The sequence below is a fragment of the Quercus lobata genome, chromosome 2 (assembly GCF_001633185.2).
Source record: "Quercus lobata isolate SW786 chromosome 2, ValleyOak3.0 Primary Assembly, whole genome shotgun sequence".
In the NCBI taxonomy this organism is placed as follows: domain Eukaryota; kingdom Viridiplantae; phylum Streptophyta; class Magnoliopsida; order Fagales; family Fagaceae; genus Quercus; species Quercus lobata.
In genome coordinates this window covers 96,135,811-96,207,899 of record NC_044905.1, presented here as the reverse complement: position 1 = coordinate 96,207,899, position 72,089 = coordinate 96,135,811, and the positions used below count along the sequence as shown (strand labels likewise).

Here is a 72,089-nt window from a genome sequence, read left to right as displayed (position 1 = left end):
GTTCCAGTTTCCTGATGAGACTAGGGCTCGTCTTCCTCGGAAGGGCGAAAAGGCTTGTGCCTTTGCCCAGGGTGAGGTTTGCTTTTATGAGGTTGTGTTCTTGTGCGGCCTAAGGTTTACCATTCATCCATTTATTATGGAGCTCCTAAATCACCTGAATATCACCCCAAGGTAGCTTATGCCGAATTCTTGGAGGATCGTCATAAGCTATATGGTGATTGGACGACCATAGTGGATGGGGACATGATCACTCTCAATGAGGTCATCCATCTTTATCATCTAAAAGAGTCCAAGGAATTTGGGTATTACGAACTTGTACCCTGGGATAGGAAATCTCATCTCATCATCGACCTTCCTTCATCCTTCCGTTACTAGAAGTCCAGATATTTTTTCGTGTCAGGTGATGGTTGGGAGACTTTGTCCGATGACTTTTATGGGAATGTCCTTACGTTGCTGCGCTGGTGGGAGACCCCTCATCTTGGTGCATTTGCATTTTATGTCCCTTTTTTTTAGTATTTTGGTTGTTTTGATCGTCCTTCTGACTTTGTGTAATTTTTCTTATTCTGTAGTGAAGGAGCGACTTGAACTTAAGAGCCAGTTTGAAGAGAGAATTCAGGAAGCGATTAAGTACGTAAGCACGATCGACGATTTTGACAAGTTGGTCGACCCACGCACATTGGCTCGTCATTGTTTGGGGCCGAAGCCTTCACTTTACGTTCTTCAAGCAATTGATCGGGAAGAGAGAAAAAGTGAGTTGCCTTGATATGCCTGATCGTCCTTTTCTTTTTCCTTATTTTAACTCTTTAATTTTCTTCTCTTTTTGGTGTAGAGATGATGACCAAGTTTAACAAGGATATGTAAGCAAAAATTAAGGAGAAGAAAAATGAGCCCTTTTCCAGCATCGGCCAGAAAACATTAAGGATAATTGATAAAGAGAAGAAGAAGGAGAAAGAGATGGCTAAAAGGGGTTTGTCCACCCATGCCTTGGACGAAGGACGGGCTACTTCTCCAGCCATTTCTATCAAGGTGGTCCCTGCCCCTAAGAGATGGAAGACAGGGGACAAGGGAAAAGAAAAGGTGGGCTCTAGTGTCTAGGCTGATGCTGGAGTAGCCATGGCTCGGGCGAATGAGCTCCTAACTCCTGAGGAAGTGAAGGAGATTTCTTGCGTGCCCTCCCACGAAATGGTGAGCTAGCACGTTCATAAGCTCGTACAAGTAATCTTTTCTTGCGTGCCCTCCCACAAAGTTTTTGGCAGCTTTTGCTGACACAAGTTTTGACAGCACTTTAGGTTTTGGGAGAAACGATGCATCTTACTACTCAATATCTAGCGAAAGAAGACAAGGCCGTTATGGCCACTTCAAAAGCGGAGGCATTGGAGGCCAAGGCTTCGAGATTGCTGAAGGAATTGATTGCTGCCATGGATGCCCACAATACCTCCAAGGAGCAAGTCAAGGTTTTGACTGAGCAGCTTGATGCCGAAAAGTTATTGGTAAAGCAGAGGGATGAGCTTCTTGCATCCGCTGGCCAGAGGATGAAAGCCGTGGTTGCTAAGGCCGTCCTTGCCTTCCAGACAACCGATGAGTACAACACCATTTTGTTTTAGTGGTATTTTAAAGGCTTTGAATTATTGAGGAGGTACCTGGTGAAGCACAGTCCGAGCGTTGATCTGGAAGACCTGGACTTTGAAGCTGTGGACAAAGAGATGGAGGCAGATGAGGCGACCTAGGCTACTCAGGCTTCTGTCACCACTGGTGAGGATCCCTCTGAGGTGGATAAGGGTGGTGATGATGCTCCTCCAGCTTGACCTCGTTGCCCCTTCAATGACATTCTCTCTCTCTCTTTTTCTTTTCTTTTTTCTTTTTTTTTTTGATTGCCCTGTATGTTTTGGGGCTTTTGGACAAACAATATTTTTAGGCCCTATATGTTTTAGGGCTTTTGAACAATTTGCATCTTTTTATATACATGATATATCTAAGCATTTTATCTTCATATTCGTTCTTTTGCTGGTATTTTCCCTTCTCGCTTTAGGGACTTAGATAATTTTTGTGGAAGGATTCTCTTCGTCCATCTGGGGACTCAGTGAATTCTGAAGTATTCTCTTCATCCACCTAGGGACTTAGTGAGTTTTTATTGAAGTATTCTTGGATGAGGTTTATCCGCTTCAGGAATCTTGTCATCTTTTTAGACTTGGACGATGTACATCCGTTTAAGGAATCTATTTGTCTTTTTAATGTGAACGATGTACATCCACTTAAGGAATCTTATCATTCTCCTAACATGGACAATGTACATCCATTTAAGGAATCTTATCATCATATTAATTTGGACGATGTACATCCATTTAAGGAATCTTATCGTCTTTTTAGTTTGGACAATATACATCCATTTAAGGAATCTTATCGTCTTTCTAACATGGACGATGTACATCCATTTAAGGAATCTTATCATCTTTTTAGTTTGGACGAGGTACATCCACTTAAGGAATCTTATCGTCCTTTTATTTTGGATCTGGACGGTGATTTTTTTTTTTTTGAGAGAGAGAGATAACTAAAACACATGAATTGCTGAATAATACGTATGAAATGCTAAATAATCATTTATTCAAATACATGACTTGTATTAAAAAGCATGAAATCACGCTGACTGCTTACAATTAGGCTATGGTTCCTTTAGAAATACCTCTTTAGATGCTCGACATTCCACAGACGAGGTAGTTTGTTTCCCTCCAAGTCCTCCAGGTGGTAGCTTCCCTGTCGTGAATAGTGGGTGACTTTGTAGAGTCCTTCCCAGGTTGGTCCTAGTTTACCTTGTGCTGGGTCTTTTGTTGTAGGAGCTAGTTTTCGAAGGACGAGATCCCCGATGTTGAACCTTTTCAGTTTTACCCTCTGATTGTAGTATTCGGCCATCTTTTGCTAGTACTTGGCCATTCTCTGGGAGGCTTGGTCTCTGACTTCGTCCAGACAATCCAGGTTTAGCTTTAATTGATCGTCGTTGCTTTGTTCGTCAAAGAACTCCCTCCTGAGGCTAATGAGATCCACTTCGGCTAGGATGACTGCTTCTGTGCCGTACATTAGGTTGAAGGGCGTCTCTCCTATTGGTGTTCGTGCAGTAGTCCTGTAGGCCCATAGGACGCTTGGTAATTCCTCAGGCCATGCTCCCTTTGCCCCCATTAATCGGGACTTGATGATCTTGAGTAAGGTTCGGTTCGTTACTTCCGTCTGTCCATTGGCCTGAGGATGTGCTGGGGACGAGTACTTATTTTTTATGCCCAAGCTTGAGCAAAACGACCTAAATCCGTGACTGTCGAACTGATGACCATTGTTTGAGATGATCATCCTTGGTATCTCGAACCTACAAACAATATTTTTCCACACAAAATTTTGTACCTTTGCCTTTGTGATCGTTGCTAGTGTTTCTGCTTTGACCCATTTCGTGAAGTAGTCAATTGCGACGAGTAGAAACCTCATCTGTCTCTTTCCCTATGATAGGGGGCCCATGATGTTGATCCCCCACTGTGCAAATGGCCAGGGTGAGGAAATAGTAGTCATCTTTTCTCTCGGGACTCGTTGGACATTCCCATACCTTTGGCAACTATTACACCTCTTGACGAAATCCGCTGCGTCTTGTTGCATTGTGGGCCAAAAGCAGCCTATCCTCGTGATCTTCCTAACGAGGGACTACCCCCATGTGATCGCCACAAACTCCTCTGTGGATACCCGATCTGGATGGATGAGTCCAATTTTGTCCTACCTTAAGGACGGACAATTACCATCGAACCCTGAAAAAGCCAAGAAGGTCCAAAATTGAGCTGCTTGGTTCACGGTACTAAATGACGAGCTCTACAAAAGAGGCTTCTCCTAGCCCTACTTAAGATGCATAGAAGAGGAAGAAGTCAGATATGTTCTATGCACCTTAAGTAGGGCTGGGAGAAGCCTCTTTTGTAGAGCTCGTTATTCAGTATCGTGAACCGAGCGGCTCATTTCTGGACCTTCTTGGCTTCTTCAGGGTTCGGTGGTAATCGTCCGTCCTTAAGGTAGGATAGAATTGGACTTGTCCATTCGGATCGGGTATGCACGAGGAAGGTTTGAAATTCTTTGATGCTAGGGGAGTTTTGTTCTTCTAGCCTCCAGTCACTTATCTCTGCCTAATCATCTATTGATGCACTCTGTGCTACTTCATCAGCTTCAGCATTTTGATCTCGTGGGATCTAAATGAACTCTGCATGATCAAAGTTGCTTATCAATTGGTTCGTTAATTTGAGGTATTTCTGCATTCTTGTCTCCTTTGCTTCAAAATCTCCCCTGACTTGCCCTATGAAGAGTTGTGAGTTGCTCCTTAGCACAATATTTTTAGCCCCAAGTGCTCGAGCTATTCTTAACCCCGTCAATATTGCCACGTACTCTGCTTCGTTATTGGTTACAGGGAATTTAAGCTGGACCCCATATTTCAGAATGTCCTCTTTAGGGGAGGTAATAACAACACCTGCTCCGCTTCTTTTCTAGGTGGACGATCTGTCTGTATGGATCGTCCAAAGTTCTTCCTGGTCTTCTGCATGCTCGGGGGCGGTGAATTCCACTATGAAGTCTGCCAATGCCTGAGCTTTTATGGCCGTCCGTGGGCGGTATTCTATATCAAATTGACTGAGCTCAATGGCCCATTGCACCATTCGTCTAGCAGCCTCAGGTTTATTCATCGCTTTCTTGATAGGCTGGTCCGTCATTACTATGATTGGGTTAGCCTGAAAGTAAGGACAGAGTTTTCTTAAGGCCACTATTAGGGCAAAAGTGATCTTCTCTATGTGCGAATATCGAGCTTTAGCTCCTTGAAAGGCCTGGCTGATATAGTATATAGGAAGTTGTATCTTGTGCTCTTCTCTGATTAAAGCTGCACTAACCGCAGTTATGGATACCGCCAAGTAGAGGAATAAGTCTTCGCCTTCTTTGGAAGAACTCAAGAGTAGGGAGTTGCTTAAGTAGCGCTTCAATTCGTGAAATGTTGTCTCGCATTCTTCAGTCCAGACGAAAGCTCGCTTTAGGGTCTTAAAGAAAGGAAGGCATTTGTTCGTTGCCTTCGAGACGAACCTATTGAGGACTGCAACTCTTCCTGTGAGTGATTGTACTTCTTTGACCGTCCTTGGTGAGGACATCTCGAGGATAGCTCTTACTTTTTCGGGTTTGCTTCGATTCCTCTTTGCGACACCATGAACCCGAGGAATTTCCCTGAGGAGACCCCAAAGGCACATTTGGACGGGTTTAACTTCATGATGTACTGTCTGAGTGTATTGAACGTCTCCTTAAGACCGTCTAGGTGGTCCTCTTCTTCTTTGCTTTTGACGAGCATATCATCAACATACACCTCTACGTTTCTCCCAATCTAGTTGTTGAACATCTGGTTTACTAATCTTTGGTACGTGGCCCCTACGTTCTTCAAGCCAAAAGGCATGACCCTGTAGCAATAGAGTCCTTGGCTGGTGATGATAGCCGTCTTTTCTTGATCTTCCTCGGCCATTTGTATCTGGTTATACCCAGAAAATGCGTCCATGAAGGTAAAAAGCTTGTGTCCGGCAGTCGAGTCTACCAACTGGTCAATTCTGGGTAAGGAAAAGTTGTCCTTCGGGCAAGCGTTGTTTAGATCAATGAAGTCAACACACATTCTCCACTTCCCGTTCGCTTTTTTGACCATGACGACATTGGCCAACCACTCGGGATAATAGACTTCCCTGATGAAGTTAGCAGCGAGCAGTTTGTTCACTTCGTCCATGACAGCTTTATTTCGTTCTGGGGCAAAATCTCTCCTCTTTTGCTGGACAATTTTCTTCTCGGGGTCTACTTTTAAACGGTGTTGAATGATGCTGGGTGGTATGCCTGGCATATCTTCGTGGCTCCATGCGAAAAAGTCCAGATTATCTTTCAGGAAGCCGATGATCTCTTTCTTTGTCTGGGGATTTAGGCTCGTCCCTATTTGAGTCGTCTTTGTAGGATCTTCTTTGACCAACTCTATCGTTTCCAGCTTCTCAATGATTTCTTGTGTCTTGTCTTCGATTATCCACGTGTGGTTCTCCTTCGAGGCCAGGATTGCCTAATAACACTCCCTCGCCAGCACCTGGTCTCCTCTTATCTCACCAACCCCTTGTTTTGTTGGGAATTTCACTTTCAAGCAATAAGTGGAAGTAGCTGCCTTCCAGTGATTGAGGGTAGGCCGTCCTATAATCACATTGTAGGATGAAGGTGAGTTTACTACCAAAAAGTTATGCTTGTTTGTTACCTGGAGGGGATGCAAGCCAGCAATGACCGTTAGTGTCACTATTCCCCGGGGATACACCTTATCTCCACTGAAACTAATGAGGGGAGACTCAAAAGGATGAAGTCTCTTTGGGTCCACTTTTAATTATTGGAATGCAGAAAGGTAAATAATGTCTACTGAGCTCCCGTTGTTAACTAGAACCCTTTTGGTGTTGAATCCTTCAATCATGATCATAATGACCAACGGGTCATCATGAGGCTGCTTTACCCCTCTGGCATCTTCTTTTGAAAAATAAATGTCTTGGTTCATCCGTCTTTGCTTCAGAGGAGGCAGGCTATGAACACTGTTCACCTCTCTTTGGTATGATTTCTTGAGGGACTTGAATGACCCTCTCGTGATGGTTTTTATTTCCCCTATTGCATTTTGTGGACAAGGTGGTAGGTGATCCTCGTCTCTCTGAGAAGCTTCGTGTTGATCCTTGTTGTCGTCCCTGTACCTGTTAGAATCTCCCTTTTTCACATACTTATGTAATTTCACTTTCCGTATAAGTTGTTAGGTTCTAAAAGTTTAGAACAATTGACAAATCGTGAACACACAAGAACATACAAGCTGCAGGAAGAAGATTTCATAATTTGCCTAGTTCGATCAATCGAAGAACAGGCTCAACCGATCGAAAGTCGTACCTACAGAATTTTAATTAAGCCCAAACAGCAGTTCAAGCCCACTAAGGATTAGAGTTTCAAATCTACTTCTCCCAATATATAAAGGAAACCCTAAGCACGTTTTTTAATAGGCTTTTTCAGAGAGAGAAGAGTGTGCCTCTTTTGTATTTAGGGTTTTGTACCCAAAAAGCTCTCTCATGTCTTCTACTGGTGTTATTCCTTGAAAAATTTCAAGATTCGGTATTATAGAAGTTGTTGCCTTCTCTAGTCATCTACTCTAGTCATCAAAGGTGCTGATGATCTAAACCTTCAAGGGTGGTATTGGAGTCACAAACAGGAGAGTTTGTGTTCTAAACCTTTGAGTGGGATCTCAAAGTCACAAACGTGGGCGTTTGTGTTTTGCAAAGGCCAAAGAAAGAAGTAGTTTGTGGACTCGGAGCTATCATGGGGTCGTGGTAGTAAGTTTTCTACATGAGGTAGCAATAGGATGTTAGTGGTCTAAGTCGCTATTGTATAAACTTCGATTCTTTCATAGTAGATTCAATTTACCTTGAGGATAACTAGGTTAAATCTTCCCCAAGTTTTTACCGGTTGGGTTTCTTGGGTCATCATATCTTTATGTTCTGCACTTTACATTGATATGATTATATGATTGTGTTAACCTAGATCTGGAATTTGGACTAAGTAATAACTTGGCTAAATAACTAGGTTAATCTGGTTGTATTTTAAGGAGTCTAAAAACAAACAAGTGGTATCAAAGCGGGTAGCTCTTTTGTTTTAGATCTTTTGATCTAAGAGTTGATCCTTGATCGTTATTGTCATGGATAATTTGAAGTGTCTTTCTGATCATGTTTTTGCTCATGTTTTTGTTGATCTTATTGATGCCTGTGAAACTCTCCGTAAGGAATTATTGAAATCTATGAAAATTGCTAAGAAATTCAAGGAAGAGTTAAAATTGGCTAATCTTGAAAAAGAAGAATTGGTTGTTAGATTAGATGAATCTAATAAAAAGAATGAATTTTTGAGAAATCAAATTTCCTTTCAAGATGAGAAGATGAAAAGTTTGGAACAAGAGTTAGTTGAATCTAAAGCTAAAATTGAAAGTTTGTCTAGTACTAAGCCTGTTGTTGATAACAGAAGTGTTTCTGTTTCTTTTGATCCTAAAACTGAGAAAGTTTATATCCCTCTTTTCAAGAGGAATAATAAAGAAAAGACTTATTTTGCTGGGTTAGACAAAGGTAAAAATTCTGATGTAGACGCTGATGTTTCTGAACCTATGTCTAAACCTACCGTTAGAGAGCATAATAAATCTGTTTTTGTGCCTACTTGTCACCTTTGTGGTGTTGTTGGTCATATTAGACCAAATTGTTCTTTGTTGAGGCAAAAACCAAAATTTGAAACTAGATTTGCTGTTAGAAATACTGATGTTCCTAAATTTGTTCCTGTTTGTCACTTTTGTGGTGTCTCCAGTCACATTTGTCCTAATTATCATAAATTGAAATTTAAGCATTCAGTGTTTCAGTTTAGGATTTGTGATGATATTTCTCCTGCCATAAGTCCATATAAATTGTTTCATATTTTATTGAAAAATTTGAGCTCGTTGGCTTGTGAAAGGAATTTGTAGGATTTTAGTCTTTCTCAGAAGATTGGTGTAATCCCTCAAATACACTCTGTTTTTCATGGATTTTCACCTACAAAGCCAAAGACTTGTGTTATATGGGTGAGAAAAAATTCTGTAAAGTGAGTGTTGTTGACTTGTCCCTGATTTAATTCTTTCAATTGTTTGTGGACATGTCTTGTTTCTGTTTTTGGTTGTTTTTTTTTTTAGGTTGTTTTTTATTTAAAAAAAAAATCCAAAAACATTGAAAAATTTCAAAAAGACAAAAATATTTTATTTTGTGTCTAGATTTATTTTTCTTGAGGATTACATGAGTTATGATATCTCTCTCTTGATTTAGAATATGCTTGACAGTGTAGAGAAACTTGAATAGTATGTGTTCTATAACTGATAAGCTATTTCTAATTCTGTGTGAGTATGTACTAGTTTGTACATGTACTCATGGGTTAATTAAGAAATTAATATTTCTTGTTTGTGTACAGCTTAGTTAAGCACTGTCATGCATTGCATTTGCATTGTTCATTTAGTATAATGTGTGCTTTTTGTTTTTGGTGATAAATTTTTTTTAAACCAAAAAGGTTTTTGTGTTCCGTATTTTTTTTCTTGGACTTGTAATCAAGGTTGGCCATATTATTTTTACATAACATGCGTATGTACCTTATTTAGCTTGAATGAGCTTATTTTTTGCACCTTACTAGTTGAAGCTTTGTAGTGCATGTTGTGTGGGAGATGTTTATAGTTTTTGATCACTTGATCTTAAGATTAAAGTCACATGCTTTTGATTATTGGACTTGAACTTAATAAGAAAGGCATAAATAACCATCTCACCACTGGTTACTAGCCAATCATGAACACCTTAGTGCATATCATAAGATTTTGTGCTCGAGAAAGTGTAGCATATGCACAAAAAGAACATAAGGTGTAGCCTCGACTTTAATAACTTCAAAATCAAATAAAATTGGTATGTACATTATCCCGGCTATTTTAATAAGTTTCTGCTCAAATAAAATTGGTGTGTATATTATGAGGCAAATCAGGAAACTTACATGATTGCAAGCTTGTTTTCTAGGAAATGTGAGAGTTATATGATGTAACTCTTTAGGTGATAGTCTCTTTCAAATCTATGTGATGAATTTTGTAGACTTTGTGTTTGATTTCTATTCACATATCACCTCACATGTATTTCAAGCTTTTGCTAGTTGCACACACTACACATAATATGTGTTTCTGGTTTGACTAACCAAGTTTGAAAATTCCTTAAGTTTTATGCAAAACATATTTGATGTTTGAGATTTTAAGAGAATGGATTGAAAATCTTAATTTTGGGAAAACTGGGTTCAAAACATATGTTTTTGAAAAGCATTTCATCTCATACTCATGCATGTGATTCATAAAATTCTATGCTTTGAGGAGTTTCTGCATAAAATTGCTTTGTTTTTCAAAAATCTCTTTTTTCCGTATTTTCGATCGATTGAATCTGTCTCTCGACCGATTGAAATTGCGATAACAATTTTTGGTTAGAATCTACTTGGCTCAATTGGTATTCGATCGATCGAAATTGAAAATTTTTCAGTTTCGAAGTTTTTGACCTAATTTTTTTTCATGCATCATTTATGTTTAGAATTCACATGCATTGCATTGATTTTTTTTTTGTATCCATCTTGCAGTTTTGCAGTCATATTTCTCATTGTTTCACACATAACATGCATACACTTTGCTAAATTGGGTACTTAACATGATTTAAAATTTGATTAATTAATTTTTGAGTCCTTTGTACATTTTAGTATATGCTATTTTTTATGTGTGCACTGCAGAAAATATTTTTCTTAAGAGATATGATAGATAATCAATATGCAAATATTTTCTCTACTCATACAACTGTTTATGGGTCACATAGTGTCAAGTTTGCATTTATTGAAAGAGAGAATATTTTTTTCATGTGTATCCTTAAGTTAGTTTTTAAGTTTGGTTTGTGTGTTTTTATTTTCCCCACCTCTTAAATTTTTTCCCAAAACTATTTTTCCAAAAACTTGTTGTGTTTTTCTTATTTTTATAAGGGGAGTTGTCTCTATTTTTTATAGAGTCGGATTGTTTTGTGTTCCCTTAATTCTCTATTTTCTCTTGACTTTTGTTGTGTATGTTGTCTATTTACTCTTTGTATGAATTGGCTTTGTCAATACATGACAAAAAGGGGGAGATTTAGATGAAATGTGGGAATATATGGGAATCTTGTTTGTTTTGTTTAGGGGGAGATAAAATTGTTTTTCAAAGGGGGAGAATATAAAAATTTTTGATGTATCTAACTTAGGGGGAGAGTTAGAATTTACTTTTGTTTTTTATATTATGTTTCATATTATTGTTTATATGTCTTTCTTTCCACACATACGGTGATGTGTTTGTTGAGTGTTTCAGGAAAGACAGGTACATTCTGATGAAGACCTTTTACCTCTTCTTGCAACTTCTAGGTTAGGAGACTTAGATTAGGATTTGTGATGTAATTGGGCATTTTATTGTATTGGGTTGTTCTTGTATTTGAGCATTTCACTTTGTATGAAAGTTTTGTCACGAATTGCCAAATGTGGAGATTATTAGGTTTTAAAAGTTTAAAACAATTGGCAAATCGTGAACACACAAGAACATACAAGCTGCAGGAAGAAGATTTCAGAATTTCCCTGGTTTGATCGATCGAAGAACAGGCTTGACCGATCGAAAGTCGTATCTGCAGAATTTTAATTAAGCTCAAATAGCAATTCAAACCCATTAAGGATTAGGGTTTCAGATCTACTTCTCCCAGTATATAAAGGAAACCCTAAGCACATTTTTTAATAGGCTTTTCAGAGAGAGAAGAGTGTGCCTCTTTTGTATTTAGGGTTTTGTACCCAAAAAGTTCTCTCATGTCTTCTACCGGTGTTATTCCTTGAAGAATCTCAAGATTCGGTATTGTAGAAGTTGTTACCTTCTCTAGTCATCAAAGGTGTTGATGATCTAAACCTTCAATGGTGGTCTTGGAGTCATAAATAGGAGAGTTTGTGTTGCTAAGAGTGGGATCTCAAAGTCACAAACATGGGTGTTTGTGTTTTGCAAAGGCCAAAGAAAGAAGTAGTCCATGGACTCAGAACTATCATGGGGTCATGATAGTAAGTTTTATACATGAGGTAGCAATAGGATGTTAATGGTCTAAGTCGCTATTGTATAAACTTCAATTCTTTCATGGTGGATTCAGTTTACCTTGAGGATAGTTAGGTTAAATCCTCCTCAGGTTTTTACCGGTTTGGTTTCCTGGTCATCATATCTTTGTGTTCTTTATATTCTGCACTTTACATTGATATGATTATATGATTGTGTTAACCTAGATCTAAAATTTGGGCTAAGTAATAACTTGGCTAAATAACTAGGTTAATCTGGTTGCGTTTTAAGGGGTCTAAAAACAAACATAAGTTCTTCTATCTACTCCTTCAGGTCTCAGCAATCCTCTGTGTAATGCTCGAAATCTTTGTGAAAGCGGCAGTATTTCCTCTTGTCGCACACATTGGGTGACGAGTGTAATGGTCTGAGCCATTTGAGGTATTTCTCGTCCTTAATCTCCGTCAAGATCTGGTCAACGGGCATCACCAAAGGTGTGAACTTTATTGGACGAGGGTTTTTGTCATCCCAGCGTCTATTTCCTTCAACATTCTGCCGGTCCGTTCAATCCCTTTTTTGTCCTCTTCGGTCGTATTCTTTTTCTTTCTTCTTTTCCTTGGGTTTCTTTATCCCATCTATGGCTGCCAGGGCGTCCTCAGCATTTATGTACTTCTGTGCCTTCAAAAACACCTCTGCCATCGTCTTAGGGGGGGGGTTTGCCAAGGAGACCACAAAGTCCCTGTATTTTAACCCAGCCTTGAAGGCCGTTAGTTGTACTTTGTCTTTCGCTTCGTCCACCTCCAAAGTTCCTCGGGTGAAACATGTTACATAGGACCTCAAGGTTTCCTTCTCTTCTTGCTTGATGGTGAGCAAATGGTCGTCCTGCCTTTTAGAGTGCTGCCCACCAACAAAGTGACGAACGAAGGCGCTGCCTAGCTACTTAAAGTTGTCAATAGAGGACGTTGGTAGTTTGGTGAACCATTCCCGGGCTGCCCCCTTGAGGGTGATAGGAAATGAGCGACACAGGATCTCATCAGGGGGGTGCTGGAGACCCAAAGTTGTTTTGAAGGTGTTGAGGTGATCCAGTGGATCCTTCAATCCGTCAAAGGGCTCGAGCTGAGGTAGACGAAACTTGGAAGGCACCAGGCATTCCTGGACAATTAAGGTGGAAGGTGAGTCCGTCTTTCCCTTGACAGCACTTCTCAGTCCATCCATCTCGTTTCTCATCTCCTTGAGAAGATCTGAGCTCACGTCTTTTGAGGTGCCAGGTCGTCTCCTATGACTGTCCCCTTCATCGTCCCTGTTGGTCTCAGGGTAGTTACCTTCCTGTTGTAGCCGCTGCATCATCTCTTGATTCTGCCTGGTAAGCTCTTCCACAGTGGCTACAAGTGACTGAATTTGTAGAGCCAATGCAGCAGGATCTGGGTTAGTGCTGGACTTCATCTGAACTTATAGTTTGGAGTGGAACTGTGTTCTCAAATTGGGTGCTCAAGAATCACTAAGTGTTCCCCACAGATGGCGCCAAACTGATGATGCTCAAATCATCAGTAGAAATGTTCGTCTAGAGGGGAGTCGTCCATAGCTAATCCTGATCCTGCGACAATACAAATTGTGAAAAGAGAGAGCGTGGTCACCGGTATGGCGCCTACCACAGGGCCTCCGATGCCAAAGTTAGAATAGCTAGAGGTGAAAAGAAGTATTCAGAAAGTAATGTAGATTATTCAGAAAGTAATGTAGATGTGTCAGAAAATTTTATGTACCTCCCTGTCGGGTCTTGTCAGTGGATATATATAGGCGTTTTCTTCTTCCTTCTAGCAATTGGTTTTGCCTTAATGGTGATATTATTGCCAAATCTGTAACGTCCATGCGGGGTGTCAAATGGGTAGATATATTTCCAACCGTACGGAAGTTCATTATTATCCTTGTGACGCTTCGTCGTGATTGATGGACGATAGTCTAATCTTGGCCAGGTAGTTTCCCCAGGGCTGGGCTATTCTCGGGGTCGTCCTCGTCCATCGTTCTTACTAGGTGGACGAGTATATTTTCAGGACTATCACTACACAAATAAGAGTAGTTCAACAAGTGCCCTAAGCCACCCAACATAGGTATCCACCACCTGGGTCGTCTAACTCCGATGAGAGCACCTCATGAAAACCTATTCGACACACTGGCAATAAATGTGCACTTGTCCAACATACAATATTAGTCATCTAACACTTATCACACTTCGTAGCTGATGTGAAATAAAATATAAAACTCATCCAAGTTGTCGTCTAACGTGTGTTTGTCCATCCATACGGAGAACGTAGCCTACTTGCATAGAAGACCATAAATAGACTTCCATGTTATAAGGCTCATCCACATCATAGTCATCCAAAGTGATGACCATTCTACACAGACTAATTCAATCACACTTAGGTATCATGAACGAAATTTATTTCATAAGTCCACTACTTCAAAACGTAGGAGCAATCTTCTAATAATTCGCTCCCACTAACTCCATTTAGCCAACACACCTCCCATAAGGAGAGTGACACAAAATAAGGAGACCCACTCAAGATCCCTTATATAAAGGCCAGACCTCATTCAATTCGATGTACATGAGACCATAAACTACTACCTTTGAGTTTTATTGGGTTCATATGAGTTTTTAACTTAAGTATCGGAGAAGCTTATGCTGACACCCCATTGGTGCCCTCCAGTAGCATTCTTCCTTTTTACAGGTCTTCTAGCACCACTAGATGGATGAATGGCTCACTGTTTTTTCATGCATCATCGCTTTAAATCCTAGTTTTTCCACTATTCATAAGAAACGAATAGCTGTCAAGATTATTGTAGTATTTCTCTTTTGTGAGTGTACTTTGATTGCTACGTAATAACTTAATAAGTGATGATAGTTCCTTGGATATCAGTAAGTTGATAAGTCTCGAGCACTAATGATCTTTAGGTTGTATCCTGTAAACAAGAACACTGAATCAGAGGAGACCGGTGGGGACCGGCCAAAAGTCCTCTGATGGTGAAGTTAGTGAACTCGGAATTCTCTGTAAGAAGGGAGTAATTTCTTGAATAAAAATATCTAACTGCCTTACCTTCTTATCGAAGAATCCTTATATAGCATGTGTGGAACGGTTATCTGTTTAATAACCGTTCCTAATGTCGAGGAGTCTGGAGAATTTGGAGGTAACTTCCATAACCGCCATGGAAGTTACCTCAGTTGGACTTGCGTTCCATGGAGGATTTGGCACTTAGAGTTCAATCAAATGAGCTCGTCCATCCTTCGTCAAGGACGGACGAGATTATCAAGGACAGGTCATCCTTGTCCAAATGATTCTAAGGACGAATAAGCTTCCCATGGGATCTCGTCCGTCCGAAGACGGACGAGTTCAACATGGACGCTTTGGATGACCCTGTTTGCCTAGTTCACCCTAGCTTGTCTTTTATTGGACGAGCCATATGGACAAGTTCAGGACTTGGTGTTTTTCGTGACACCATCAGTTGCCCCCTTGTCCCTATGGATCGTCTAAAGGATTTGTGCATTCAATGTCTGAAACTGTACATGCCATGTGTCATAACTTAACTGATGTCCAGTCTCGTCGATTTATTTTTTTCGAGGAGTAGGCCACGTGTCGCATCCTAGTTGGTTGTGCCATTTCGAATACCCAGGTCAGATGTCTATAATTAGTGGAATTCCTTCCCTACCCTTTACATTTCTGAAATCTTTCTCTGTCTAGAGCCCTCGTCTAGAAGTTCCTCCGCGTCCATAGTCCTCTCTCGTCTAGAGCCAGGTACTCTCTTCTTCCTTGTCTTTAGGTATTTAGTTTCCAAAATGTCTCAAACTATTATTTCCTCGTCTAGTGATAGCACAGAAAAAGCTATAGATGAATATTATGATACTAGCAGCAATGGTAGTTCTAGTAATAGTAGCAATAGTAGTGGGGAAAGCTCTACGGATGAGGGGTATACCTCTGGTGTGCCTGGGCTTCCTTTAGAAGTTATCCAAGAGAAAATTAGGAAAGCCTCTGGTTCCAAGGCTGGCACCTCGTCCAATGTACCTCCGTCTAGTCCTTTGGATGAGGAGGAGACAATTTACAGTTGTGCTGTAGGTGTTCATTCTAAGACGAATGAACAAAGGTTAAACAATCTTAGGGCATGGTACTAGATCCCGGACGAGCTTAACCCTAGGTTGCCCGTCCATGGAGAATGGTATTATAATCCTCATTTTGGGGTAGGCGTCTATGAGACTTATTTTTTGGGGGGTTGTAGGTTACCCTTGAATGCATTTGCCAGAGAGTTGTTGGTTAGGTTAGGTATAGGTATATGTCAGTTTAACCCCAATGCATGGAGATTAATTATCTCTATGCAAGTTTTATGGAATGAAGTATTGGGAGGGACCGTCCCCTTACTGTGGACGAGTTCCTTTTTTGCTACAAACTTTCAGAGATAAGTCAATCCCTTGGCTTTTACCAGTTTAGAGCCAGGGGTAAGGATTGTAGACTAATCAAGTCTCTGGCCTCGTCTGACAGAAATTGGAAGACAGAGTTTATCTTTGTCTCTGGTTTTTGGTCAGGGAATCCTGTGGACGTTGGCAGGGACCCTTTTGCTCCTTACTCTGGGGATTTAGGGAACTTGTGTCCTGAATGTACGTCCCTCCCCTTTTTCATATTTCTTTCCTTCAACTCATGTTTCATTTGCTTCTAACTTTTGGTTGCTATTTGTTTAATAGGTGTTAAGCGTCCGTCTTTGAGTAAATTTCATCGTGATCGCGTCCACGGAGCTCGTCTTTTTGCCAATAGGGATTTTCGTTACTTAGTCACCCTTTACCGTCTTGCCAAGTAGGGACTTGGCCCTGAACCCTCGGACGAAGCCATTGCTCACGAAGTCACGGTTAGAAGAAGTAAGCTTCTACCTAATGTCGTCTTGAACACTTGTTTTCTGATCAGATTATTTCTCGCTTATTATCATTGTTCTTCACCTGTAGGAGTGTCAACCATGAAAGAAAACAAGGGAAAAGAGGTTGTAAATGAAGAGGATCGTCCTGAGTCCCAGCCACAAGTTCGTCCATTGGCTGGGGACAAGAAGAGATCCCTGTCCAAAAGTCTTGACTTAGGGAACCTTCCCAACTGTCGAGGCAAAAAGGCCAAACATGGGTTGTCCCAAGTAGTTAAGCCCAACATTCCCTCGTCTCAGCCTGTCAAGATTTACGATGTGGACTCGTCCACTCCAATTGAAACTACTCCGTCCAAGACACCTTCATCCAAGGCAATTATGCCTACCACACCCCAGCCTTCTCAACAGGTCCCTTCAAATATTATTGAAAATGAAGACCTGGCTTGGGAGCGTTTTCAGAAGGCTGTTTTAGACGAGGACATAAATGTTTGCTATGACATGTCCTTGAAGGATTTTGAACATTCCAATGTTCACGATCTTTTCAAGGTAAGTAATTTTTCATTCTTCCTCGTCTTTGTCACTATATATATTTTCGTCTAACCTTAATCTCGTTTTCCTCGTCTTAGGCTATGTCAAAATTCATAGCAGCGTCTAGGCAGGCTATAGGATTGGACAAGATGAGAGTCCTGCTAGAGACGAGGATTCGAGAGTTGAAGGAGGAATCCAAGAAATGGGCTGGGGTGGCTGCTCAGGCTGAGGAGAAAACAACGGAGCTCCAAAAATTGATTGAGGAGTTGAAGACTGATGCAGCGAAGAAAGGCACTCGTCTTGATCATTTACAGAAGAGGAACGACGAGCTGAGTGTCCTTTTGTCCAAAGCTAAGGAAGATGCAGTGGTCGAATTTAAGGCGTCCAAGCAATACACTGATCTTCTGGATGAGAATTACGCAGCAGGTTTTGAGGACTTCAGGGCGAATGCTATGGAAAACTTCCCAAAAGTTGACTTTAGCTCTATCAAGCTTAAACTTGCTACTGCTGCTAGCTCTCTTCTTCAAACTAGCTCCGAGGATGTTAATGTGGAAGACGATGCCAGTACTCAGCTAGCCCAGAACGACTCTAATGCCAATGCCCCCTCTTCTTAAGGATGAGACTTTTACTCAAACAATCTTTGTATTTTTTTTTTTTTTTTTTGGTTTTTTGCTTGGTCCTCTGTTTTGGGACTTTTTATGTAACCAAGTACATTTGCCTTGTCCATGATTTTAGGACAGGCTTTTTAAACAATCATTTCAGTTTTTGGACTTAACAAGGGTTTTTGGACGTAGGACGTCCAACCTTTAATGAATGAAGGTTTATTTTCTCTGTATGGACAAATGCTGTTATGCTTGTTATTTATATCAACTCTAGCTTTGGCTCGTCCATGGCGAGAATACATATATTCTTCATATTATGTTAGTCTAACTCGTTTTTGCAGGTAGTATTTTTTTATTCAACTTTATTCGTCACAAGACTTACAAGTTGATTCTACATACTTACCCAGTTTATTTTGCCTAACTTTTCACTCGTCCAAAGGTTGGATTGTTTCAGTTGGCTTTTGATTTTCGTCTTTAAATTGGACGAAAATGCTTTGAGGCTTTTCCTCGTCCATGAGTTGGACGAGTGTGCCTAGGTTTTTTCCTTGTTTTACTCAGGAAAATCTAGACGTTACATCTCTGCGTCCAGAGAATTTATTCGTCTTGAATCTTTTAACCTCCTTGGGGGTTAGCTTGGACGGAAATAGCATGGAGATTTGAAATTCACACAACACTTTGTACATAACATAAATATCGTTTACAGATAAGGCACATGCATACTAATGCCTTTTTTATTTAATAAGTACAACTCCATAACTTCGTCCATAATCACGACATAACATAAATAATATAGCAGTATTAAACACAAACAGTATTAAACATAAGTAGAACGTAAGTAGACGGACAAGCTCCAAGCTCGTCCTTAGTAATATTTCATCCAGGCTCACTTTACTGATAGTACCTCCTCAGGTGCTCCACATTCTAAGGATGTTCCAATTTTCTCCCGTCCAGGGCCTCCAAGTATTAGGATGCCTTTTACAGTTGATAACTCTATAGGGTCCTTCCCAATTTGGGCCCAATTTCCCATGCTCTGGGTTTTTGGTTGCCAAAGAGACCTTTCTCAGGACAAGATCTCCTATGTTGAAACGCCTTGGCTTCACTATTGCATCATACTGCCTAGCCATGAGGTTCTTGTACTTTGCTGCCCTGTGCTCTGCATCTGCCCTTACCTCGTCTATCAGATCAAAGCTCAAACGGAGTTGCTCCTCATTGTCCTTGTCTTGATACATCATCACCCTGTGATTGGCCATATGTACTTCTGCAGGTATAATTGCTTCACTTCCATAGGCTAGTTTGAAAGGAGTTTCCCCTATAGGGGTTCTCACTATGGTCCTGTACGCCCATAGAACACCTAGTAACTCGTCTGGCCATACTCCCTTCGCCCCCTCAAGCCGAGTTTTGATGATTTTCAACAAGGATCGGTTTGCAACTTCAGCTTGGCCGTTGGCTTGGGGGTGTGCAGGTGAGGAATAATGATTTTGAATTCCAAAGTGTATGCAAAAGTCCCTGAAGAGTGCATTGTCAAATTGTCATCCGTTATCAAACACCAATACCTTAGGCACTCCAAATCTGCACACAATGCTCTTCCATACAAATTTTTTTACATTCTGTTGTGTGATATTTGCTAATGGTTCAGCTTCCACCCATTTGGTAAAATAATCGATGCCCACCACTAGAAACTTTATCTGCCTTGTGCCCAGAGGGAAAGGACCCAAAATGTCTAGTCCCCATTGTGCAAAGGACCACGGTGCCATCATTGGGGTGAGGTACTCTGATGGTTGTCTGGGGACGTTACTAAACCATTGGTATTGGTCGCAGACCTTGACGTATGCTTTAGCATCAGCTTGCATATTTGGCCAGTAATACCTTGCACGGACGACCTTGTGGATGAGTGACCTAGCTCCTTTGTGATTGCCACATGCTCCTTCATGAACTTCTCTCAGTATGTAGTTTGCTTCGTCCGGAGCCAAACACCTAAGATAAGGTTGAGAAAAGCCTCTCTTGTACAGCACTTCGTCTATAAGAACGTACCTAACCGATCTCACCCTCAACTTCCTGGCTTCGTCCTTCTCTTCTGGTAGTCGTCCGTCTTTCAAGTATGATATAATCGGGGTCATCCTATTTCCTCTGCTCTCCACCTGTTGTACTTTTGGGATATCTATACTCGGCATATACTGAACTTCATCAAATTTGTGATTCATTTGCTAAGGCTTCTTTTGCTATTGTATCAGCTTCCACGTTCTCCTCCCTTGGGATTTTAACGAAGTCAGCTTTTTCAAATCTTTTCATAAGGCGCATCACCTTATTAAGGTACTTTCTCATCCGTTCTTCCTTTGCTTCATACATCCCATTTACTTGCCCCATGATCAACTGAGAATCCCCCAAGACGAGTATAGACTTGGCTTCCACAGACTTAGCCAATTCTAGCCCTTTGAGGAGGGCTTCATACTCGACTTCATTATTAGTTGTTTAGTACTGTAGACGAACCTTATGTTTCAGTTTGTCTCCTTCTGGGGATTGTAGGACTACACTAATTCCACCTGCATGCCGTGTAGACGAACCATCCACATGGATGATCCATCTCTTACTGTCTTCTGTCTCATCATGACTTGGGGTAAACTCCGCAATGAAATCTGCTAGTGCTTAAGCTTTTATGGCATGCCTTAGTTGATATCTAATGTCAAACTCACTGAGCACTACAACCCACTAGATCAATCGTCTTGTTGCTTCCAGTCTATTCATTGCCTTCTTGAGCGGGTGATCTGTCATGACATTAATGACATGTGCTTGGAAATAATGCCTCAGCTTCTTGGAAGTGGTGATCAATGCGAAGGCTAATTTCTCCATTTGTGGATACCGTCCTTCCGCTCCCCTCAATGCCTTACTCGTATAGTACACAGGTCTTTGCACTTTATCCTCTTCTTTTATCAATGCTGAGCTCACGGCATGCGGGGTTACTACTAAGTATAAATATAACTCCTCTCCCACCACTGACGGACTCAGCAACGGAGCCATGGTAAGGTATGCCTTCAGATCTTCGAAAGCTCTCTGACACTCATCAGTCCATTCGAATGCTTTTCTAAGAACCTTAAAAAATGGCAAACATTTGTCAGTGGCTTTAGAGACAAACCTGTTGAGTGCAGCAACTCGTCCAGTAAGGGATTGGATTTCTTTGGTATTTTGCGGAGGCTTCATGTCCAGTATTGCTTGAATTTTATCAGGATTCGCTTCAATTCCCCTGTGGGAGACCATAAAGCCAAGGAATTTCCCTAATGATACTCCAAAAGCACATTTGCTAGGATTCAGCTTCATATGATACTGTCTCAGTGTGTCAAATGTCTCTTGCAGGTCGTCTAGATGCCTTCCCTCATCCTGACTCTTCACCAGCATGTCATCTACATAGACTTCCATATTCCGCCCAATCTGCGGACGAAACATGTGGTTGACCAATCTCTGATATGTCGCCCCTGCGTTCTTTAAGCCAAATGGCATCACCTTATAACAGAATAAGCCTTGACTGGTGACAAAGGATGTTTTCTCTTGGTCTGCCTCGTCCATCCTTATCTGATTATATCCAGAAAAAGCATCCATGAAGTTAAGCAACTTGTGACCCGCAATTGAGTCTACCAATTGGTCAATGTGTAGCAGTGCATAACTATCCTTGGGGCAAGCCTTGTTTAAGTCAGTGAAATCTACGCACATTCTCCACTTGCCGTTTGCCTTTTTGACCATTACTACATTGGCCAACCAATCCGGGTAGTACACTTCCCGAATAAACTTCGCCACCATCAACTTTTGAACCTCGTCTTTGATAGCATCATCTCTCTCAGGGGCAAACACCCTCTTCTTTTGCCGCACTAGCTTGGAGGAAGGACATACATTTAGACGGTGGGTAATGACACTAGGGTCTATACCTGGCATGTCCTCATGACTCCATGCAAACACATCAATATTTTTCTTCAAAAATTGGACGAGGTCCTTTTTAATCTTCTCTTCTAGATCTGCTCCAACCCTGGTACACCTCTCAGGGTTATCTTCATCCAAGGAAATATCTTCCAATGCTTCGGTAGGCTCTGCTACAACTCTCTTTTCTTCAATATTCATGGCTTGAACTTGTTCATCCATGGCCAACATGGCCAGGTAACATTCTCTTGCTGCTAGTTGGTCCCCTTGTGCCTGCCCTACTCCGTGTTCTGTTAGAAACTTGACTGATAGGTGGTAAGTAGAGGTAACAGCCTTCCAACTATTCAAAGTTGGTCTTCCAATTATAGCGTTGTAAGATGATGGACAATCTACCACAAGGAAGTTCACATCCCTGGTGATTTGTCGTGGGTATGCCCTCACTACCATTGATAAGGAAATAGTATCCATAGCTTGTACCTTCATTTCACCAAAACCTACTAGGGGGAGTTTGCTAGATGGAGCTGGTCTCGTCCTAACCACATCTGCTGAAAAGATGGATAATATAAAATGTCCACCGAGCTTCCGTTGTCCATAAGCACTCTTCTAGTTGTGTAGTCAGCAATAAGTAAGGTGATGACAAGAGCATCATCATGGGGGTGATGAATTCTCTCAACGTCTTCGTCCGTGAAGGTGATTGCTTGTTCATCCGTGGACCTTACTCTCGGTGGCCGTCCAGAAAGTTGGACGTTCTGCACTACCTTCAAGTATGCTTTCGTGGACTTGGACGACTGGCCTATCGAACTTCCCCCTATAATGACTCTTATTTCTCTGAGCGGTGGTCGTGATGATTCTTCCAACTTCCCTTTCAGTTTCTCGTCCCTGTGGTCTCGTCCAAGGAAATTCCTCAACTTCCCTTGCCTTATGAGATTTTCAATTTGCTGCTTTAAATCGAAACACTCATCTATATCATGACCATGATCCCTATGGAAACGGCAATACTTGTTCCTATTGCGCTTATTGGGATCTCCCTTCATTTTCTCTGGCCACTTCAAGGAAGGATCATCCTTGATCTGCATAAGGGCCTGCTCAAGTGGGATGTTCAAAGGGGTATATTGCTGGTTTCATGCTGAAGAGCCTGGCTTCTTACTATCTCGGTCTTTCCTTTCTTCCATCTGTCCCTTCTTTGGACGAGGGCCTTGCTCGGGATGGCAACTGGGGTTTGCGTCTACTCTCTCAGACCTCTTCCTCTTCTTAGCAATGATCGCGTCTTCTGCATTCATAAAATTTTGAGTCGAATGGACAAGTTCGGCCATGGACTAGGGCTCTTTTTCATAAAGTTTATGTATAAACAAATCTGAATTCACCCCATTATGGAAGGCCGCCAATAGTAGCTTATCATCTGTTTCGTCCACACTCAGGGCTTCCAAGTTGAAACGGGTGATGAACGACCGCAGGCTCTCGTTCTCCCCCTGCTTTATGGTCAACAAGCTGGACGAGGAATGCTTATGCCTCTATCCCCCAATGAAATTGTTAACGAACAACTTGCTCAACTCTTCAAAAGAACTTACCAAATTCGGGGGTATTTTGCTGAACCCAAACTCGTGCTGGGCCCTTAAGGGTAGTAGGGAAGGCTCTACACGTTATTTCATCAGGCACCCCTTGAAGATGCATGGTAGTCTTAAAGGTGGCGATGTGATTAAACGGATCGCGTGTTCCATCATACGAATCCAGAGAAGGCAACTTGAACTTTGATGGCAGAGGGTGACCGTTGATGGAAGCCGTGAAGGGGGAATCAGTTCTGTGAACCAAATCTTCTATCGGATTCACCCTCCTCATATTCTCTTTCATTTCCTCCATGACTTTCTTCATTTAGTCCATTTCTTCTTTCAAGTGTGGTACTGTTCATGAAGTGGTGCCTCTGAACTGACTTCCAATTTCAGTATTCTCTCTATCATCATGACTCTGCGTTTGTCCTCCTTCTTCATGTTCTTCACGTGTTTGCCTCCTCATATTAATCTCCATTCTTAACTCTTGGTTTTGGCGAGTCAACTCCGCCATAGTGGCCGCCATAGATTGCACATGTTGGACAGATGATGTCTGCATGACCGATGCAGATTGGCGATCGCGATGAGGGTTGATTGAAGCATCCCTGCTTCCTTGATGGCCTGGGCTAGTAGCCCTCGATCTGGTCCGAACCATCAACCTTTTGTCACGGAGAAGTAAACTGTAAAACAATCTTCCTTTCCCACAGACGGCGCCAACTGATAGTTCCTTGGATATCAGTAGGTTGATAAGTCTCGAGTGCTGATGATCTTTGGGCTGTATCTTGTAAACAAGAACACTGAATTAGAGGAGACCGGTGGGGACCGGCCAAAAGTCCTCCGATGGTGAAGTTAGTGAACTCGGAATTCTCTGTAAGAAGGGAGTAATTTATTGAATAAAAATATCTGACCGCCTTACCTTCTTATCGAGGAATCCTTATATAGCATGTGTGGAGCGATAATCTGTTTAATAACTGTTCCTAATGTTGAGGAGTCCGAAGAATTTGGAGGTAACTTCCATAACCACCATGGAAGTTACCTCAGTTGGACTTGCATTCCATGGAGAATTTGGCACTTAGAGTTCAATCAAATGAGCTCGTCCATCCTTTGTCAAGGATGGACGAGATTATCAAGGATAGGTCGTCCTTGTCCAAATGATTCTAAGGATGGATAAGCTTCCCATGGGATCTCATCCGTCCGTAGACGGACGAGGTCAACATGGACGCTTGGGATGACCTTGTTTGCCTGGTTCGCCCTAGCTTGTCTTTTATTGGACGAGTTCAGGACTTGATGTTTTTCGTGACACCATCAAGTGATATCATTGTTAGATCAAAGTCAAAGTGATTTTATTTCAATCAATAGTTATAAATATATTGTGTTCTTAGATTATGAACGAAATTATATTTTATCCCCTAAACTTTACCTACTTTTACACTTATTTTCTTAAATTATGAGAATGCACACTTACCTCTCTAAACTATTATTAGCCGTGTAAACATTGTTCACTCTATCGCATGGGTAATTGTTTAGAGAAATAAAAATAAGAATGCATTCTCCTAGTTTAGAGGATTAAGTGTAAAATATGGTATAGTTTAGGAAGGGTAAGTGTGCATTCTCATAGTTTATGGGGAATAAGTGTAATTTTCTTTAGATTATGCATAACAACAAGTCTAGGAATACAACTTTTGTCATAATTCGTTGAAGTTGTCAACTACAAATGAAGGATAATTACTTTTTCAATGATGGACATTTTTTTTCACCACTCACAATTTACCTATTTATAACAAAAATTGTGAGCTTGTATTCTTATTGATATCGTCCAAAGAAGTAACTGTTAAAAACACTACATTTTTCCACAAGTGTTGAGAACGCTGAACGTGTAGCTGAGCCTGAGTCGCGACTCTCTCTTTCTTTTTTTTTAATGATTCAAGATAGAATATTGTATTGATATGAAAACAGAGTATAATAAAGAGTTCCTGGACCCGACCAAGCCAACGCAGTAGCTATGAAATTGTAATTTGCAAGTTACAACAGCATGCACCCAACAAAAAGAAAGGCATAATTTCAGTTGCTATCGTGTATCGTGACGTTAAAGTTCATAAAAGGTGTACCTAATCCACTCAGGTTAACGAATATGTGAAAATAAAAAATCCATGACAGATCTGGGAGTGACTTTAAAAGTATAGTGTGTCAAAAATGCTTGACCCGCCCGATTTGTCATTGTCCTTCTGTTTATTATAGATTTTTTTATACCTTGTGGAGAAAATTTGTTCTTACAAAACCACACACCACATAATATCTATTTCTCTCTTAAAAACAAGATATAAAATTAAAGATTAGATTTACTTTTTCTTAGAGTGATAATTATAATATACTCCTAACCCCGCAACTCAAACCATCTCCCCTTTAGACCTCCAGTTAGCTCAACTAGTAAAATCTCTAATAGTTGAATAAGAGATCTAGAGTTCAATCTCCACTTACATCAAAAACTGATTAGTGTCTTAATCTGATGATAAATAGTACATTCATTAGAGACAAACGTCATAAGTTGAAACTCTATATAAAAAAAATTAAGATATATTTTAAGAAATATCTTACTCAAAAATTAGATTTACTTAACTATTCATCGTCTTATATCGAAGATAAAGTAAGCTTCTTCTTTTTTTTTTTTTTTTTATAAAATTTATGCTTCAACTATGATATTCAATTCTCTTTATTAAATTAACCTTAGTTTAGTTAGTATTATTCCATCTAACTAAACTTAGTATAAAATTAACTTTTTTTAGAAACAATTAACCTTGAGTATTAAATAAATTTATTTAATTCATATTTACATATAAAAGGCTTTGCAGAAATTTATTGCCTTAGCCCCAAATTATGTTAGGCCGCCTTGTTTCAAATTAACTTTGACATAACTCTTTTAATGTAAAATTATTTTTGGATTCTAAAAATTCCGAAAGCTAACCACAAATTAAATCCTGTACATGAGTTAGTTGTCGGGGAACAGAAGAATGAGTCTACAAATAGGGCTGAGCCAAAACAAGAACCCACACATGCTTTCTCCAACCCTAAGCATAGCAATTATTGCTTCTCTATTTGTCCTACTTCTTCTACCAATTTTATTTACTCTTGGACTTTGATAACTCACCAATTACTCAAGCTATAATAACAAGCAATTCCACATACAAATTTTCCTATTCTATTACCCCTAAACCTACTATGGCAAACCTGAAGCACCTCTTCTCTTTCATCATTCTCTTCTTACTCAGCCTTGGGGGTAATAAACAGTCCATGGCAGATGATATGATAAGAGTGGGCGTAGTTCTTGATTTGAACTCCACAGTGGGAAAAGTGGCAGAGAGCTACATATTGATGGCGGTCTCTGATTTCTATGCTGTGAATGCTAATTATCGAACTAGACTCAGTCTTTTTACCAGGGATTCTAAGGATGATGTTGTTGGTGCAGCATGTGCAGGTAACTTTCTCACACATATCCTAAAGTGCAGATTTTTAATATTTTGGTAGAACTAAAAGTCTAAAACTGGTATCTCTCTTGCAATGGGAAAGGAATCAAAAACACGCATGCATGCTCAAAGAAGACTAGTGTTCCAATGAGAAGAGTTTGTTAATTCAAATTAAGTGAACAAAAGAATGTAAAGGAATATAAAAAATTAAATTAATAGAAATAGTAAAAAATGACATAACAACTAAAGAAGTAACAGAAAATGATATCAATCTATCAATCATCAAACAATATATCGATATTTATCTATAAATATCTAAAAGTCGAAGTGTAGTAATTAATTCTGCTACTCTCTTATTGTGCCACATCATCCACCTATTTTCAACAATCTCTCTCTTATTTTTAATTCTTCATTTTTATATTAATTTCTTAACTTATTGTTCTGCCTTCTCTAACATTTCTCCATCTCTATTACCTTTTCAACTCCTCACTACCCTCTACATTAATGTCACTCTTCCTCTATCTTTTTATTTTTGTTATTCTTATTCTCGTTCTCTTACTATAAATTTGTCATTCTTTCTCTCATTTTATGCATAGTTTTCATTTTTTGGTGGATTTTTCTTTTCTTACATCTCCACTTTAGGTTGATGAACTGTTGTGTTCTTTAGAAGTATACTTTGGGTTGATACAATTTAATTTTGCGTCTTTAAGTTGTTGGCTCTTTTTTTTCTTCTTTAATTGTTAGATGTTATCATATTATAATATTCTCTCTTATTTAATACATATTTTTCCCACACAAAAATGTTATATATATATATATATCTCTCTCTCTCTTAATTTTTCATTTTTTGGGGGATTTTTTTTCTTGTATATCTACTTTAGGTTGATAAACTATTGTGTTCTTTAATTTAGACGTCTACTTTGGGTTGATACGATTTAGTTGTGTTTTTAAATTGTTTTCTTTTTTTCTTTTCTTTAATTGTTAGATGATATCATATTGCATTATAAAAATAGTATATAAAAACTAATGTTATTCTATTTACATAGCATGACATGGATAATTTGGTACTTATTACTATATATTTATTTAATTTTTACTTTTTTTCTTCTCATCTAATTTTATATAAAGTTGTTATTTTCTCTCTCATTCTCTCTCTCTCTCTCTCTCTCTCTCTCTCTCTCTTATTTTTTATTCTTTCTTGCATCTCTACTTTAGATTGATAAATAATTATCTATTCTCACACATCACATTGGTCTGCAACTAGTATACCTAAAAGTTGAAGTATAACATTTATTGTTACAATACTTTTGTTAAGCCACATCAGCGACATGCCATCATTTCTTTAAAAAATATTTATATCAATATTAATGTGTGCAATAATACATTGTGCATTTACTCATTCTCAAAACTAATTATAACTTATCAATCATGATATAACAATCACTTTTCACTATTATGACTTTACACATTCTTGAGAACCATGTCATTTTCATCAACTTCAAAAGATAGAGATTATAAAGCCCTTAACAAAGGGGCTTTTCTTTTTCCTTTATTTTTCTTTTTGTAGAAGATATTACATGCAAGTGGTTTTCCTGATATGCTTGTCATCATTTTCTTTAAAATATTTATATAAATATTAATGTGTGCAATAACACATTGTGCCCTTATTCATTTTCAAAACTAATTATAGCTTATCAATCATGATATAACAGTCACTTTTCACTACTAAGATTTTACATATTCTTAAGAACCATATGTCATTTTCATCAACTTCAAGAGATAGTGATTATAAAGCATGATTTTTCTTCTTCTTTTTTCCTTTCTTTTTCTTTTTGTATAAGATATTACATGCAAGTGGTTTTCCTGATATGCCTTTTTGTGGTGCACTAACTTTCTCTACATGGTATCGAGTTCAACTTGAATAAAACCTTCAGTAGGCACATAGAATCATAGATGCATGCATAATAATTTAGTTAAAAATATTAATGGGATAACAAATCTGACTAATGTTACTTAGGCCATGTTTGTTTTGGGTGAAAAACCATTACGGAAAATATTTTACACCCGACAGGGTGTTTGTATGGACCAAAAAATACGGTCAAACTGAAATCAATTTTGGTTTGATCGTAAAATTTTGACCCCTTTAGTGTAAAATCATTTACACTTCTATTTTACCTTCAACTGAATTACCCTCTTATTTTCCAACCTTTACCCGAACCAAGAGAGAGAGAGAGAGAAGCTCCAGCCGAGATATTGTCTAGCGTATTTTTTGACGTATATACATATTTTCCGTTAATAATTTTACGTGCAAACCAAACATTGTGTTAGGACATATGTGGAACTTGTAAGAACATATGTTATTGTAAATTGGCTAATCCTTTGACAAAACGCACTTTACTTGTAATTGGGTAGATCTAGGATGGGTTTAGTATCTTCATTGTTTGGATGAACTGAAGATTGTTACTATATTGCAAGTCCAATTGGGCATGGGGTAAGGGTTCAACTGTAGGTTGGTATTAGGTACTTGGATTCTTTCTACTTGTAACCACTTGTTTTGATAATAGTGGATTCTCAAGAGTGGTGACCTTAAATTCACCTGGTGAGGTTTTGCCTCGGTGGTTTTCCCCATTCGTAAACAAATCACCCGTGTCAAATTTAATTCCCGCTGCATTTAGTTATTTGGTGATTTGTTTGTGCTACCACACTCATTGCATGTAATTGAATCTAATTAATTTCACTTTGCTAAATTAATTGATTAAGTTACAAAAGGGGTCAATACATTCTTGGCCTATCACACTGGAAACTATTTTCCGATGTATTTTTTAAAATGCAACCAAACAACTGAAAATATTTTCCTTTCCAAAAAATATTTTATACTTAGAAAATATTTTATATCAAGCCAAACACATCCTTAAGCTACAAACCATTTCTATCACATTGGAATACATTACTTATCACAAATTATGGTTTTACATCACTTTATAATTATAATTATAATTAATTTTTTTAGTTATGTTTACTAATTATGGTTAAGTATTCAATCCATTTCGGTCCACTTCAGTTCATTTTGTCCATTTCAATCCAATTTGGTCTACTTTGGTTCACTTCAATCCATTTGGTCCATTTCAATTCATTTGGTCAACTTCCGTCAAATTGGTCAACTTCGGTCCTTTCAATTCATTTTAGTCTACTTAAGAATGGGAAAGACATGTTTGGGTTAAGAGTATTATCGATTATTTGAATAATATCAATCATAATTATATGATAAATTTTGATTATTGTAAAATTGTGGTTTACAACTATGTTTTATATTGGTTTTATTCCATGACAAAAAGTGTTGTATTTGCTTTAATTTTGCTCCTTGTATTTTGTGGGATTTTATTGTATTGGGTTTAGTATTAAATTGGTGAAGAATCGAGCATGAAATGAAGAATCAGTGCAGTTTCGCGATTGGCTTGCGAGTAGCTTACGAGAAGGGTTCCCACGAAAGGGCACGTGAGAAGCACATGATTGGAAGCTGAAGAGTCGTGCCAAGCTGTCAGTTTTGCGAGTGTCTCACGGGTAAGGCCTTCCCACAAAATACTCGCGAAACGTTCTGCCTGGAGGATTTTAAAAGTGACTTTCTTACCCTTCACCCATACTATATATACCCTCATTAACCACAAAAGTATAAGAGGTCATTCAAAGAGACAAACCCTAGATGGGTTTTCTACAACACAACACACCCATCTTTTAGAGAGAGAGAGCTACTCATCTTTAGTGAGAAATCATTCTAGCCTCTTCTCCTTCCCTCTCCTATTGCCATACCTTGAGAGGAGATTTGTACCCAAACACAATTCACACCTTTTCAAAGTGTAATGAGTGTTTTGGAGCTTAGGAAGCTTTGGAGATTTGCCAAAAGAAGCCAGTGAGGCTGGGCAGATGCAATCGGGCGTATTGCGGGATCTGGAAAGTTAGAGAAGACATGACTCCGAGAAGTCCGTTGGTAGCAGGAGTTTGGACGGCTCAAGTACATTAAGTAGACTAAGCTTAGAGGGTCTTTTCTTATTTGTGTACTCCAACTTTATTCTTTAGTGGATCGATTTCAACTTGGAGGGTCGCGGAGAGGTTTTTAACTGAATTCTTCAGTTTCCTCTTCGATAACACTTCTTGGTGTTATCTTGTGTTTGCATCTCTCTTCCCTTACTCTTGTGCTTTACATTTATTGTTTGTTTTTCATGTTTATGCACTAGAGTAGTATCGGTTCTTTGCGCACATTTACTCTTGTTCCGCACTTTGATTAAGTAAGAGTAAAAGCAATCTAGCCGTAATTTTTATTAGGGGTCTAAACAAGCTCTTGTGTTTTCACGCAAATCCGAGCTTTCAATTATCATGATAGACTCCTTAAGAGAATGAAAAATTTTGATTAATAAATTTGAAATTTAAAAAGTTTTCTAGTACCAAAATAAATTAGAAAAATATAGTGCATAATAACAATAGTTTGAAGAATATGGACCACTTCAAAAATGAATAATATCAATCAAAAATGCCAAAAATAATAAGATTATATATTTGTAAAAATAAGGAGATAGAAATTACTTTTAGAAATTGTTTAATTTTTAGTGACAATAAATTATCTAAAATAAAATGTAGAGATTAAATTATACATTATACCACATCTCGAAATAATTATTTAACTAGTATATACAAAAGTAGAGACCTTATGTGGAAGAGTATGAGATTCTGCCATGTGGTGCACTCCTTGAAAAGATAAATAAAATACTCTCAAATGCCACATCAGAGATAAGAAAAAATTAAAAAGGAAGAACTCTTTATTTTCTTTGGTTCAATATTTCAAGACTACTCTTTTGATGCAGGACTAATTAGGCTTCCCACCTAGATTAGTCCCACGGTAAACCTTAGGCTTCACCACCTAAGTTTGTTTGGACACCACCAAACATAATGCAAAATTATGTGAATAATCTTTGAATAATATTAATAATCTTCTTAATACAAAATAAACCATCTAGAGCTTTATATACAACTTCCAGGAACCACAATAGATAGAGATGAGCATTCCTATTTTGAATCCTAATCAATCTCAAATACTAATCCAATACTAATCAAATGCTAAAGATAAAGATAACATAAATGATAATCTCCTAAAATGTAATATAGTGTGGTGTCCATACCAAATCCCCTAGGGTGGGAGAAACTCAACCTTGTCGAGTAAAGCTCACAATGATCAATTGACATCAAAGGAACCTCCATCATCTATCCACAAGCTAACAAAGTCAGCATGGCACTTCCATCGACACTCATAGGTGTGAGTGATCATAGGTAGAGATGAGGCAATAGGAATTGTATTCAAGTAAGCCTCTAAAAGAGTGGGATCAAGCTATTGCAACTCCTCTCTAGTGATCCATGTGCAATCAGACTCAGGTCATCCTCACCAACAAACTAAGAAGTGTTGAACTATTCCATCCTTGGTGAAGAGAGATTGCTCATCCAAAATAACATCAATAATATCTTTATGTGCCTTTTGGGAAAAAAAATGGTGTAAGGCCAAGGATAAGGTTAGTCAATGAGGAAGAGAGAGGTTCATCAAAAGGGTCATGGGGAGTAACTGCTGGACCTTTAAAAGAAAGAAAATTATCTATATTAAAAGTAGAACTAATGCCATAATTTGATGGTATATCAATGGCATAAACATTAGATTCTAGTTTCTTTAATACCTCAAATGGGCCAATACTGCGGCCTTGCAGTTTCTTAACGGTTCCAAAAGGATACCGTTAAAGCCTAATACAAATCATAACATAATCTTCTACATCAAAATCTAAATGACATTAATGTATATCAGCTCAAGTTTTATATTTACGCTTACTAGTATGAATTTGTTTGTTGATCTCCTTGTGCAACTCATGCATATGATAGTAAACTCTATTTCAAATGCAAAAACCCTAGCATGTAAGGACATTGGGAGAAGGTCTAAAGGTCTCCTAGGCTTATAACCATGAACAACTTCAAAGGGGCTCATGCCTATGGACCTAGTGATTGAGTTATTGTATGATAACTAGGCTAAAAGGAGTTTAGATTCCCATCTCCGACATTCTCACCTTTGAGATACCAAAGGAGATCCCCTAAACTCTTATTCACAACTTTAGTTTGACCATCAATTTGGGTATGGTATTAGAGAATTTCAACTTTGTCCCCATCATGTGCCAAAAAATCTTCCAAAAATAGTCCATGAACTTAACATCTCTATTTGGACACAATTGTTTTAGGTAACCCATACAACTTGACAATCTCATCAAAGAAAAGCTTGGCTGCCTTATATGCATCAAAAGTTTTAGAACATGGAATGAAATGAGCCATCTTATAGAATATGTCTACCACTACAAGAATGGAATTGTACTTTCTAGGGGTATAAGGAAGTCCTAGTACGAAGTCCATCCTTACATTAGTCTAAGGATGATGAGAAACTGGTAGAGGAGTATAAAGGCTAGCATTTTGCTTCCAATGTTTAACCAATTGACATTGGTGGCATTGGCCAACTTGGTAACATCCCTCTTAAGACTTGGCCAATAGAACTACTTCTCTACCTTTTTTAATTGTCTTATCATGTTCAAAATGTTCTGAATGTCCTCCCGTATGCACTTCCCAAATCAAAAAGTCTCTGACTGATGTGCATGGAATACAATTATACAAAGCTTATTGGCTTAAAACAAATAGCCATCTCAGAAGATAAAATCTGTTGGGAAATTTAGACCTCAGTTGATAGAATTAACAAGTTTTAAACCTAAGTTGTTAATTAGATTTATTATGAATAAAACTTGTTAAAACAAACAAACATCAATATCATGTCAAAATCATGTACCGGAAAAATAAATAAGACAAGATATGATGACCTAGGAAAACCAATGAAACAAACTAGTTTCACAGTAAAAAACCTGGGGGGAAACTTTCCCAAAAAACAATCCACTATAGAAAAGAGAAGTTTTAGATCTAGTACAAAACCTTTGTCCCTAGACTCTACAATCCCCGTAGATGAACTTACAGCAAAAACCTTCTGCCACTTTAGAACCTCTGAACTCTTCAATATATGAACGCCACCCTTTTTGTTGCTTGTATCCCAATACGTGACTAACCAAAGATGTATGGCTCCCAGTACGTGACTAACACACCAACTTGAAGAAGATGTTGGCTGCAAAGTTCTTCATTTCATCAATAATGAAGGTCAAGAAGCACTTGGTTACAAAACCCTAAGGTACAAAGACGCAGTAGCTTCTTTCAGAGAGAATAAGGCATCGGCCACCTTATGCATATGTTCTCCTTGTATTATCTTATGTGACAGCCTCTAAAATAAGCCTTATATATGTCTAGGGTTGTGAGAAAAGAAACCCTACACATACATGTTAGCATAGGCTGAAAATCATATTTGAAAATTTGAATTTAGTAAAGCTCAGTAATTCTCGATCGATCGAAGAGGTGTCGAGCAAATGTCGAGGGGACATAAATTTGCTCGATCGATCGACCTAGCTATCGAGAGGTGTCGAGATTGCAATAAGAAGCAGCTGAAAAGCTCGACAGATAAGCCAGGTGTCGAGAGGTGTCGAGCAGCTATCGAGCTTTAAAATTCAGCATTTTCTCACTTGATTCTTGGACAAACTTGCATGGCTTTAACTTTTGAACTTGAAACAAGGTTTCTTGAAGTATTAAACACATCCTAAATCTACCCAAATATAAGTAAAGTGCGTTTTGTCAAAGGATTAGCCAATTATATAAAATAGTGACATATGTTCCTAACAAGTGAATTACATATGTCCTAACAAAATCATCCACAACTGTAAACTGCTTATCCCTCAATGTAGTGTACACTTCTCCAAAACCTAGCAAGATTCATATTCCTCTTGCAGCTTTTCAAACCCTATTACTTTTGAGCTCATCATGGAAAGTAATTTGACTCAATTACTCAAGGTGTCAAATACCTTATTTTTAATACTAGATTTATGTCTTAAAACAAAAGACAATATTTGCAAATATTCAACCCAAGGAACATGTCGAGCATTTAATTTCTTTTGGGAATTGATGTGGCGAAGGGCATTATGATTAGAATAAATGACAAACTCATGGTTGTCATGTAATGGCTCCAATATCTCAAAGCTTGTACAACGGTATATAGTTCTTTGTCATATTTTGAATACTCCTTCTTAGCCTTATTTAATTTCTCATTAAAGTAAGCTATACAATCTTGACTAAGTATTCCTCCTATGCCTATGCCGGACGCATCACATTCCACTTCAAAGACCTTTTCAAAGTCTAGTAGGTGCATCACTAAGGCTTTTTTCATCTTCTTCTTGATTTCCTTAAATTCTTTAATAGCAATATTTAACCATTGGAACTAGTATTTAACAGCAGTATTTGACCATTGGTGCCATGATTGTACTAAATCCATGCATGCAACAATAAAAGAATATTGCAAGCCCATGAAAACTATAAACCTCATGAATCTTGGGCTTGGGCCAATCCATTATGGCCTTAACCTTCTGTGGGTCAATAGAAACCCCTTCAGATGAGACAACAAAACCTAAGAAAATGACACAATAGCATTTCTTGAGGTTGGCATGCAAGTTTTCTTTCCTCCAAGTGGAACAAACTTGTTTAAGGTGGTCCAAATGTTGCTTCTTTGATCTACTATAAATAAGGATGTTATCAAAGTACACTACCTCAAATTTGCCCATGAAATGGATTAATACTTATGTTGTCACTCTCATAAAAGTACTAGGAGCATTTCATAAACCAAATAGCATCACAAGCCACCCATGTAATCATCCTTTATCTTAAAGACAGTTTTCCACTCATCACCTGAACGGATCCTAATTTGATGATATCCACTTTTCAAATCAAACTTTGAAAAGATTGTAGCTTTTGACATCATATCAAACTTCATAGTAATCTTATTGAATGTGTGACTATCCACGCATATACTCCTAAGATCCATCTTTCTTTGGGGTCAAAAGTGCAGGACCTACACATGGGCTCGCTCACAAATATTTTTTTGTAAGATCTCATCCACTTGTCTAGTCATCTCATCATGTTGAGTAGGACTCATTCTATAGTAGGTGAAATTTGGAAGTGCTTCTCCAAGTATAAGATCTATGGTGTGTTGAAATTTCACGCATGAGGGGTAATTGATTTGGGAGCTCCTTAAGGAAAACATCTTGAAACCCTTGAAGCACTGATCTTACTTCTTTTCTTGATTCTTCAAAGTTGTCTAGTGCAACTTTCTTAACAACCAAAGCACATATTATAGACTCCTCATTAACAACCCTTTCAAGTTTTTTTGGACTCATGAAGTTCACGCTTCATTTTTAGGCTCTTCTTTAGTCTTGCTCTAGTAAACTTAGATTGCATTAGGTTAAGCTTAATCCTCTTCCCATTGTGCCTAAAGGAACAAGAGTTTGAGCAATCGTAAAGAGTAACATCTAAATCTTAGAGCCATGGTCGTCCCAAAATTATGTGTCCTACATCCATTAAAATCACATCACATGAAATATGAGCCTTGTATGAAAGGATGTGAATAGGAACAAGACACCTTTCCTTGATGGTGATGGATGAATCATCTACCCAAGATACCTTGTAGGGTTTAGGATGGACAACTAACTTCAAACCTAAGTGAGAGACAAGGCTTGAAGAGACTGTATTAATGCAACTTCCACTATCAATTATAACCTTGGCAATCTTTGGTTCTACACTTAACAAAAATTTGGATGATAATACTTCTTTTCCAATCATCACTTTCTTTGGACTATGCTAGAGTACAACTAACAATACTCACTACAGGAGTATCAAGACTACCCTCACGGAGTTCATCAAAAAATGGTAGGACTCTAATGCATCCTAAATGGGTGGAATCAACCTCTCCTATTTCCATAATATCGTCAATATTAGCCTCATAGACTTCTTCTTCTTTATCCTCCCCAAATTCTTCAATCAACAAGGTCTGATTAGGAGATTAGGTAGCCATCTGACTGGAATTAAGAATTGGGCTTGAATGTCTACCTAACTACACCTTTCCCTTTGTTTTATGCGCACAAGGGCCTATTATTTGGGTTAGGTCTATTTTGAGGACCTTGTTAGTATCTACCTTGAGGATTGTCATCTATGCACAAAGGCCTATTGTTAAGGTAAGGTCTACTTTGATTACCTTGGAAGTAGCTACCTTGGAGGGCTTCTAAATTGTTGTGAGGCAACATGCGATTCTCAAATCTCCTCTTACCTTGAGGCCTAGGGATCAACTCAAAATTTTGCACTAAGGCATAGACATCATCAAGAGTTGAGATCTCTCGAGCCACCATCTCTCTTTGAAGATCATAATTGAGACATTTCCTAAACCTACTCAAGGTAATTGACTCATCTTCAATCGCATCAATACATATCCTGAACTCTTCGAATTGCTCTATGTATTTTGTAGCTGTATTATTGTCTTGTCTCAAATCTTGCCGTTGATCCAACAAATTTCCTTGATGAGACATTGGGAAGTACTTTTCATTGAGCTTTGCCTTCATTTCTTCCCAGAGTTATGGGTGGTTGGCAAGTCTTAAGGAGGTGGTTTTCAATATTGTCCCAATGAAGTTTTGCTTTTCCTACAAGTTTCATTTTGGCAAATCTAACCTTCCTATCTTCTGACAATTCATACCACTCAAAATAATGCTCTAACTCACGTACCCAATCATTGTAGACTTAAGGACTCTCTTCACCATCAAAGATAGGGGCCTCTACTATGATATGCTTAGCTAACTTGTCATCGTGGTCTCTATGGTGGTATTGTCTATGATAAGGACCCTGTCTATAATTATTATTTCTTCCATTATAGGCATTATCCTCTTCATACCTTGCTTCCAAGCGACCTAGATAGGCAATAATTTCTTCCAAGGGTCTGCCTTAAGTCATCTTGGGGAGGAGGGTCCATGTCCAACCGGGATTGGGGGCTAGACTGGGATTCAAAACTAGACTAGGATTTGGAGTTAGACTGGTCTTCAGAACTAGTTACTAGATGACCACTACGCAAATGCATGCGATAGAGATCAAAAAAGTAATTCTTGAAAGTACATATCTATATCTATATATTACTAAAAGCTGAAGCGTAGCATTTAATGTTACTACGCTCTAGTTGAGCCACCTCATCCTCCACCTAATACTTTTTTTAAAAAAAATCCTTTTTTCCTTTATGTTTTCTCTCTATTTTGTATTAAAAAATAAATAAAATATAGATCATGGGCAAACATGTTGATGCACTCTATTAAGATGACTATTCATCTCCTTCTCAAAAAAAAAAAAAAAAAGACTATTCATCTGCTACTAATCTACTACATATACTAAATCATCTCAATTGTTATCCATACAACATGAGTTATTATCATTAGTTACGACTATTCACATCCTTTCATCCAAAATTGGAATTTGGAAGCAAAACGGTTTCTTTGTAATGTCAATGCAAAGTTAGAGTCTTCTATCCAAATTACCCTTCCACTTTCAATAGCTAATCCAAATCTTATATATTCTGCCTGTAAGTTCTCTCTCTCCATCTCCACTTTAGTTTTTTTCCCCCCAAATTTCTATACTAAGCCAATGCCCAATGAATATGCAAGACAAAGGTGTGCCAACTATCAAGACAATTCCACTATTGATTATTGCTTACAATCCTAGAGGAATTTATCGATTCTTTATTGAAATTTTGGGTAATCAATTTCTTTTACATATCATTCTTGATTTTTGTTTAGATGTGTTTCACAATGTTGAATTATCACTATATTTGTATCGCAACTTTTGATGACTTTTTTAATGGTTAGTATTTTCTGTTTAACATTAAGACTAAATGCTAATTTGCTCACAATGTGCATGATGTTACATTTCTAGAAGGTAGCCAGTCAATCAATGTAACTCATATTTTTTTTTAAAACAAAAAATAATTATTCTGTGTTTTTTCATTTAGTCACAATACAAATTGTTTTTTTCCCAACCATTGGCACTGGCACCCCTATCTATGTGTTTAGCAATATTCATGAACTCTTCTCTTGGATATGTATTTTGACTTATTTTCTTTACATATACGAATTTTGGTCTTAAAAAATATTTGAGTTTATTATTTTCGAGGTCTCTCTCTCTCTCTCTCTCTCTCATTACATTTTTCTTATGTGTATCATGTTTGTATTTATCTATATATATATATATATATATAAATCTTTTGACGCCTTTTTTTTTCCTGCTCTTAAGGTTAGCCCTTACAACAAATAGATTTCATACTAAACAAAAACTCAATTATGTTGTCATCATTTTTGTTTGTTTGTTTGTTTTTTTAAATATTTAAGGGATATTGAAGGAGAATAAAAGTGACTTTTAGAGTAGTTTGGAGCAATGTTATTAATTCTATTCCATTCCAGCTAGAATTTCTCGTGCCGGTGTGCAATCCGGAATGGTACTATCACCCATTCCACCTCAGGTCAAATTCCGGCCTATTTCGGGGTGTTTCAGCCATTCCGGTCAATTCTGGCCAATTTCAGGTGGAATGGGAATTTCGGCCGATATTGGTTTTGCCTAAAAAAAATTATATCCTGCAACTACGTTGTTTTACATCTCAAATCAGATGTTCACAGATCCATTTACACATGTAAAGCTTCTATTTTGACAAGATCTAAAGCTTTAAATTCATAAGAAAATAATCGCAACCCAAAAAGAAATTAAGAAGAGAGAAGGAAATTAACAACAATGGCAATGTCCAACCTTCATCTGCATGCTCTATTTTTTTTTTCCCTTTTCATTTTTGGCTTTATTTTCTTTCTACACTACATTTTTTCGCTTTCTTGTCTTCACATTTTGTCAAACCTTTAGAGTGCTAAGAGCTTGAGACTTTTTTCTTTGTTAAGCTGAATGCTAAAAAAACTGAGACTTGTTATTTCTGAACAATGTGGTTTGGTAAAGTTTCGAATGGTTCCTACTTCCAAGATATAATTGTCTTTTAGTGAATCTGAAAATTATTATTTTATTTTATTTTTGAATGGTGTGATGGACTGATGGGTTATTACCTATTAGTATCTACTTGCCTATTGAAGTACATTGGATATAGAATGTAGGCGTGGAGTTTTCTTTACCACACAATGTGAGGGGATTAATTTATTATAATAATAAATATGAACAAAATTATACAGTATATATATTTTTAATTTTTTTTTAAACCCGAAACACTTTGAAACGGTACACTGGAATTGGCTAGTACTGAAATATTCCGTTCCACTGGACAAACCGAAACAAGGTCCGAAACGGAATTGATAACATTGGTTTGGAGTTCCAATCTTTCTAGGTAGACATGAAAGTTCGAACTATTTTATACAAATATTATTTTGTATATATGTCAATTTTGTTCAACATAAAACTTATATGCTTGGCATATTTTGTCTATGAAAGCCAAATAGAATCACTTGGCATTTCTTCAATGGCATAATTGTCTTCCTCTAAAGACTCATATCTTAATGAATTTGACAACTCTACTTAGTAAGCTTGTATTCTCTCTCTTTCTTACCTCACAATTCAATATTTTATTACAATCAACAGATAAAAAATATCTAGATTGTTACTTTGATTGTTTGGTCTCTTTGTGTTAATGGATTCTCATAATTTTGATCATATTTTATTCATAAGGTAATCGATTAGGGTTTGGAATTATTTTATGTAATGGGATTGTAACTATGGGTTACTTGGATTAAAATAATTCCTTTTGGAATTTTTTCTTACAATGTGTCTCCAAGCAACTTGATACACGGTTCTCATGCCCAATAAATATTAAAGTGTTTTTATAGTTGTTTAGAATGAAAAAATATCAATATATTTTGTGGGAGATATTTTTGTAACATTAAATTGACTTGATTCTTTTAACATTCATTTAGTGATAATCAAACTATAAATTGTTAGATTTTTTTAGAACTCAAAAGTTTTATACGTACCTTTTTTTTAGAAACATTTTATACATAACTTATTGTATAGAAAATGATATATGGATTTATTTATTTATTCTTTGAGTAGTGAAATTGAAGTAAACGTGTTCCATAGACTTTGTTTGTTGTTTGAGGACTTAGAATGTGGTGGAGTTGGGACATATTCCAAATCTATAAATGTGTAATAATCATTGCTTTGATTTATACAAATCTCTATAATTTTGATAATATATATTTTTCACCTCTGCATTTTTTTTTGGTTACATTTCGTTTGTGTGATTATGGTTCATAATAATTTCTATGCAATATATAAGGTCTGTTTGGATAGAATTTATTTTCCTGAAACTGAAAACTGAAAACTAAAAACAATGTAGCAAAATAATTTTTAAATGTGTGAATAATACCGTGAGACCCATTTTTAATGAAAAAGTGGCTGAAAAGTATATTTGTGGGATCCGTGAACAGTGCACGGGTGCACTATTCATTGATGACTTGGTCAACAACTGCGGCTGAAGCAAAAAAAAGGGGGGGGGGGGAACGCAGACTTAAAATGTAGACTTGGATCCAAACCCACACATAGTCTTATTAATTGAATTTTCACTTTAACATTGTCCTATGTTAGTCATTATCCTTTATAAGTGAGCTATGCTTGGATGATAAGGTGCTAAGGTGCGATGTGTCATATTTGGATAGACATATGATAAACTTCAACAATTAATTTCTCAATAATTGTTGAAATTTGAAAATTTTCTTTACAATTCAGAATAATTGTAAGTAAATAAGAACCAAATGATTATTTTGGAAATTGCTCATGTTAATATCTTTTCAAAAATATACTTAACTTTTCATCTAATTATTTGAAATTTGTTAAAAGAATCTTAAATTTCTATAAATTACATTTGACAATGCAAAAATTCACCGAGATAAAATCTTTAACTAATGAAGGATTAAAATATATTTAAGTTTCAAGACTTGCATTTTTTTTTAAATTTTAGATTGAATGTTTAAGGATTGTGTTCTTTGAAAAGATATGGATAAAAGGTGGGCTTATTAAACTAAATATCTAATAATAAATATTCAAATTACAAACGTTACTATATGTTAGATACAAATGTTTGACTATTCAACCACCCAAATTGATTTCAACTTTTTATTTTCTTCTTTCTAATTTCAAGTAATTATTAAAATTGAATAGTTCATTATCTTTTTAGTGGATACAATTAAAATTTCAATCATAATCTACAGCCTAAAGATGAGTCTTGTGTCTCTTCATTTATCTCCAGTTATAATGTTTCCTCTTCCAAATTTTCAGTTTTTCACAACTGTATTTCTCTCTCACTCGCACATCATTCATTTTTTATTTAAGCCTTACAATATATTTACCAATGTACATTCTAGATACGATCACTTCATCATTTACAACAAAAAAATTAGATCAATACTATTTGTTCTCCACATTTTTCAATCAAGCTTTAGTTTTTACCATTTTGAGAAGACATCGATTGTTTTTATCAGATATTTTCAAAGTTAAGTTGGCAATAGGATGACCATTGAGGTCAACAAAACGCACAAATAGAAATGAACTTTTTTCCCTTTCTTTTTGGTATTCTTACATTTAGTCTATGTGAAGTGATTTTGTTGTTTTCCCTCCCAAATTTTTTAATGATATTGACTTTTGTTACTCTTAATTGACTTAGAATTGGCAACACAATTTTAGTTAATCTGAGTTTTTTTGGTAAGTTTTTATTTTGCTTAGTTGATCATCTTTAAGGAAAATATCAAAAAAAGAATAAGACAAAATATAATTTACTCTAAAGCATCATTATGCAATTAATGCTTTTATCTATAGATACTTGAGGAACTTGTGATTAATTCTTTTTTGGAATTCTAATTATTCTTTTTTCTAGCCTTCTAGATTAATTTTTACGGGTGCAAATGATAGCCTAGAGGTAAATACATTCTTTGTGGTATCCCATTTTTGTGGTTCAAACCCCACCATCCCCCCTCCACTACTATCTACCTATGAAAAAAAAAGATAAGAATGTTAGTGTTTGTGTTAGTTTGAATAACACTTTATGTCACATTATTTGCTTAAATCTTTCATATATGCAATGCTTAATTCATATAACATTTTTGAATTAATCTTTTGTTCTCCCCCCCCCCCCCCCCCCCCCCTCTTAGTCTCTTTGTGATTTTGAAATTGCACAAATTCTGTTACATAGAACCAGATTAAGCTTATGTTGTGGTAACAACAGAAACAATGCCTAAGGTGCCCCCACTTTTGACAAATTAAGCATTACACCACATAAACTTCTCAATAGGGTTGATTTCTATGATGAAGTCATTAGTATTTGTAATGCAAGCCTTAATGGAGAGTGAAATTTTAAATTCCATAAGTATGTGCCACATATGGAACAAGAAAATGAATTTATTTGTACAAAGTTTTGAATAATAGTTTTTGAATAGTTTTGTATAACTACTCTATAATTGTCGTAGTTTAAATTTGTCAATGTCACCTTAATTTGGAAGAGAAACCATGAAAAACAAAGAGCAAACTAACATAGTTGATAGTGATTAAAAAATCTTTGATTAATTCCTCTTAGTTGAATGTGTACACTCCTTAATTATAAAAAATATCTTAATATCACTAAGCTGAAGGTAGTATACTATTTAATCATTTTGCCAAATTTTTTTATTAAAGTTATAGATTCTATCTTCTAATAAACGTTTGTGTTGGATGATTTATATATCTATAATCAATTATTCAAACAAAGAATTTCCCGTCATATGTTACTCTCTAAAGATCTTATTAGCTATATAGATGTTACTTTTGGATTAATGAGACAAGATCAACAAAACATGACTTTCATATAATTATATATAAACAATACTGTAATGTTATGATGGATAGGTTGGTCTTATTTTACTATATAATCTAAGTAATCATATGGTTTATGAATTTGAAGAGTTATATATTGCGGGATTTATTCAAATGTTCATATGATGAAAAAAATTTATTTTTTGAATTTTATTTTATTTTATATTTTCACTTTATGATATATGACTTATTGATTATGAGAAAGATTGAAATGTTGATCTATGTTTAGGAGAAAAATATACCTATAAGAGTTGATTTGCATGTATCTATATGGTAATTAACAAAGTATATATGGTTACAATTTGATCTAATAGTTCTCACACTATAAAATAAGAGATAACTTTTTTTATTGCATTGTGTTTCATATTTTTCCACGCATCGCGCGGGTCTACGACTAGTTAAAGATAAAACTCAAGTAAAATCATGTGTCAAGAAAAGTCATGAATTTCACAGGTTGTTGCATTCAATCTTGTTCCATAGTGTTAATGACTTTTTTAGGGAGAATTAACCATTCTAGAATAGTAATTTTGAATGCTAAACAGAACTTTATATGTATTAATTGAAATTTTCCATCATATACAAGTATTTCATAGACCAAGAATTAACTTTGAGTCTTTGACAGTGTACAAAGTATCATGTTATTTAAAATTTGAATGATGTAGCATTGGACATACCTTCATAGTCATCATATTTACTCTAAAACATTAAATGAATCCATTTCAAATGGAGAGAATCCTAGCATTAGTGAACACCAATTTTCTGACTTGTTCATTTGGAATGCAGCTCTAGATCTGATGAAGAACGAAAAAGTGTATGCCATCATAGGACCTCAAAGTTCAGCACAAGCTAAGTTTGTTGCAAAACTTGGTGAAAAGGCTCATGTTCCTATCCTTTCTTTCTCAGCCACAAGTCCCTTTCTTTCCACAAATTATAACCCATTTTTCATTCAGACAACCCAAGATGATTCAACTCAAGTGAAAGCCATAGCTGCCTTAATTCAAGCTTATGGTTGGCGAGAAGTCATCCCTATCTATGAAGACACAGAATATGGCACTGACTTAATTCTATATTTGATAGATGCTTTCCAAGAGGTTGATGTTCGATTTCCTTACAGAAGTGTCATTTCTCCATCTTCAAAAGATAGTGATATTTTAGAGGAGCTTAACAAATTAAAGGCAATGCAAACAAAAATATTCCTTGTACACATGACTGCTTCTCTTGGCTCAAAGCTTTTTGTACATGTAAAGAATTTAGGAATGATGAAAGAAGGGTATGCATGGATAACGACACAAGGGCTATCAAGTTTGTTAGATGCTATTAATTCAAAGATCATGGACTCAATGCAAGGTGTTTTGGGAATTAGGCCATATATACGAATTTCGAAAGATCTTGAAGATTTTGAAAGAAGATGGACAACAAATTACACCTCAACAAAAACAAACTACAAGACTTTTGGGTTAAACCTCTTTGGATTACGAGCATATGATACAGTTTGGGCATTGGCTATGGCAGTGGAGAAGGCTAATATAGAGCATTCTAGCTTTTTGAAGCAAAATGCTAGTGAAAGTAAAGTAGACCTTGCAGCCATAGGAGTTTCTGAAATTGGTCCAATGCTTTTCAACAAAATTGCAAGCACTAGATTTCAAGGCCTTAGTGGGTACTTCAATTTGGTTAAGGGACAGATGAAAGCTTCAACCTTTGAAATCTTTAATGTGATAGAACGAAGGGAGAGGATTATTGGATATTGGAACCCCAAGAAAGGTCTTTCACAAGAAATAGATGACATTAGTGAAATAGCATACTCAATATCAAAGGACAAACTTAAGCCACCAATCTGGCCTGGAGACACAACAAACCAGCCTAAAAAGTTGAAGATTGGGATTCCAATTGGAGATGGTTTTAATGAGTTTATAAAGGTTCAATGGTATCCTCATGATGGTAAACCAAAAATATCTGGGTTTTCAATTGACGTGTTCCTTGCTGCACTGGATATATTACCCTTTCCCCTTCCACATGAGTTTGTACCATATGCGAACAATAGGCAGAGTGCAGGAACTTATGATGAACTTCTTTTCCAAATCAAACTTAAGGTGATTTTTTAGTTTACAATACTTGCTTATTGTATGTACAATAACTCAAATGATACAACCAATTTCACCACTATTGAGGTAGCAGGTTATGATTGGTGTATAATAAAAGTAACTTCAATGATTGTTCCAAAATGATGTTGCCCTAATCATAATCTATTACCTCAACAAGATGTAAAAATAATAATGATAATGAAATTTATTATGTCATTATTTTTTTATGTAACTTTATAATAGGATATTCCTCACCTCTCTCTCTCTCTCTCTCTCTCTCTCTCTCAAAATGCAGAAGTTTGATGCTGTGGTTGGAGACACAACAATTGTGGCTAGTCGCTCCTCATATGTGGATTTTACATTACCTTATTCTGAATCAGGTGTGTCAATGGTGGTTTTGATGAAAGATGATGAAAAGAAGAATATGTGGATTTTCTTAAAGCCACTAAGCTGGGATCTTTGGTTAGCAACCATTGCAACCTCCATTTTTATAGGGTTGGTAACATGGGTTCTTGAACGCCATGTAAATTCTAAGTTTGGAGGGCGCCTTGATCAACAAATTCGCACGATTTTCTTGTTCTCCTTTGCAACACTCACCTCTGGTCATGGTAAATTCTTTTTTCCCATTAAATGAAATTCTATTTATTTTTATTTTTTGGCTTAAATATACTCTTGGTCCCTAAAGTTTGAAACATGAACAATTTTATTTTAAGAAATTTTTAGTCCCTTAGATAGATGATGTGGTCAAACTAAAAACTGACATATCATCATCACTACATATGGACTAAAATGGGTCACTGAAGGTTTTTTAGATACTAAAAGCAATCACTTTAAGTTTATTAAGAATTTAAAAAAAAAAAAATCACTTTAAATTTTAGTGACTAAAATTGCTCATGAGCTAAAGTTTAGAGACCAGAAGTGTATTTCCACTCCCTTTTTTCCTGCTCTATTGTACTTCCTCTTTCAAGGAAATAAATTTAAACATGTTAACACTTTTCTCAAATTTTGATGATATTTTAGGGGAGAAAGTGGTCAACAGTTTGTCAAGATTTGTACTGATCTTATGGACCTTTACGTTACTCATCCTATCACAGAGTTACACAGCAAGCTTAACTTCAATGTTGATGGTACAAAAATTGAAACCTAAATTTGTTGATGTGACTGAGATAAAAAGGAATGGTTACTTTGTAGGATATCATAAAGATTCCTTCGTTAGAGAGCTTCTTGTAGAACAGTTAAATATCGATGAGTCCAAGCTAAAGGCTTATAGTACTCCTGAGGAGTATGATGAAGCACTATCAAATGGAAGTGATAATGGTGGTGTAGCTGCTATTGTTGATGAGATCCCATACATTAAGCTCTTCCTCTCGAAATATGGCTCTCGGTATGCAATGGTTGGACCAATCTACAAAACTGATGGATTTGGCTTTGTGAGTATCTCTCTCTCTCAACCTCCCCCATGAACATAAAAAGGTGATACAAGAATGCAAGATATATTTTAGTTTGGGTAGTGTTTGTTACACGCACTATTACATACATTTTTTGAACTGAAATCATGAGTTGAAAACACAATTTTAGTTTGGAATCATGTTTTCAACTCAAGATTTCAGTTCAAAAAATGTGAGTAATAGTGTGTGTGTATGTGTGTGTGTGCGTGCGTGCGTGCGTGTAATAAGGTATGTGTAATAGTTTTTATTCTTTTTTTTTTTTATTTTTTTGAGATATTCTAAATAACTCTAAAGTCACAAAAATGTTCGCAATTGCTAAGGTGGCAGATTATGAATTATAGATGATAAGGTTATGTTAGTAATAGGCTCAAATGAGAATAAAAAAGAAAAAATAACATGTTATCTCAATTGATGTGAAAGATTTTATAAAAATTGTTATCTATAGCATTACTATGAGATATATCTTATGAATCGTTGCATTCACTTTGTAGAATGTAGCAATTCACTTTGTAGAAACAAATCCAGATACTATTATGGTCAATGTTTTCATAGGTAACAAGTCAACATGGTAAATGCAACAATGGCTTCCATATATGTAATTCATAGACCAGTGGATTATGGTTTATGATAGGGCAAAAATGAATAGACCCCTTTGCAAATTAATTAATTACCAAAGTTAATTAATTAAGTTCAATTACATGCAATGGCATGGTAGTACAAACAAATCACCAAATAACTAAATGCAGTAGAAAATAAATTTGACACGGGTGATTTGTTTACAAATGGGGAAAACCACCAAGGCAAAATCCCACTGGGTGATTTTAAGGTCACTACTCCTAAGAATCTACTATTATCAATCACAAGTGGTTTCAAGTATAAGGAATCTTACTAAACTACCAACCTAGAATCGAACCCTTACCCCAATACCCAATTGGACTTGTATTGTAATGGCAATCTTTTCGTTCAATACACGAATCTTAGTACATGACTAACTAATGATGCACGGATCCCAATATGTGACTAACTCACCAACTTGAAGAAGATTGTTGGGTATAAAGTTCTTCAGTTCATCAACAATGAAAATCAGGAAGCTCCTTGGCCACAAAAAACTTGGAGTAAAGACGCAATAGCTTCTATAAAGAAAATAATGAACTAGGCTATTTTTTGCATTCAGTCACACAATGCATGCGCGACAACCTTTAAAATAATCCTTATATATGTTTAGAGTTGTGAGAAAAGAAACCCTACACAAAAACATAAGAGTATGCGTGTAATCAGATTTGAAAAGTCTGATTTCGTAATTCTTGACAAATACAGCTTGTGTCGAGCTTCTGTTAAGCTTCAATATTAAATCTCGATAGAAAGGATTCTGTCAAGACTTCTGTCGAGTTTTAATAAACAACACTTTCTTCACTTGTTTCTTGGTCAGATTTGCATGACTTCAATACTTAAATTGAACACTTGTTTCTTAAAATACTAAACTCATCCTAGATCTACCCAATTATAAGTAAAGTGCATTTTGTCAAAGGATTAGCCAATTACATAAAATATATCCCTAACAATTTAAATTGTTAAAAATTGTTGCCCACATGCACTCACACTCATACACTACTCACAATGGAATATAAATCAGCTAAGAGCTTTTATAGCTCAACTGGCACCTCATGTTTTCAACAAAGACACCTAAGTAGAATAATAGAAAGCACTTTTTTTTGTATTTGTTATCTCTCTTCTTCCACTCTTGGTTACAAATGGATGCATACATGGATTCATGAGTCAACATACCACCCTCCCTCTCAAATATGAGAATCAGCTCGAAGGTTAACTTGTGACTATAAAGGTGCCATTTCTGTCAACCCTCGGCAAATAATTTCAAACCAAACAAGGTGGATTGCTCCTCCAACTAGTATTTTCAAAATGAACGTCGATGGTGCAACTTCAATGGATAACAGGCACTCAAGCATTGGAGTAGTAATAAGAGACTCCAATAGTATGGTCTCTACAGCTATCACCAAGATTCTTCCTGCTCAGTACAATGTAGAAGAAGTTGGAGTAATAGCTCTGGAAAAAGGGGTTTTGCTTGCCCAGGAAATGAATCCCTCACATGTCATCTTTGAATTGGATGCTCTCTCCATTATCCACCAATCCCTTCAATCAAAGGAAACTAATGGCATATTTGGTCATATTTTCTAACGAATTCTCTCTGCTCTTGATGACTTTAGAAGTTGGAAGATCCCGCACCAGAAATAGGGAATTCAACAGGGTTGCTCATAAGCTTGCTCATCTATGCCCATAATGTCTTCCTTTCTCTGCTTTGTATTACTCTCTATTGTACTTCAATTTCAATTTCTAAATGAATCCATACAGTTTGCTCATAAAAATAAATTTAAACAATAAATAAATAATAATAAATAAAAAAAGCACTCTCCAAAGACTTGCTCATATTAATTGCATAAATTCATTTAAGTTTGTTTTTCTTATTTCATTAACTCCTCCAAATCTCCAATGAATAAGCTTTATTTAATATAAAAATCTTGTTTATATTCTACTAATAAAGATTTAGCAATGTGATTAAATCTTTTTCTTTTTTTTCTTTCTTTCTTTCTACAGGCCTTTCCGTGTGGATCCCCTTTAGTCTCTTACATTTCAAGAGCAACCTTGAATGTCACTGAAGACAAAGATAAGATGACAGATATTATGCGGAAATACTTTTCAAGTCAAACTACATCTACCGGTGAAAGTGGAAGTGCTGAAATCTCTACATATTCTCCTAGTCTTGGTGTGTATTGCTTCGGTGGTCTTTTCATCATAGTTGGAGTGGCTTCTTTGTTTTCCCTCTTGCTATATGTGGTGAAGAAGTTCCCTCACTTTCACTGGACAAACGCAAACATTGTCCCTCTCGAAGGATCTCTTTGGTTGAGATTTATTGAATTGGTAAAGCATTTCAGCCAGAAATGTCTCCATTCATGGTCTTTTTTGAGAAATGAATCTACACCAAGTCCTAAAGGCTTTGGAGCTTCACTTAGAATAGAGGATATGCAAAAACATTCAAGGACAAGCAGTGAAGGAGAAGACGATGTTGCTATTGATGTAGATGACGAAATTTTGTGATGCATATGTGGACGTGGCTAAGCTTAGTATAGATGAAGGCTTTACAAGGGTGAACTCCATGTACCATAAAATATTCTAATTCCTAGGATTGCATGGGTAGTGAGCACATGATCCAACTTGCTCATTGTTAACAGCTAGTAATTTACCTGTGCAATGCACAGAAAATGTAATAATGTTTTATGTAAAATGGTTTTGAAGAATGTTATACATATATTATAGAATAATTGTTATAGAACTTTGTTAATAATGAATTCATTATAATAAAAAAAAAATTATAAATTGCACACACATATCCATTATAATAATTCAGTTTAAGTAATGAGAAATAAAAAATAAACTTTAGAGAAATGTTGTAGAATAAAAATTGATATAGAATGTGTCTTTCTTTTCCTCCTTAATTCTAAAACAAAATACACTTATTGTTTTCTCACATCAACACCTCAAACACCCACAATCAATCACAACCTTTACAAAACTCACAAGTCCAATGTCTAACATCGACATCAAAATTGTAATTGTCATTGCAACTCAATATAAAATACAAACCCCCTTTCCTACTTGTAGCCAACTTGTACAGGTTAGGATTAGATGATACAACAATGTTGGAGTTTTTTTTTTTTTTTTTTTTTTTTTTAATTTTATAAAACTGCAATTCATTAAACAAAAGCAAGGAAACAGAAAGGGGAATCCTCCTTACAAGCTGCACATAAGGCAGAGGGAAGATTTCCCAAATTGAAAAAACAAGAGGAATTAGAACTTAAAGCAAACTTTGCTGCTGTATGTGCAGCAGAGTTGCAGCACATGTTGACCCAAAGGAAAGAGCAGTAAATAAAAACATCAGCTAAACACGAATATTATCAACTAAAGTCTAGATAGACCAATACGGAGTGCACGAGGGGTATTAGAGCTGTTAGATTCTAAAAGTTTAGAACAATTGGCAAACCATGAACACAAACTTGTCTAGATATAGATCCTAGAGTCTATAGGTATTATTAGACAATGCTTAAGCTAATACAAGTCAAGATTCAAGAATATACAAGCTGAAGGAAAAAGAGTTCAGAAACTACCTGGTTCGACCGATTAATAAACAGGCTCAATCGATCGAAATACGAGTCTGCAAAATTTTAAGTTTGACCCAATAGTAGTTCAAGCCCAAAAAGGATTAGGGTTTCAGATCTACTTCTTCTAGTATATAAAGGAAACCTTATGCACGTTTTATTATGACTTTGGAGGTGCTCTTGTGTGATCTAAAAGGTTCTATGCCTTTCTCTATCAAAGTCACTACCGGATATCACTCTCATATCTTTAGAGCCGGTAGATCTGAAGTTGCTGCATGAAGATCAACAATAGTTGATGATCTAAACCTTCAAGGGTGGTCTTGGAGTCACAAACAGGAGTGTTTGTGTTGCTAAACCTTTGAGTGGAGTCTCAAAGTCACAAGTATGGGTGCTTGTGTTGCAAAGACCTAGGAAAAAAGTAGTCCGTGGACTCGGAGCTACCATGGGGTCGTGGTAGTAAGTTTTCTATTCGAGGTAGCAATAGAATGTTAGTGGTCTAAGTTCTATTGTACAAACTTCAATTCTTTCATAGTGAATTTGTTTTTACCTTGAGGATAGTTAGGTTAAATCCTCCCCAAGTTTTTTACCTTGAAACGATTAGTTTTATTGATTTTCCTAGGTCATCATATCATGGTCTTATTTATATTTCCGCTGCTTTACATGATATGATTTGATTGTGTTAAACTAGATTTGAATAATAAACCTAATAATCAACTTGGTTAATTAATTAGGTTAAACAATCTAGTTTACAGGGATCTAAAAACTAATAGGAGCACGTCAAAGCAATTCTTTGAATCCCCTTCGAAGATGACATGATGCCAATGTTCGCGCTTGGCAAGCTACACCACCCAGAGGAGGGCCTCTGTCTCAGCTTGAAGAGGGGAGTGGATTGGCAGGATTCTAGCCAGACCTTCACAATAGTGCCGAGGTGATCTCTTGCAACAACTGCAAAAGTTGCTTTGTTGGTAGAGATTGATGCATCAACATTGATTTTTATACTCCGTGGAGGTGGTGGGACCCAGTGGTTCATGGTATGTGGAGGTGTGGGATGTGCCAGCCCAGAGATAGCAAGAATGTACTCTTGAAATCTGTAAAGGATTTTCTGAATAGTAGTAGGTATGTTAATGATGGCTTTATGATGTCACACCTGGTTTCGAACATGCCAAATCTCCTCAAGGGTAAGTGCCATTGTGAGGGAAACTATCCATTGTTCATGAGCTTGGCCGATGGCTGCAAGGGGATTCAAGACGATGTTGATGATGTCCTTAGTGGAGTTGACCAGATGCTTATTTGATTTAATGCCCCAACATGATGCAAACCATATAGTTTTGGCAACAAGGCATTTGAAGAAGAGGTGGCAAGGATCCTCAATATCATGATTATAGAGGACACAACTGGGGTTATCTGTGCCAAGCCGAGTGGAGATGTTCTCCCTAGTGGGAAGTGCATTGACACCCACCCTCCATAAAAACATCTTAATTCTTTTGAGTACTTTGAGGTTCTAAAGCTTCCTTCAATTTAAATTTTGGGGTTGAATGGATGGTAGTAGAGGGTTTAAAGCATGATATGCTAATTTAACCGAGAAACAACCCTTTGAATCCAACACCCATAGCAGCTTGTCTTCCTTTTGTCTAGCAAGTATGGGGATAGAGAGAATTGCTCATACTGATGCAAGAGTGAAAAGCTCCCTAATAACCTCAAATTTCCAGTAGTGCAACTCATGATCTATAAGTTGCATTACTTTTAAAGGGGACGGACCAACAATGTTAGAGTTAGGTAGGTGTTATCGAAAGACTGAAGGTAAATGACATTGTTTTTGCCTTTTTGGTCTAAGTGTATCTGACATGGGATGGTATGAAGGGCCACAAGAAGGTGTATATAAAGTGATGGTTTTTAGACCCCTTAAAAACACAATTGGATTAACCTAGGTAATTAGCCAAGTTGTTACTTAGTCCAAATTCCAAATCTAGGTTATCACAATCAAACAATCATATCATGCATAGCAGCGGAAAGATAAATAACACAAAGATATGATCACTCAGGAAACCAAACCGGTAAAAACTTGGGGAGGATTTAACCTAGCTATCCTCAAGGTAAACCTGAATCCACTATCTTGAAAGAATCGAAGTTCATACAATAAGACTTACAAGCCCCCACACTTGACTTCTTATTGCTACCCACCAGTAGAACTTACTGACACGACCACGTGCAAGCTCCGAATCCACGGACTCCTTCTTTCTTGGATTCTCCAGCAAGTACAAGCACACCCACTTATGTTTCTTTAAGCTCTTTAGTGCAGCAACTGAATGATCATCAAGCTCTTGAAGAAATCTCCTTCTTGATAATCCTAAGCTTGTGTAAAGGAAAGCTCCTCACAGATCTCACAAGAGATTTACACAAACAGCAATATGAGCAACAATAAAACGTGGCTAGGGTTTACCTTTTATACCTAGGGCAAATTAGAAAACCCTAAACGTTTTAAACAAACTAGGGCTGAGTTGGAATTATACAAAAAAACGCCTTTGACCCGATTTTCGATTGATCGAGCCTAAGCTTCGATCAATCAAACCAGGCCGAGAAGCTTAAATTAATCCTGCAACAGCTTATTCCAACTTTACATAAATGAGTCAACTTTGAGCAAGTCTAAACACGACTAAACATATTGTTTTGATCATGGTTTGCCAACAATACACATTAGAGTTCTAAATACATAAAATCCTAAGTCTTTAGAACCTAACATAAAGGATATATATAACTATCTCTAACCTATTAAAACTTAAACGGGACTATATCTAACCCTAAGTACTTTAGTATTTTCCATTTTTTATTCTTTTATAATTTGATAGTTAGAGAAGGACTTTAAACCCTAAATGTTTCTGTTAAAAAACACTAAAAAGTATTAGTTAAACTACAAATTATTTGTCTAGGACTTAAGTCCTTTTGTATATTATTTGAATTGGCTCTCCAAGTAGCATAGATCACGTCCCAAAACCTGCTAGTGCTTAGTGCATGAGACAACCGTTATAAGAGAAACATGTAAAATAATTTTTTAATATTTCATTTATATCAACTGCATAATATTCTCATATGTTATACAAATATTAAAATGTCAAAACCATTATAAGTGAGAGTTCTATAAACATTCACAGACGTTATTGGCTATAGATCATACATTTTTAAATTTGTACAAATATAATTCTTAAGAACACACCCAAATTCATGCTCCGGTGACATTGAGACTTTCATTCAGAATTTGAAATTTGAAATATGTTTCATATAACAACATTCTATCTTTCATGCATTCATTAACTTCAAATTCATGGTCCGAGCACTCTTTTTCCATAAAATACATAACACAATTTATAGAGTGAATCCATATCTATCTATATAATATCTAAAAGCTTAAACTTAATATTTATTTTTGCTACACTCCTATTGAGCTGTAGCATATTGGTTCATGTGGTCCACTTCAGTCCATTTCGGTCCACTGCAGTCCATTTGTTCCATTTCAGTCCACTTTGGTCCACTTCGGTCCATTTCGGTTCCCTTCAGTCTATTCATTCCATTTTGGTCCACTTCAGTCCACTTTAGTCCATTTGGTCTAGTTCAGTCTATATCAATTCATGCGGTCCACTTTGGTCCATATCGGTTCATTTCGGTCCACTTAGGTCCATGTCGGTTCACTTCGGTCCACTTATGTGATGCATTGTGATGAGTAGTTTGTGTAGAAAGAGAAGATGCTTCATTAAAAATTATGTCACATTCTTAGCATAATGTTGGTAGGTTTTTGATAAAATTACACATTTCTTATGTTATTAAACTCTTGTATTTTTTTTTTTAATATAAATAATAGATTTACTTAGATATGTTTCCTTCTTAATTAGGTCATTCTAGATGTAAAGAAAATGGACTGTTGGTAAGAAATAATAAAATTCCAATAACACATTACATTATTTACAAAATATCTTGCCTTAGATAATAATTGAATGTAAAATGCATTATGTATCTATATTAAAAAAAATATACAAAATTTGTAAAGCTTAATCTATAAATTTTAATATACTGTATCTACTATATTTTATTAGAAAATAATCACAAACATTTTAAGGACTTAAAACTAACACTTATTAGTCTCATTTACTAACAATTGATTTGATACAACAACAAATACACTGTTACTGAGGCACAGAAATGTAATTTATAATACAAGTCCTTAGGTAGTACGCCTGTTTTACATGTATCCCAGCTATGCCTAGATGGAACACAAGGCACTGAACAAGAACACTGATCCTTACTTGCAAAAAAAAAAAAAGTCTATGTATTTATATGTATAAGCAAAAATTAATTATATATTAAACTAACTTATTTTGATCATCTTAAAAATTTTATTAGAAAAAGAAAAGAAAAAAAAAAGAGAGAGGCTAAACACTTTGACTTGATAATCACAAAAATTTGTATTTAACAAAAGTAAGTATAATCTTACGTCCATAAAATTTTCACAATAAATCTTATGTGGTAAGCAATTCTTAATTCTAATTTGAGGTCAATGCTAATATCAATTTTTTATACACTAATAATAACTTGTCACATAAGATTTGTTGTGAAAATGTTATGGGCATAGCATTACTCCAAAAATAATTCTAGCTCTCCAAACATAATCCTTAACCCCATAAACCAAAAAAAAAAAAAAAAAAAAATGAAGAAGCTTAAATAACAATGATAAAAATTATTAACCCAAACAAAAATAATACTAGGCCAAACAACAGATGAACAAATTATTCAACAAAAAGCTTATTCAAAAAATAAAAATAGAAATACATAATCATTTAAATTTGTAACTCATTCAACCATTGCATAAAAATAATCACCAAAAAAAATATTGTCCTTGTGAGTTCTTCTCAACAGTGCCGATAGTTATTACTTCTGTATTTGTTCTACTTCTTCTACCAATTATATTTACTCTTGGACTATGATAATTCACCAATCACTCAAGCTATAATAACAAGCAATTCCACACACATATTTACCTATTCTATTACCCCTAAACCTACATTTGGCAACGTGAATGCTTTTATGACAATGGCAAAGCTGAAGCACCTCCTCTTTCATCATTCTTCTCTTACTCAGCCTTGGGGGTAATAAACAGTCAACGGCAGATGATGTGATACGAGTGGGCGAAATTCTTGATTCGAAGTCCACAATGGGAGAAATGGAAGAGAGCTACATATTGATGGCGGTCTCTGATTTCTATGCTGTGAATGCTAATTATCGAACTAGACTCAATCTATTTACCAGGGATTCTAAGGATGATGTTGCTTGGTGCGGCATGTGCATGCAGGTAATTAATATTCTCAAACTTTTTATCTTTTGGTAGAACTGGTATCTCATTTCGATTAGGAAAGGCATAGAAAACACACATGCATACATGCACAAAGAAGACTAATGTACCAATAAGAAAGAGTTTGTTAATTCAAATGAAGTGAACAAAAAAAATATAAAGGAAATTAAGGAATACCAAAAATAAGATTAGTAAAATTAGTAAAAAATAACATGTCTGTTAGGTTCTAAATGTTTAGAACAATTGGCAAATCGTGAACACAAACTTGTCTAGATATAGATCTTAGAGTCTATAGGTTTTATTAGACAATACTCAATGTGATTCAAGTCAAGATTCAAGAACATACAAGCTACAGGAAGAAGATTTCATAATCTGTCTGGTTCGATCGATCGAAAGACAGGCTCGATCGATCGAAAGTCGTATCTGCAGAATTTTAATTAAGCTCAAACAGCAGTTCAAGCCCATTAAGGATTAGGGTTTCTAATCTACTTCTCCCAGTATATAAAGGAAACCCTAAGCACGTTTTTATGTGGCTTTTCAGAGAGAAAAGAGTGTGCCTCTTTTGTATTTAGGGTTTTATTCCTAAAAAACTCTCTTATGTCTTCTACCGGTGCTATTCCTTGAAGAATCTCAAGATCCGGTATTGTAGAAGTTGCTGCCTTCTCTTATCATCAAAGGTGCTGATGATCTAAACTTTCAAGGGTGGTCTTGGAGTCACAAACAGGAGAGTTTGTGTTGTTAAACCTTTGAGTGGGATCTCAAAGTCACAAACGGGGGTGTTTGTGTTTTGCAAAGGCCAAAGAAAGAAGGAATCTGTGGATTCAGAGCTTGCACGTGGTTGTGTCAGTAAGTTCTGCTGGTTGGTAGTAATAAGAAGTCGAGCGTGGGGGCTTGTAAGTCTTATTGTATGAACTTCGATTCTTTCTAGTAGATTTGCTTTTTACCTTGAGAATAGCTAGGTTAAATCCTCCCTAGGTTTTTTACCGGTTTGGTTTTCCTGGGTGATCATATCTTGTGTTATTTATTTTCCGCTGCTATACATTGATATGATATATTTGTGTTAACCTAGATTTGTTAATTTGACTAAGTAATCACTTGGCTAATTACCTAAGTTAATTTGATTGTGATTTTAAGGGGTCTAAAAACCAACAAGTGGTATCAGAGCGGGTTGCTCTTTTGTTTTAGATCTTTTGATCTAAGAGCTGATCCTTGACCCCTATTGTCATGGATAATTTGAAGTGTCTTTCTGATCATGTTTCTGCTCATGCTTTTGTTGATTTTATTGATGCTTGTGAAACTCTTCGTAAAGAATTATTGAAATCTATGAAAATTGCTAAGAAATTAAAGGAAGAGTTAAAATTGGCTAATCTTGAAAAAGAGGAATTGATTGTTAGATTAGATGAATCAAATAAAAAGAATGAATTTTTGAGAAATCAAATTTCCTCTCAAGATGAGAAGATGAAAAGCTTGGAACAAGAATTAGTTGAATCTAAAGCTAAAATTGAAATTTTGACTTGTACCAAGTCTGCTGTTGATAACAGAAGTGTTTCTGTCTCTTTTAAGCCTAAAACTGAGAAAGTTTATATCTCTCCTTTTAAGAGGAATAATAAAGAAAATGTTTATTTTGTTAGGTTAGACAAAGGTAAAAGTTCTGATGTAGACGCTGAAATTTCTAAACCTAAGTCTAAACCTACTGTTAGAGAGCATAATAAATCTGTTTTTGTGCCTACTTGTCACCTTTGTGGTGTTGTTGGTCATATTAGACCAAATTGTTCTTTGTTGAGGCAAAAACCAAAATCTGAGACTAGATTTGCTGTTAGGAATACTGATGTTCCTAAATTTGTTTCTATCTGCCACTTTTGTGGTGTCTATGGTCACATTCGTCCTAATTATCATAAGTTGAAATTTAAGCATTCAATGTTTCAATCTAAGATTTGTGATGATATTTCTCCTACCATAAGTCCATATAAATTGTTTCATATTCTTTTGAAAAATTTGAGCTTGTTGGCTTGTGAAAGGAATTTGCAGGATTTTAGTCTCTCTTAGAAGATTGGTGTAATTCCTCAAATACACTCTACTTCTCATGGATCTTCACCTACAAACCTGAAAACATGTGCTATATGGGTGAGAAAAAATTCTCTAAGGTGAGTGTTCCTGACTTGTCCCTGATTTAATTCTTTCAATTGTTTGTGGACATGTTTTGTTTTTGTTGTTTTGTTTTTTAGTTTTTTTATAAAAATAAAATAAAATAAATCCAAAAACATTGAAAAAATTTCAAAAAGACAAAAATATTTTATTTTGAGTCTTGTTTTATTTTTCTTGAGGATTACATGAATTATGATATCTCTCTTGATTTAGAACATGCTTGACATTGTGGAGAAACTTGAATAGTATGTGTTAAATAAGTGCTAAGCTATTTCTGATTTTGTGTGAGTATGTACTAGTTTGTACATGTACTCATGGGTTAATTAAGAAATTGATATTTCTTGTTTGTATACACTTTATAGCTTAATTAAGCACTGTCATGCATTGTATTTGCATTGTTCATTTAGCATAATGTGTGCTTTATGTTTTTTGTCATAAATCTTTTAAAACCAAAAAGATTTTTGTGTTTTGTATTTCACATCTTAGATTTATAATCAAGGATTAGTCATATTATCTTTACATAACAAGTTTATGTACCTTGTTTAGTCTTGATGAGCTTACTTATTACACTTTACTAGTTGAAGTTTTGTAGTGCATGTTGTGTGGGAAAGATATTTATGGTTTTGATCACTTTGTTTTGATCTTGAAGTCACATGTCTCTGACTGTCGGACTTGAACCTTTAGAGAAATGCATAAATAACCATCTCACCACTGTTCACTAGCCAATCATGAACACCTTAGTGCATATCGTAAGATTTTGTACTCGAGAAAGTGTAGCACATGCACAAAAAGAACATAAGGTGTAGCCTCGGTTTAAATGTTAAAATTGGTGTGTACATTATTAGACTTAATGTTAAATCAATCAAATAAAATTGGTGTGTACATTATCCCAGCTATTTTAATAAGTTTCTGCTCAAATAAAATTGGTGTGTATATTATGAGGCATAAATTCAAGAAACTTACATGATTGCAAACTTACATGATTGCAAACTTATGATCTAGGAGATGTGGGAGTTATATGATGTAACTCTTTAGGTAATAGTCTCTTTCAAATTCTATGTGATGAATTTTGTAGAAATTGTGATTGATTTCTATTTACATATCACCTCACATGTCTCTCAAGCTTTTACTAGTTACACACACTACACAAGTTACTCTTTGCTAAACTTGGTACATTATATCGTGTGTGATCTTATTGTGGCCATCCAAGATTACATGTTCCTGGATTTTGATGCAAAATGTGCTTAATGTTTGAGTTTTTGAGGACAATTGATTGAAAATCTTGTTTTTGGAAGATCTAGGTTGAATTCAAGTGTTTTTGAAAAACTTTTAATCTCATACTCATGCATTTCATTCATGAAATATTGTGCTTTGAGGAGTTTTTGCATTAAATTGCTCTGTTTTTCAAAAATTTGATTTTTCCATGCATCATTTATGTTTAGGATTCACATGTATTGCATTGATTTTTTTTTTGTATCCATCGTGCAGTTTTGCAAGTCATATCTCTCATTGTTTTCACACATAACATGTATACACTTTGCTAAATTGGGTACTCAACTTGATTTAAAAATTGATTGATTAATTTTTGAGTTATGTACTTTCTAGTATATGCTATTTTTATGTGTGAATTATAGAAAATTATTTTCTTAAGAGTTATGATGGATAATCAATGTGCAAATATTTTCTCTACTCATGCAACTGTTTATGGGTCACATAGTGCCATGTTTGCATTTTATTGAAAAAGAGAATATTTTTTTTTCATGTGTATCATCAACTTAGTTTTTAAGTTTGGTTTATGTCTTTTTACTTTTCCCTTCCTCCTAAATTTTCCCCAAAACTTGTTTTGTTTTTTTCTATTCTTATAGGGGGAGAAGATTGTTTTTAACCAGTGTTGTTCATAGAGGGAGTTGTCTCTATTTCTATAGAGTTGAATTTTTTTGTGTTCCCTTAATTCTCTATTTTCTATTATTCTCTATTGCGTATGTTTTCTTTCGACCTTCTGATTGGGTTGTCTTTGTCAATACGTGACAAAAAGGGGGAGAGAGATTTAGATGAGAATCTGTGGGAATCCTATTTGTTTTGTTTAGGGGGAGTTGAATTTGTTTTTGAAAGGGGGAGAATATAAAAAACTTTTTGTTGTATCCAACTTAGGGGGAGAGTTAGTTTTTTTTTTTTATATTCTGTTTCATATTATTATTTATATGTCTTTCTTTCCACACATGCGGTGATGTGTTTGTTGAGTGTTTCAGGAAAGACAGGTGCATTCTGATCAAGACCTTCTACCTCTTCTTGCAACTTCTAGATTACGAGTCTTAGATTGGGAATTGTGATGTAATTGGGCATTTTATTGTATTGGGTTGTTCTTATATTTGAGCATTTCATTTTGTATGAAAGTTTTGTCACGAATTGCCAAAGGGGGAGCTTGTTAGGTTCTAAATGTTTAGAACAATTGGCAAATCGTGAACACAAACTTGTCTAGATATAGATCATAGAGTCTATAGGTTTTATTAAACAATGCTCAATGTGATTCAAGTCAAGATTCAAGAACATACAAGCTGCAGGAAGAAGATTTCATAATCTGTCTGGTTCGATCGATCGAAAGTCATATCTGTAGAATTTTAATTAAGCCCAAACAGCAGTTCAAGCCTATTAAGGATTAGGGTTTCTAATCTACTTCTCCCAGTATATAAAGAAAACCCTAAGCACGTTTTTATGTGGCTTTTCAGAGAGAAAAGAGTGTGCTTCTTTTGTATTTAGGGTTTTATTCCTAAAAAGCTCTCTTATGTCTTCTACTAATGCTATTCCTTGAAGAATCTCAAGATCCGGTATTGTAGAAGTTGCTGCCTTCTCTTGTCATCAAAGGTGCTGATGATCTAAATCTTCACCGGTGGTCTTGGAGTCACAAACAGGAGAGTTTGTGTTGCTAAACCTTTGAGTGGGATCTCAAAGTCACAAACGGGGGTGTTTGTGTTTTGCAAAGGCCAAAGAAAGAAGGAGTCCGTGGATTCAGAGCTTGCACGTGGTCGTGTCAGTAAGTTCTACTGGTTGGTAGCAATAAGAAGTTGAGTGTGGGGGCTTGTAAGTCTTATTGTATGAACTTCGATTCTTTCTAGTGGATTTGCTTTTTACCGTGAGGATAACTAGGTTAAATCCTCCCCAGGTGTTTTACCGGTTTGCTTTCCCTAGGTGATCATATCTTGTGTTATTTATTTTCCGCTGCTATACATTGATATGATATATTTGTGTTAACCTAGATTTGTTAATTTGACTAAGTAACCACTTGGCTAGTTACCTAGGTTAATCTGATTGTAGTTTTAAGGGGTCTAAAAACCAACAATGTCAACCATATATACATATATATATACACACACATTTTGTTACCACCATTATCTCTCATAACATTTGTCTTTTTGTCTCTCTTGTTATTCACCACCACCCATCATCTTTTTCTCTCATTCATATCTCATCAATGTTGAAACTACCTCATTAAAGATGATAGAATTCCTCCACTTTGTGTGTTTTTCCTACCCTTATAACCTCATTTGCATCTTTAGACATTGAGCACTTATTAACAAAATAAGGAGAATTCAGATTCAAAAACACATGTATGTAGATTAGGTTCTTGAATTAAATTCAAATATATAATTGTATTGAATTTAATTATTTTTGGAAATTATGACATTGTTTGTGTTTTGTTGATCAACGTAATCACGTATTTGAATTTAATTTATAAATGTAATGTACTACACCTATATACGCTGTTCTACTTATATTCTACTCCTCATTTTTTTTTTTTTTTTTTTTTGAGAAACAAACACACACACACACACACACACAAGGGAAAGGGAAAGGGGTTTTAACACAAAGGTACACCACAACTCCACTTAAAAGCCAAGGTAACTTTTAAGAGATGGTGGGGCAAGTAATACTACACGCAACACACTTTTTTAAGCAATGTGAGACAATTACCCTTTTTTTTCCCTCAAATTATACTGATTATGGGTTGCACAAGTAAAACCTTATATGTTTGGTTGGGTGGATTTTAGGGGGGAGAGAGAGAGAGAGAGAGAGAGAGAGAGAATGGGAGAGAACATTTTTGGTGAGTGTTTGGTCGAAGGGAGGGGAGGAAAAAAAATTGGTGAGGCCCAGATGTTTTCTCCCCGGGCCCACCAAAATATTTTCTCAAAATTAGAGAGACATAAATGGACTATAGCACCCCTGTGCAGCTGTGTTGTTGCTCAACGTTAACTGAGTTTTGCTTCTTTTTTTCTTTTTTTCTTTTGATAATCAAACTAGGTTTTGTTTGGTTTCTTCTTAGGTGTTTTTCTTTTTCTTTTTTTCTTTGTCATTTTCTGTTCAACTGCTACTTTTTTTTTTAATATTTAATTTCCTTCATTGGTTTTTGTTTTTTTTTTTCTATACTTCATTCGGTTTTTTTTTTTTTTTGGTTCATGCTTTCTTTTTTTTCTTTTTCTTTTTTATTTTATTTTATAATTTTTTTCTTTTAAAAAAAAATCTATTAGGGATATAAAAGTAAATTTATAGAAACTACATTTTCTATTCCTCCACTTTTCCACCCCAAACCAAACACCAGGAGAGAAAATTAAAATATTTTCTATCCTCCCACTTTTCCTGTCTTCCAATCAAATTAACGGACCCTATATGTTATGTTCATATATAACATACTCCACCTACCAAACCGTTTAAATATTTGAGATAACCAAAAAAATTATCATAATATCCTAAAGAAATCCATGTGAAATGATAGAAATAACAAATAAGTCAAAAGGAATTGGAAAGTGCAGTGGCAGGTGGTAGTCAAGTGGACTATATATGGGTTATAAAGTGGAAATTTTAACTTAATTGAGAAAAACTATAAATAATCACTAAAAAAAAATTATTACGTTCTTCTTTTAGGAAAATTTATTAATTGCGAAAAGCTATAAACAAGCTGGCATATATTACGAGAAAAATTGGTCACTTGTCTTCCTTTAGGAATAAGGTCTTTTCCCCACAGTCACCCCCCCTTTTTTTTCCTGATTCATAAGAAATGAGGCACTTGAGTGGACTATATATGGGGGTCATAAAGTAGAAATTTTAATTTTATCAAGAAAAACTAAAAAATAACCATTAAAAGAATAAATATGTTCCTATCTTCAAGCTGGCATGTGATGAGAAAGAATGGTCACTTGTCTTTTCTTAAGAATAAGGTCTTTCCCCCCCCCCCCCCTTTTTTTTTTGAAAGAAAGGAGGTACTTGAGTGGACTACATATGGGTCATGGAAAATCTAACTTAATGGAGAAAAACTATAAATAATCACTAAAAGAATGCTTATGCTCCTAACTTGAAGCTCTCATACGACAAGAAAGAATGGTCATTTGTCTTCCCATTGGAATAAGGTTTTTTTAGCCTCTCTTTTTCTTCTTTTTTGAGTTATTTATTTCTTTATTTTATACCAGACTTTTTCTTTTTTTTTTTGTGTTGAGTTTTTTTATTGATTTGTAAGCTTATATTGGGGGAGGGGCAAGATAAATTTTCTACTCCTATGGGAGAAGTTCTCCCCCCTCTCACGCGGCAGGAATGGACCTACCATAAACCGGGGGGTGGGGGGAGAAACTTTTTACTCCTAAATCCTTAATGTTTCATCCTTCAACTAATCTTTTTTTTCCTTTGATCTCTAGACTCTTTCACAGTTTTAAACTTTGGATTTTTGCTATAATCTCAACTTTTAAATACTTAGAAGAACGTAAAAAGAAAGTTGAATTATACATAAATTTTTTTTAAAGCAATTGATTGCAACGACTACTGCTGAAAGTGCCTTTTCATTAATGAACATTGTTAGAAATTAATTACCCAATTGAATGGGAGATAAATAGATGGTTAAAGATATATTGCTTGGTTACATACAATGTGAAAAAAAAAATTTCAAAGCTGCTAGTAACGAATATATCTTGAAACGGTTTTAAAATATGAAAAACAGGCGCAAATTAGTAAGTTAACATAGGTATGAGAAATAAATTATTGTTTACAATTATATTACAATTTGTAAGATGATTACATTATTATATAATTGTGTACTAATATATATATATATATATATATATATATTTATATATATACATATTGATTTCTATAAATATCTTTTAAATTAATTTTGCTTTCAATGCTTTCTTCTAATCTTGCCTGCTTAAACTTAAATTCTAGTTTCACCACTATATGTAAGAAACTCTTATGAATAGCTGTCATGATTATTGAAGTATTTCTCTTTTATTTTTGTAGTGATTGTACATAATAACTTAATAAACGATATCATTGTTAGATCCAAGTCAAAGTGATTTTATTTCAATCAACTTTTTGTATTCTTATTAAGGGTCCGGTTAATGTGTGTCCTTAAGACACACATTAACCATTTATTTTGAAAAGATTTTTATGAAAGATTAAAAAAACTGTAAAAACAGTTAATTACTTTTTATTATTCTATAAATAATTTCCTAAAATAGTTTACGTATACCCTTTTACGTATACCCTTTTTCCACAAGTGTGTCGAGAACGCGTGGCTGAGTCTTGACCGTTAAAGTTCATAAAAGGTGTACCTAACCCGCTCACGTAAAAGGGTTACACTATTGTGGAAATAAAAAATCCATGAGAGACTTGAGAGAGAGAGACTGACTTTAAAAGTATAGTGTCAAAAATGCAGTGCTTGACCCGCCCGATGTCTGTCTTATTATGGATTTTTTTTACCTTGAACAAGAGATGTATTCTTCATCGCCTTGTCTTGTTTCGTCCGGCCCTAGTATATATGTATTTTATTTTTTTTTAAACATATTTTATTATCATTCTGAAAACACTAATCTTTTTGTTTCTCTCATTATCACAAAAAAAATGTTGCCAATACATTAGATCATCAATGATAATTAATCTCCCATAATAGTTTAAGACTTTAGTTTTTGCAAATTAGTCTTTAAAAGCTCGAAAATGTGTTAAAAACACAAGAGCTTGTTTAGACCCCCAATTCAAATTACAGCTTAATTGATTTTACACTAACTTAGTACTAAGTGCGGAATAGTGTAAACGCAAGCAAACAAACAAGAAAGCTACTCTAATTCATATTTAACGCAACACAGTAGTAAAATGAAATGAACAAGAGTAGGAAAGAGAAATGCAAACACAGATAACACTGAGACGTGTTATCGAAGAGGAAATCGAAGAACTCGGCGAAAAACCTCTCCGCCGCCCTCCAAGCGAAAATCAATCCACTAGACAATCAGTTGGGATACATGGGTAAGCAAGAGACCCTCCAAGCCTAATCTACCCTCTATACCTAAGCCCTCCAAACTCCTACTCCAACAAAGCTTCTCGGAACCATGTCTTGTCTAGCTCTTCGGATCCCGCAACAAGCTCCATGTTGCATCTGCCATCCTTGGCTTCTTCCAATGCTTCCCAGCAACTCCAAAAACACTCACTACACTCTGAAAATGTGTGGATTGTGTTTTGGTACAAATCTCATCTCAATGTATGATAATGGGAGAGGGAAGGAGAAGAGGCTACAATTAATTCTCACTAAGGATGAGTAGCTCTCTCTCAAAAAGATGAGTGTGTGTGTTGTAGAAAACCTATCTAGAATTTTTCTCTCTGAATGGCCTCTCTTACATTTGTGGGTAATAAGGGTATATATAGTATGGGTGAAGGGTAAGGAATTCGGACATAAAAATCCTCCAGGCAGAATGTTTCGCGACTGTCTCGCGGGAAGGCCTTACCTGCGAGACACTCGCGAAAACGATAGCCTAGCACGACTCTTCAGCTTCCAGCCATGTGCTCCTCACGTGCTCTTTTGCGGCTTAGCTTCTCACGAGTTTCTCGCGAAATCCACTGATTCTTCATATAAGCTTGAGTCTTCACCAATCTTAATACTAAACCCAATACAATAAAATCCCACAAAATACAAGGAACAAAATAAGAGCAATTACAACATTTTTTCTCATGGTATAAAGCTAACATAAAACATAGTTATAAATCACAACTTTACAGTCTCCTACAAAAACATACATCAAATAATATCTATCTATCTCTCTCTTAAAAACAAGATATAAAATTAAAAATTATATTATACTGATCTATGCATCTTTTTTTTTTCTTTATAAAATTTATACTTCAACTATGAATCTATTATATTCAACTCTCTAAAAGAATATGGAAAATTAAAAAAAAGAATAATATCAATCAAAAACATTATAAAAAAATAAAAATAAAAAGATAAAATTATATACGTGTAAAAATAGACTGATGGAAATTACTTTTTAAAATTTTAAAATTTTTAGGGAGAACAAATTATCTACAACAAAATTTAGAGAATAAATTAAATTATAGATTTTAGTATTAGTTTGTTATGAGTGTTGATTATCATGATAATCTCTTTTAAGATAATGAAGAATTTGAATAATTTATTTGAAACTCAAAAATTTAAATTGTACAAAAAAATTAGAAAAACATAGCATACTATAACATAATTTCGAAGAATATGAACCAACTTATAAATGAATAATATCAATCAAACACAACCAAAATAATAGGATGATATATTGGTAGAGATAAAAAATGAAAAATACTTTTAGAAATTGTTTAATTTTTAGAAAGAACAAATTATCTTCAACAAATTATACATTATATTACAATTACAAAATAATTATATATTCCCAACATTTATTATTGCTACATTTCTTTTGAGCTACATCAGTGGTATGTCATCATTTTCTTTCCATCATTTCTTTAAAAAAATGTGTATAAATATTAGAGTCCGAATTTCATAAGAGATTGTCACACCAATTTTTTACTTAAAACTCAACACATCCTAACACATCTAATAACATCACATCAACTCTTTACTTAAAACTTGAAATATGTTGTTTAGGGAGATGTTATCCTCTACAAACGCCACATGAGCCATAACAATAAAAATAAAAGTCGATGGTGATTTCAAATTGTTTTCGATGTTTTTTTATTTCTTTAGGATATGAAAATCCAGCTAAAGACAATTAAATCTTGATAAATGGATATATTTTTAGCCCTTTTTTTTAATTTCTTTCTCTTTATGTGGATGCTTATAAATGATTTCCTTAATTTCATTGAGATAATGAAATGGGTATTTAAGATTGGAGTCTCAGTATTTGGTTGTGAGAATTGAGTGATTGGAAGGTTCCTGAAATTTATATAAGTTTAGGACATGAAAGTAATTTATGTTTTAAATTCTTATTTATAGATTTCAAAATCATTTAACTATTTAAAAAATAAAGTCTACTTTTTAAAGTAAATATTATAATATGTTATAGTCTCATAGAAATGTTAAAAAACTATGCAATTTCAACCTCATAAATCTAGATTATATAGTAAAACAGTTCCACTCAATCTTCAAAAAGCAATTCTAGGGGAATTTTTTATTTTTATAAAATATGAATTAAGAAAATCAAGCTTCAGAGCATTCAACAATATGGTGGACAAACATAAATACTATACAACAAAATGACTATTATATATAGGTCTTAATATACATAAAAATTATTCCAAACAAAATTTAAAAGTATTTGCGCGTCGCTTTAAAATTTATGACGAATCAAATGTATAAGAAAATAAAAAGTAATTAATATAACATATAAAGATACCATTTAATCCAAAAGGCTTAAACCCAATGAGTATGAACTCAATTATGTTATATTAATCACTTTTTCTTCTCATTAGTATATTAGGGGCAAAGGCCCAAGGTCATACAATGGGCCTTAGGTCCCATATAAAAGTTCGACCACGTCCGAGGAGAAGGTGTGGGTGCCAAAAGGGCTCCCGGCCCAATTCTTATGGGCCCAAAAGTATTTAAAAGGCGGTCCGAGGAGAAATATCTCCTCAAACGTAGCAAATATGGCTCAAACATGCACTCTGCTTGCTATAAGGATCCACTCCTACAAGCATTAGTAACAAAGATGAGTCCCACAAGCTCGTAAGAGGGAAGAAAGTGTAGGATGCCAAGGGAAAGGCTACAATTGCCACATTAAATGCATGACAGCTACTTCTCTGGCCGCATTAATGTGGAGAGGACTTGCGAATAGTGTTGCTTTGGCTACCACAACTCACACAAAGATGGGGGAGATGTCTGATGGGACGGGCACTCAAGTGAAGGTTCAGATGGTCAACAAATGTAAGGCCCTGATGACTTCAAAGGGGCTATATAAGAGAGGAAAGTCCCCATGAAGAAGGGGACGAAAAGACAGGAACTTAGAACAGAAGAACAGGGTGAGAACCATAGCCTTTGAGCAAGGACAGAAATACATCCTCCACGTCTCCTCGGATCGTATATCTAATGGACATGAAGGAGATTTTCTTATTTTCAATTGTTATATGGCCCAATGTTAACTAGTATACACTTCGTTAAGGCCTAGTTCTGTAACCCACTCTCTATAAATTCATTGTTTCGGACTCCTTGGGTCAGAACCCCATACCTGTTGGGCCTGGGCCCTGAATTGCGACCCTACAACCCTACAAGTATCTAATATGGGACTTCACTACTTAGCCTATCACACTACTCACACGTTGAATGTTCCAATGTAATCTCAATTCCGTTTCTGCATAATACACTGCTGTCAATTTCTTTAAGACCTTCTCTCCTTTTCTCATATGTGTGTGTGTTAAAATACTTAGTATTCTTAACAACAACAACAAAAAATAAAAGATTAAAAAAAAATACACAGCTCTGTGACCATATCTGGATGTCATCAATCATGCCCATGAGAAATGTTAGAGCCAGTTCTAACTCTAAATATGAGGAGAGATCTAGCATCTATAAAGAACCCATAAAGAACCTGCCTAAGCAAACAATGACCCAATGAAACCATGATGGCTGCCTTATTACATTCCTCAATCCTCCTTAAGCCTAATCCTCTCTGACTTATGGGCTTATACACTGAACCCCAATTTACTTTGACACCAATGGAAGAACTAGCTAAACCATTCCGAAGAAAACTAATCAATCTTTGATCCTTAGCTTTAACGAATTTATAAGGGAGAATGAACTTTCTAGACCAGTAATTTTGAATAGAACTTCAGATGTATTGATTAAAGTTTTCCATCACAAGACAAGTATTTCACAGACCAAGAATTAACTTTGATAGTGTACAGAGAATCATGTCATTTGAAATTTTGATGATGTAGCATTGGATATACCTTCATATGTGTCATATTTACTCTAAAACATTAAATGCATCCGTTTCAAATGGAAAGAATCCTAACTCTTTGTGAACACTGATTTTCTGACTCATTCGTTTGGAATGCAGCTCTAGATCTAATGAACAACGAAAAAGTGCATGCCATCATAGGACCTCAAAGTTCAGCACAAGCTAAGTTTGTCGCAAATCTTGGTGAAAAGGCCCATGTTCCAATACTTTCTTTCTCAGCCACAAGTCCCCTTCTTACCACAAACCATAACCCATTTTTCATTCAAACAACCCAAGATAATTCAGCTCAAGTAAAAGCCATAGCTGCCTTAATTCAAGCTTATGGTTGGCGAGAAGTCATTTCTATTTATGAAGACACAGATTATGGCATTGACTTAATTCTATATTTGATAGATGCTTTCCAAGAGGTTGATGTCCGATTTCCTTACAGAAGTGTCATTTCTCTGTCATTAAAAGATAGTGATATTTTAGAGGAGCTTAAAAAATTAAAGGCAATGCAAACAAGAATATTCCTTGTACACATGACTGCTTCTCTTGGGTCAAAGCTTTTTCTACATGTAAAGAATTCAGGAATGATGAGCGAAGGGTATGCATGGATAACAACACAAGGGCTATCAAATTGGTCAGTTACTATTGATTCAAAGATCATGGACTCAATGCAAGGTGTTTTGGGAATTAGGCCATATATACAAATTTCAAAAGATCTTGAAGATTTTGAAAGAAGATAGACAACAAATTACACCTCAAGAAAAACAAACTATAATACTCTTGGGTTGAACCTCTTTGGATTAGGAGCATATGATACAATTTGGGCATTGGCTATGGCAGTGGAGAAGGCTAATATAGAGCATTCTAGCTTTTGGAAGCAAAATTCTGGTGAAACTAAAGTAGACCATGCAGCCATAGGAGTTTCTGAAATTGGTCCAAGGCTTCTCAACAAAATTGCAAGCACTAGATTTCAAGGCCTTAGTGGGTACTTTGATTTGATTAAGGGCTATGAAGTACGGGTGTGTCTCCGGATCCAAGTGTGGGTGCGGATGCGGGACTCGGCAATTTTTGAAAAAGTAGGGTGCAAGTGCGGTGAGGTGTGGTGATTAAAAAATTATTAAAAATATTTTTATTTATATTTTCTATACATTTTTACTATTAAAATATTCTTAAAAAACACATTACTATGGCCTTGATTCACAAAACAAAGAAAGAAGAAGGCAAGAAACACAAAACAAAATAAGCAACAAATATTCAGAATAAAATTAAGGAAGGACAGATTCAGGATGTTTGGGCCTCGTTCAAAGCCAATTTCGGCTGTTCCGACATGATTCAAGGCCAATTTCAATTTGTTTCGGCCATTTTGGTCGCCAACCGATACGACCCAATTCGGTTGATACGGCCTGATTCTAGCCGAATCGACCCAGTTTGGTGCGAATTGAACCGAGTCGGCACAAATCCGAGAAAAAAAAAATGCTCAAACGCGGCACGAACGCGCGGGCAGCCAGGTCGAATACCGCACCCCGCGTCGAACTCCAATGCGGCACCCCCCTACCGCGTCGGTGCTTTAGAGGTTAAGGGATAGTTGAAAGCTTCAACCTTTGAAATCCTTAACGTGATAGGACAAACGAAGAGGATTATTGGATATTGGAACCCCAAGAAAGGACTTTCAAAAGAAATTGATGACATTTGTGAAATAGCATACTCAATATCAAAGAACAAACTTAAGGCACCAATCTGGCCTGGAGACCCAATAAACCAACCAAAAAAGTTGACGATTGGAGTTCAAGTAAGAGATGCTTTTAATGAGTTTATAAAGGTTGAATGGTGTCCTCGTAGTGATAAAGATAAACCAAAAATATCCGGGTTTTCAATTGATGTGTTCCTTGCTATGTTGGATATAATACCCTTTCCCCTTCCACATGAGTTTGTGCTATATGTGAATGAAAGTAGGCAGAGTGCAGGAACTTATGATGAACTTATTTTACAAATCAAACTTAAGGTGATTTTTTAGTTTACAATACTTGCTTATTGTATGTACAATAAGTCAAATGATACAACCAATTTTACCACTGTTGAAGTGGCAAGTTATAATTGGTGTATAATAAAAACAATTTTAATGATTTTTACATGTGAAAGTAATGTTGCACTAATCATAATCCATTTTTTTTGGGTAACTTTATAATAGGACATTCCTCACCTCTCTCTCTCTCTCTCTCTCTCTCTCTCTCTCAAAATGCAGAAGTTTGATGCTGTGGTTGGAGACACAACAATTGTGGCTAAT

General features: G+C 35.9%; 2 protein-coding genes across 2 annotated transcripts; both read left to right on the top strand.

The window, feature by feature from the left end:
• Window positions 1-26,327: 26,327 nt before the first annotated feature.
• LOC115973947 (glutamate receptor 2.8-like) lies at window positions 26,328-50,060 on the top strand. Its single transcript, XM_031094190.1, has 5 exons — window positions 26,328-26,583; window positions 44,204-45,510; window positions 45,797-46,109; window positions 46,522-46,931; window positions 49,560-50,060. Exons 1-5 carry the CDS (start codon window positions 26,328-26,330, stop codon window positions 50,058-50,060), a joined length of 2,787 nt encoding a protein of 928 aa, XP_030950050.1.
• A 6,258-nt stretch (window positions 50,061-56,318) lies between these two features.
• On the top strand, window positions 56,319-71,819 carry LOC115973946 (glutamate receptor 2.2-like). Its single transcript, XM_031094189.1, has 4 exons — window positions 56,319-56,442; window positions 69,917-70,480; window positions 70,610-70,897; window positions 71,428-71,819. Exons 1-4 carry the CDS (start codon window positions 56,319-56,321, stop codon window positions 71,817-71,819), a joined length of 1,368 nt encoding a protein of 455 aa, XP_030950049.1.
• The last annotated feature ends 270 nt before the right edge of the window (window positions 71,820-72,089 follow it).

Coding starts and splice junctions, on each gene's coding strand:
- LOC115973947 (XM_031094190.1), top strand. CDS start 26,328: ATGGCAAACCTGAAGCACCTCTTCTCTTTCATCATTCTCTTCTTACTC. Junction 26,584..44,203: donor TGTTGGTGCAGCATGTGCAG/GTAACTTTCTCA, acceptor TTTGGAATGCAG/CTCTAGATCTGATGAAGAAC. Junction 46,110..46,521: donor AACACTCACCTCTGGTCATG/GTAAATTCTTTT, acceptor ATGATATTTTAG/GGGAGAAAGTGGTCAACAGT.
- LOC115973946 (XM_031094189.1), top strand. CDS start 56,319: ATGGGAGAAATGGAAGAGAGCTACATATTGATGGCGGTCTCTGATTTC. Junction 56,443..69,916: donor GGATGATGTTGCTTGGTGCG/GCATGTGCATGC, acceptor TTTGGAATGCAG/CTCTAGATCTAATGAACAAC. Junction 70,481..70,609: donor GATCATGGACTCAATGCAAG/GTGTTTTGGGAA, acceptor TCTTTGGATTAG/GAGCATATGATACAATTTGG.